Raw genomic sequence first — 72,089 nt, forward strand, 5'->3', positions numbered from 1 at the left:
AAACCACTGTCAACTCTGTGATTGATACCATCAGTGTTGGGAAAGTTCACTTTCTACATGAACTAGTTCAAAGTTCAGTTCACAAATTTTAACATGAACTAGTTCAGTTCATAGTTCAAACTTCAACATTTTTAACTAAGTTCACAGTTCCAAAAATGAACTAGTTCATAGTTCTTTTTTTCCATATGTTGCTGCGAGCTATTATTTTTCAAAATTATTGCCACAGTCCATATAGAACCACAGACCGCAATTATTTTATCACTTTTAACACTGAAGCTATGCGTCAGATTTCATCTTCATATCCAATTTTGAATCCTTATCGAACCAGGGTTTACATTAGCATTGAGGGGACAGCATTTCCCCATTGTTGCTTAATGCTTTGTTGCTGTCCATTCAGTCCACACTAGTAGCAGCTGCAGCTTTCACCCCTACAGTACATTCTCAAAAACATGAGGAAAAACTTGCTGCTTGAATGGTCTTTTTAAATGAGGAATTATTAAAAGAAAAACAGGACAGTAATCATTAAGGTGAAAATGTTTTTCAATTTTAATAATTTTCCATTGCAAATTCAATTTCAGTACATGCTAAAACGGAATATTGGAATCCTGGAAAAATATACCAGGCAGGTTCAACAAACAAGATACATGAATAGTAAAACCCTCAAGACCATTCTACTAACACAAACTAAGGTAGGAACCAGGCTGAGGAAATTAAGGTTGAACTTGAAAGTGCAATATTCAAAGTGCAAAACATTTTGTAACACTTTACTTGAAGAGGTGTGCATAAGACTGACTATGAAAGCTGGGCTTTCCACTTTACTCAAAGGCTGCAGGTCTCCGACAATATACTGCACCACCAGGTTGTCCAGCTGCGGCTGGGAGATGACAACGGAGCCGCTACAGTACGCAGTTAATGGGGTTTGGGTCGAGGATCTGTCTTGACTGTCTTTTGATTTTTTATTTGCTTCCACATACCTCGAAAGGCTAGCCGGGTGCTTCAGTTCAATGTGCCGTTTCAGGTTTGCTGTGGATGTAACTGAAGTGCGGATTTTATTTTTGAAAGCCGGCGGGCAAAGTTTGCACAGAAAAGTAAGATTTCTCCCATCCTCACCGACCTTGTAATAAACATCATAAATTATTTTAAATGACCATACGGCTCCTTGCTACATGCTGCTGTCGCCTCCATGCTTTTTTTTTTTTGATGACGTGTCACGCATGCAGCGGTGCGACACTGGTGGCTGGTATTGCCAGATTGGGTATTTTTCCGCTGCATATTAAGACCCGTTTACGGTGTGTTTTAGCTGGGTTTCCGCCTGGAAGGCTCTATAGAAATCTGGCTTCCTATTGAACGAAGTTAAACTGAGAGAGCATGCCGTTCACAGACACCAGAATGAACAAGTTCACATTAACGTTCATCAGGCAGTAATACAGCACGTTCAGTTCACATTTGCCCAAAATATGAACGAGTTCATGAACTATCATTCATTGAACGATAGTTCAATGACACAACACTGACACTCAGGCACAACACTGGATACCATCAGCAACTTAATTCAGGAAAATATCTCCACTGACATCAAGAAAGCTGGGATGTTTTCTCTCCAGTTGAATACAACACAGGACATAACAGGACAAGACCAATGGGCTACATGTGATGCACAATGCATTTAAAGCTGGTAGCATTAAAACCGATTGGGACATTGAGCACACTCTGAGTTGCCTTTATTGGCTTTTTAAAGACTCCCCAGCCAGGCGTGATGATTACAGCAAAGTAACAGGTTCAACTGTTTTCCCTCTTAAGTACTGTCAACATAGATGGCTTGAAAATGTCACAGTGTTAGAAAGAGCCATTACAAAATGGCCACAGATCCAAACATATGTTGCTAATGTTAAGGCCTCTAAGATACCACATCCAAAAAACAAGTCTTTTGAGTCTGTTGAGAAGGCATGCACTGACCCATGTTTTTGGTAAAAGCCAACATCTTCCTCTCAGTTGCGCAAAAATGCCAGCCTTTTCTAATAAAGTATCAAACTGACAAGACCATGCTACCATTCCTGACAGATGATCTTTTTACTACATTGATGCACTTTCTCCAGAGATTTGTCAAAGATGATGTACTTAAGAGGATGACGACTGCAGTGAAGCTCTTCTCAGAAGACTTCACAGATCGATCAAATCACAAAGATGCCTCCCTTATCAACATAGGATTTGTTGCAGACAAACAACTTTTCAGAGCTGAGGGTGAGGAAGAAGGTTTCTGAGCTAGATGTCCTTACAGTTAGAAAAGAGACCAAGGAGTTCCTTGTCGCAGCTGTGACAAAGCTGCTAGAGAAATGCCATCTGAAGTACACAATGGTTAGAAACTTGGCATGGCTGGATCCACAGAAGATAAAAGAGAAGTCTGGCCTTTGTGAGAAACAACTGAGGCTGTGCCTGCCAGTGCTGGGAAAGTAAGAGAGAACATGTGTGACACAATCCTCAACCAGTTCAGAGACTTTGCTGTGGTCTGCAAAATGAGGCAGAGTGGCCCACTGGTGCACACTCCAGACTGGACACCTTCTTTCATGCACAGCTGGCAAAAGAGCATGCATTCAAAGATCTGTGGGAAATTGTGGGAAATTGTCCAAAAGGTTCCCGGGAGATGGGTGTGAAATACGGGAGACTCCCGGGGAAAACGGGAGTGTTGACCGGTATGGATTGGATACTCTAGTAAATATCGAAGTTTTGCAAAATGGAAATACACAACTTTAATTTATAACACTGATACACTAGAAAATATCAAATATAACAGTAACGTTAAAGAGAAACAACACTCACCCAGACCGATGCAACTACTGCTGCAGCTCCAAATACTCCATAATCCCACTAGAAATGGATTTTTTCTTCTCACCAACTCTATATTCACATAATTATCTTGGTGTGGTAACGTTACTGAATTAATAAGCTGACGTTAGCTTTAGATCGTCAGCTTTCTAGACTTCCTGCTAACGTTAAGTAGTAAGTTAATTAAAGGATAACGTTAGACTGACTAGTTTAAATGCTCACCTTTGATCAATCGGTACATTATGGGCTTCGTGACTTGATGTGTTCGGTCTTGGTCCCACCTTGGTCTGGGCCATAAACGTTGTGAGACTCTGTGTGGTGGACGCTGTGATGAGACAACGATGCTTTTGGCCTAGCATATGGCTTACAATTGTAGCATGCTGCTATTATTTGTGCTTTTACTCATAATTTGATTATTTGTCCTTATTTTATTACTGACTGTCTTTAACAATATAAAAAAATTATATGAGTTAGGCTAGTAGTTTTTGGTGTCATAACCTTATTTATTAAGGTTACATGGATTTAAAACAACTAAAACATGAACTAGGCCTAGTTTATTTTATTTATTTATTACTTTTTTTTTGTGTTGGGGCCAGTGAAAATTTTGGCAGGGCGAGTAAAAATTGCAACCACTGCTAGGCCCTAAAAAAAATTTGTTTTCTGTGCGCAAAGCATGGTGATTTCACGCTAGAGGACGGATGTTATGGTAATTTTACATTTTAATCACAAAAACGATTGTTTGCATCAAGTGAAAGCATCATTGGCTACCTACATAATAAGCTGTTTTAAATTTAAAATGTTCAATGCCTTATCGCGCTGATGTGACCGAGCCCGACCCGAATCCGAACATAATTTCTAAATATCTGTCCAAACCCGGCCCGTCGGGTACCGGGTTCGGAATAGAGGAGTCCATCCTCTATTCCACGCCTCTTTAAAGTGCTGTAGTCTAGTTTGGATCTGTGGAAGAAACACTATGCTAAGTGAAACTTTGTGAATGTCATTACTGGGCTCCAGAATTTTTGAAGTTGCATTAGCATAACTATAGGCTAGTGCAGGGATAGGCAACTCCGGTCCTGGAGGGCCACTGTCCTGCAGAGTTTAGCTCCAACCCTAATTAAACACACCTGAACTAGGCAATCAATGGTTTCAGGATTACTAGAATAGATACAGGCAGGTGAGTTGTTATCAGGGCTGAAGCTAAACTCTGCAGGACAGTGGCCCTCCAGGACCGGAGTTGCCTATCCCTGGGCTAGTGTATAGTGTGACTTCATTAGAAATTCAATCTGGTCACGGCTGATCTACCTCACCTACCTGAAATTAAAAATAACACATTTATTTGTCTCGCTGACATACAGCTCCTAATGGACACCAACATAGCATTAGAAAAATCATGATCATTACCTTAGTTGACACATGATTACAGGACTCATAATTGGGCGATTCTGTAACAGGCACTTTGTATTTTACAATTACTTTTTCTCAGTCATTTTCAATTGTTTCTATTTTTACGGTTGCACATAAAGCAATGGACAATGGATTATCACAGTACAAAGGGTGAAGAAAATGACCATTTCTGCATTATGAATCATTGAACTTGACATGGGGCAATAGTTCAAAATGAAACTTTGGCCTCTTGTTGTTGGAGTCACAAAGAAAGAAGACCATACCTTTATTGAGAGGGATGACTTCCAGCATAAATTAACACCAATACAATGCTGTAAAGTCATCCAAGCCTTCAAACAAAGAGGTGAGAAAAAGCACATCTAAAGCAATGTGAAATGTTACAACAGTCAGAAAAATGACCACTGATGTTATATTGTATAAAAAAAGTAACTGTACATACTGTAAATAAAATGCACTTGTAAATATCTGTTAATTTATTTCTTCTCTTAAAATAACTGAATGGTAGAGTTGACACTGATGCCAACTGTGTGCCAAATGAACAGACAGGGCCCTTTTCATTTTTGCAGCAGTCTGGTGTAAAAATTTGTGCAGACATAAAGTAATTTAGGTATGTGGGGGAGCATTCCCTTCAAAAATAAACGTATCCACTAACAGACATCTTCAGCGGCTCAGATGTCAGGAGTAAATGAAGACTTATGTTCATTCTTACATCCAACAACAAAACACCTGAATTGGTTTACGAGACATTCTTGTTGCTACAGCTGCTCCACAGCCTGGAGAAAATGTCGAACAGTGTACAGCTCGCTCAGGGCGGGTCTATGCTAATACAGCATACTCCTTCAGCAGTCATGGCTGGTCTTACTCAAATAGCTAGCTACGTAGAAACCGGCTGCAAATTGAAACGGCTCACTGCAGGGCCGTGCACAGACCTTTTGAGGGGCATGTGCTGAAACTGAAAAGGGAAAGCATACTCTTCATGCCACTTGACTTAAAGGTTGTATGGTAGACTTTAGCTCTGTCTTCACCCTCAACACTATAAAAGTCACAAAGTGTGTGTATGGCTTGGACAGGCTCTGTGTTTGGTGTGCCCACTCAATCATGAACTGTCAGGCTGTGGAATGACTGCAGTATTTTCCCTGTGGGCATTGCCCCATCTACTTTAAATCTTCTTCTGAGTTCCTCTGTGATTGTATCCAGGAAAGTGAAGAACACCCTGGCCCGGTAGAACTCCTCAACAGTTTGGAGAGTATGGCTGTCTTGAGCATCTGTGGCACTATGCAGGTATCATGCTGGCACTTTCATTTTCCTTTCCTGGCCTGGAGGTTTCTCCACCAAGTAGAAAAATGTAACAAAGTGAATATTGGACTTTGCACTCTCAACCAGGACCAGATTCATGCTTGTGTACCTGGCAATGAACATAAAGAACCTTTTCAATGTGTGTACATATCCGGGACTGTAGACCTTTGTACATTCCACTCATGTTTGCAGCCCCATCATATCCTTGGCCCCTCTTCTTCAAGTCAAGTCAACTTTCCTGAAGAAGAGAGAAGATTTGAGCATCTTTGATTTCATTCTGTATTTCCCTCCTAATGAAGGTACCTAAGGACATTATTATGTCATTCTAGCTCCTGTTTGAGAGAAGGGACACTTACGGTATTTTCATGGAGGCATGTTCTTCCTGGATGGCATTATACAGGGCCAATGTTTTCACAAGTTCAAGGAAGTTTCCTTGGTTGGCACTTGAGCTCGAATCATCTCCTCTAAAAGCTTGCCCCTGTCTTGCCAGATACAAGGTGATATCAATCAAACATGTTAGGATTTCCCTGTTCCTTTGTCTTACTCTCTCTCTCGTTTCTTTCCCTTGAAGATGTATCAAAAGCAGCTTGTAGAGCTTTTTGGAGTACATGTTTCATCTCACCATATGGGCCTCTGTGCTGGCACTCTCTTTCATTTTTCCAATGGCACACCTCCATGTATCTATGCCTACTGTCTTCTAGGCTGTTTTGTTCTTGAATTTTTTCTCTCTTAGAAAAATGCGACAGCTAAAGCAGTACATGGCATAATTTTTGTGTGAATACTCCAACCTTAGGCGATCCGTGTACCATGTCTTCAGGAAAGACCGTCTGTGTTATATGTCATAACAGGCTGGCAAGGTCCGACTTTCTCACAAATTTCAATATATCTGTCACTATAATTAATATTAAATGTCTGCATGTGGGCAGGATCTGTAGGACAATTCAAAACCACTAGTTTTGCAAATACATCCTCTTTATTTGCAGCAGTTCCATGCTGGCTTATGGAGGCAACTCCCCTGCTGGGGCTCCGGTCTCAATCACATTTTCCTGATCTATACTAGCAGTTCTATACTGGCATCTCCTTCTGGTAACTCTCCCGCAGTAGCTCCTGTATCTTGTTCACCAGCAAATTCTTGCACATCATCTATCGCTTCTCTTTCTAAATCTGAATTACTACTTTATTCCTTTTCTTCTGCCCTGCTACAAACTGGCCTGATCCATGAAGTGAGTGAGCTGCTACCCTTGGCTGCCTGCTGTCAATCCCTCTCCTTTAGCTCATTTTGCAGCAGCGCTGAGACTGTCATAGTTATGTCTCCTGAGTCAAGAACCAGTTCTTGGCTAAGCTTCAAGTTTTTGTAGTTTCTCGTTTTTCATTTTCAGCTGAAATTCAGCTTCAGGAAGCTGACACAGAGTTCAGTAACAGTGGAATGCTACTTATTCCACCACCAAAACGAAGATTGGACATTCTTACAGGCATGGCTGAGTAGATCTTTAGGTATGCAGCAGCATATTTGAGAGCATCCCCTCTCCTCTGTCCATATTTAAGTCGTGTTTTATTGTTTTCTGTGTGCAAAACATGGTGATTCCACACCTCTTTAAAGTGCTGTAGTCTAGTTTGGATCTGTGGAAGAAAAACTATGCTAAGTTTGAAACTTTTTGAATGTCATTACTGTGCTCCAGAAGTTTTAACCCTCTACTGCACGCATTATTATGCAATCATGAAAAAAAAAAATGTTACAGTGTCTTTTTTAATATAAAATAGACTCAAATTAACATATTTATATATATAGAGAGATTACTTTTGGGTGCGTTACCATATGGCAACATTGTGTGACAATAGATCAGCCTGATGTGTTTTCTCCCAAAATGACATGAAATTCATAGATGATTACAGACCTGTCTTTTAGAAATGAAATTGTTTATTATTTAAAAAATGTTCAAGAGCTTTGTGTACAAAATATGAAACTAATTTTCAAAGTATTATTTCAACAACATTTACAAAACATTTGACGCAAACTCATAAGAACTGTTCAAGTGAAACTACTCAATGTGAAACACAGCAGTTGTTCTCTCCGTTAAGGCAGAGGTGCACCTTGCACTTAGAGCAAACCACTGTGACGATGCCCTTGCAGCCAGGACTCTTGCACCTTCCTTTTGGTGCACCCATCTCTGGCCAGTGATCAAAGCGGTCAAGACGGATGCTGCTTGGTGGAAGGGGGGCAGTGGGTCCTTTGTGCCACTTCTCTTCTATACGGACCTCCAAACTCTGTGAGGGTCTACCTTTTCGTTTGGTGGTGCCCTTGTTGACATGTGTAAGGCAGAGTGCCACATTGACCTTGAAGTGCAGTAAGCTCAATTGTGTCTTCTGTGAAATTCCCGTGGCATCAGAGTCCCTGCGGTAAAGCAACCATGCCTGCACCACTGTAAGATCAAAGAAGTGGAACACAATGCGGTGGTACTACTTCTTGGATCTGATCTTGGTACGGTACAGTCCCTTCTCTCAGCCTTGCCATAGAACACTGACGGCTTCATTTTCTAAACAAAACAAGCGTATATATTTTACTTATATACTTTAGAAATATATACAAATATATGAGTAGAATACAACCATCCAACTATATCAGTGCATCCATACATTGTCATTCATACAAAGCTACTCTGCATTAGAATGGGCAAAATATTGTTCAATTACCACACAATGTTGCCATATGGCAACATACCTATTTTATTGAATAAAAAGGTATTAGTAGAATCAAAACAATGTGACAATGATTGAAAAAAGATTAGAACTTACCCCAGATGCTTGATGTAATTTTAAATTCTGAAGAAATATGAGAAATTGAGGAAAATCTTCACATATTCATGAGCACTTCTTCAGCAACTGGAGTCATCAAAAGTGTGCGAAAAGAATGACTGTGCAAGGGTGTGTAGTGTCATGTGATGTCATCAAAGCATATCATTGGTTACCACCAGGTTCTACCATAAATTTAAGACCAATCAGAGCTCATGTTTATTTTCAAACTTTAAGAAATGTTCAAAGAAAGGGTATGTTGCCATATGGCAACACCGTGCAGTAGAGGGTTAAGTTGTATTAGCATAACTATAGGCTAGTGTATAGTGTGACATTTCTTCATTAGAAATTCAATTTGGTCACGGCTGATCTACCTCACCTACCTGAAATGAAAAATAAAATTTATTTGTCTCGCTGACATACAGCTCCTAATGGACACCAACATAGCATTAGAAAAATCATGACTACCTTAGTTGACATGATAATAGGACTCATAATTGGGCGATTCTGTAATAGGTACTTTGTACTTTACCATGTGTGGCATATTTCAAATACTTTTTCTCTGTCATATTAAATTGTTTTTATTTTTACGGTTGCACATAAAACAATGGATTATCGCAGTACAAAGGGTGAAGAAATATACCACTTCTGCATTATGAATCATTGAACTTGACATGGGGCAATAGTTGTTGGAGTCACAAAGAAAGAAGACCATGCCTTTATCGAGGGATGACTTCCAGCATCAAGTAACACCAATACAATGCTGTAAAGTCATCCAAGCCTTCAAACAAAGAGGTGAGAAAAAGCACATCTAAAGCAATGAGAAATGTTACAACAACCTGAAAAATGACCACTGATGTTATATTGTTTAAAAACGTAAAGCAGATTTGAGATTTACTAATTAAAACATTTTAAGTTATCTTATCTGTAAACTGTACGTATGTAAATAAAATGCCCTTGTAAATATCTGTTAATGTATTTCTTCTCTTAAAAGAACGGAATGGTTGAGTTGACACTGATGCCAATTGTGTGCCAAATAAACAGACAGGGCCCTTTTCATTCTTGCAGCAGCCTGGTGTAAAAAATTGAGGTATATGTTGGGCAGTTTACTGTGGTCCTTTTGTCCCTGAAGGTATCAGCGCCCGTAAGCCAGATTGGGAGCACCTGCGCTAGAGCCAGATTAGGAACACCTGTGCCAGACTCTGTGGAAGGATAAATACTCCAGCCCTTTTCATCTGTCTCTCTCTGCTTTTGATTCCACGCTTGCCAGCAGCAGCAGCAGAAGATCTCCGTTTTCTTATATTATGTTTTGTTGCCACTCTTCAACACCAAGACTTCACACTAGTCACTCATCCACATTTACACAACTGATGTTACTGACTAACACGCTCTACTTTGTTAATTATTAGTTTAACCGTTTAAGTTGTTGTAATAAATAGGTTTACTTTTGGCAATCCTCCGTGTCCTTTTTGCATTTGTTGTGGACTTTGAGCCGGGTCATGACACATTCCCTTCAGAAATAAACTTATCCACTTACAGGCATGGCTGAGTAGATATTTAGGTATGCCACATACCCCACTGATAGTCAGCTTGATCAGGCAACTGAAGCCCTGATAAATGCCCACCCTTGCTTGAGGGGGAAAAGGAACTCGCACTGGCCATGAAGGATGGAAACATTACCTAAAGATTAAGAGGACTAATTTTCGCTCTAAACTTAGCAAGATTGGACACCCTGAAATCACATTGAATTCTCTAAGGAACAAGCATAAAGGTTGGGGTAAAGCGGCATCAAACATCAAAAAGTCTGAAAACACACACATAAGGAACCACTCGTCAGCCCAACGACGGAAGCCAGCGGCATGAGCAAAGGTATAATGTTCGTCTTTTTAACGTTAATTTTTATTGTGTTTCTAACCAGGAACTAATCAAATATTGATTATGCACATATAAGCCAACCAATTACTTTTTGCCAAGTGTTAACAGGAACTCACCCCACTCAAAACTGGACTTTATAATGCTACTAACCTGACGCAGAATCGTGGTAACACAATCTACTTAATTTCAGAGTAAGACAGAATAAATTAAAATGTAACAATTTATTAATAGTCAGGTAAACATTTATCATGCCAAGTACACAATTAATTAATTATACATAATTACTCAAAGAATAATTCTAAGAGTAAGAAATTCAGTCTTGTTTTCACCTGGTATTAAGATGCGTTTTGGTACAGGTGTAAACGGAGTCCAAAACGTTTTGAACTTGTCCATTTTCAACCATTTACAGAGGTAGTTGAAATCGCATTAGATCGGATTGCTTTGGTAGTATAAACACTCATGTGGTCAGATGTGTTCAAACAGCCACTAAAGACTGCCTACTGACCTAAAGCGTAAACATTATAGGAACAGCGCTAGCCAGACCAGATTTAAACTTTTTCGGCTGAAGACCCAAGTTTGGTTTGAAGAGAAAAAAAATTACCAAGCACAATGTTCTCATCATTCCTTGTTACTAACACACACTCACAGCATTTGGCATGAACAGAGCAGAGCAGAAAAGAAAGCTGTGTTTTTCCGTTGTCTGGCCGTGTTCATATGTTAATTGCGCAAGCTTAGTTCCTCATTGACTCCCTGTTCCAATGCATTGATGAAGTAAACAGTATTGTTATTAAACAATACCCCATTATGACAATGTGAAAGAAATTAGTTTGAAATCTTTGCAAATTTATATAATTTTTTTTTAAAACAAACGAAAAATATCACATGTACACTAATATTCACAGCCTTTTCCATGACACTCAAAATTGAGCTCAGATGCAATCCTGTTTCCACTGATCATCCTTGAGATGTTTCTACAACTTGATTGGAGTCCACCTGTTGTAAACTCAGTTGATTGGACATGATTTGGAAAGGCACACACCTGTATATATGGGGTCCCAAAGTTAGCAGTGCATGTCAAAGCACACACCAAGCCATGAAGTCAAAGGAATTCACCTTTGGCTAAGCCCCGCCCTCCTTAGTTACTGTTGCTACGTCCGTCAACTTCACATGGGCTCTGGTTTGGTATCAACATGGCTTATGCTGTGACGGCTCTTCCTGCTGGAATTTTATCAAACTTTTATAAAGCAGCAAATAAAGTGTCTGATAGAAGTAGCCAGAAGGGGCTGCAATATGCGTTCGAAGGCTATATTCAAGACATACAGGTGAACCGCAAGCAACAACAAGGCATCCAAATAGAGACAAAAGCATCACGGTCAGTCAAAAACTGACCCACCGCATATCCTACTAATCGAGACGGAGGCTGGGACTCACAATATCAAGAGCAACACTGTTCATGCAAAGCTGGGTAGGTCTCCATTCACTTCTATAATCGTTATTACAAAGCAAACTGACTACGCGAGTATAAAGTGTAGCGTATCAACAATTAGGGTAGAGAACCGAAATCATAACCTAAAACTGTCTAACTAGTATAACTTCAGAGTAAGGTTAAAAGCTAAATTTATGCTTGTTGATCCTTGAGGGGTTTCGCTGACTGTGAGGACGTCCACGCAGTTTAATCCAAAAACGACACTTGTCAGGAAAAAAAAAACGGACACCCCTCTCCAACCTCTCTGGGAAATGCGTATCGGTTACAAATGCCCCAGGCACAACGTTTAACCATATTTTTGATAAAAATACGACGGTAATAGCCTGCCAAGACCAAAAATATGAGACGCCTGTGTTAAAGTCAATGGAGCGCTGTGAAAAAGTGTCGGACCTTTGTGGGAGCTCATTCTTGGCTGCGCTGTGATTGGTCAATCTACATTCTAGGGTGTGGCTTAGCCAAAGGCAAATTGTCTGTAGACCTCCGAGACAGGATTGTATCGAGGCACAGATATGGGGAAGGGTAAAGACAAATTTCTGTAAAATTAAAAGGTCCCAATGAGCACACTGGCCTCCATCATCCGTAAATGGAAGAAGTTTGGAACTACCAGGACTCTTCCTAGAGCTGGCCGCTCGGCCAAACAGAGCGATCGGGTGAGAAGGGCTCTAGTCAGGAAGGTGACCAAGAACCCAATGGTCACTCTGACAAGAGCTCCAGCGTTTCTGTGGAGAAAGGGGAACCTTCGAGAAGAACCACCATTTCTGCAGCTCTCCACCAATCAGCAGAAGCCACTCCTCAGTAGAGGTTACATGACAGCCCACCTGGAGTTTGCCAAAAGGCACCTGAAGGACTCTCAGACTATGAGAAACAAAGATTTAACTTTTTGGCCTAAATGGCAAGCGGAGGAAACCAGGCACTGCTCATCACCTGGCCAATACCATCCCTACAGTGAAGCATGGTGATGGCAGCATCATGCTGTGGGGGTGTTTTTCAGCGGCAGGAACTGGAAGACTAGTCAGGATCGAGGGAAAGATGAATGCAGCAATGTACAGAGACATCCTTGATGAAAACCTGCTCCAGAGTGCTCTGGACCTCAGACTGGGAAGCCGGTTCATCTTCCAACAGGACAACAACTCTAAGCTCACAGCAAAGATAACAATGGAGTGGCTACGGGACAACTCTGAATGTCCTTGAGTGGCCCAGCCAGAGCCCAGACTTGAACCCAATTGAAGATCTCTGGAGATATCTGAAAAACGCTCATACAACCTGATGAAGTTTGAGAGGTTCTGCAAAGAATGGACGAAACTGCCCAAAAATAGGTGTGCCAAGCTTATAGCATCAGACTCAAAAAGACTTGAGGCTGTAATTGGTGCTTCAACAAAGTATTGAGCAAAAGCTGTGAATACATGTGATTTAAAAATTATATATATATATATATATATATATATATATACACACTTTCAAAGATTTAAAGATTAAAAACTAATTTCTTTCACGTCATTATGGGGTATTGTTTGTATAATTTTGAGGAAAATAAAGAATTTTAATCCATTTTGGAATAAGGCTGTAACATATAAGGAAAAAGTGAAGCACTGAATACTTTCCGGGAGCACTCTACATGGCAAGAAAAGATGATGCTGCAACTAAAATAACTGAACAAGGATAAATCACTTGTGATGAACATGGAGTCTTGTAGGAATGTCACCTGTTCAGATGAAGATCTGACATGAACCACATTTAAAAGGTAAGCCTAAACATATACATCTATATAATTTTGGCCACATTCAACTGCGGTGTGAAAGGATCTTTGATTTCACACAGATTTTCTGGTGCCATTTTAAATTGCTGGGCCATTTAAAAATCTTTTTACAAAGAGAACAAGAATATGGTCTCACATTTGCATGACTTTTCATGTGTATCTGTAAGTGTGATAACATCATTTTTTCATTACTCTGATCATAATTAAATGGCTTTCCTCCAGAGGATTTGAAATTGCTCTCTTTGATTAAATTCTTACCACTCTGAGAACCTTGTAATATCTTTCCAGAATGAGTTTGTGAATGATATTTCAGGTCTCTATGATATGTGAAACTCTTTTCACACTGAAGACACTTGTAAGGCTTCGCACCAGTGTGAAGCCTAATATGAATCTCAAGGTTTCCTTTAGTTGCGAAACTCTTTCCACACTGAGGGCATGTGAAGGGTTTCTCTCCAGTGTGAACTCTCATGTGAACCTCAATATTTGCTTTGTTTTTGCAAGTCTTTCCACAATGAAGGCACATGTGAGGCTTCTCTCCAATGTGAGTTTTTACATGATTCTTAAGATGTGTCCTGTCTGGGAAACTTTTTCCACAATGATGACATATAAAACAGTTCTCTCTTGAGTGTATCTTCATGTGGTGATTAAGGGTTACAGAAAATCTGAAACTCTTTCCGCACTGACCACATATGAACGGCTTCTCTCCAGTGTGAATTCTCATGTGGGCATTAAGGGTTGATTTGTGTTTAAAACTCTTTTCACACTGAGGGCAGGTGAAAGGCTTCTCTCCAGTGTGAATTTTCATATGGCTTTTAAGGCTTGCTATTCTAATAAAACCATATCCACACTGTTGGCAGGTGAAAGGCTTCTCTCCAGAGTGAATTCTCATGTGGACTTTAAGGCTTCCTTTTTGAGTGAAACTTTTTCCGCACTGTTTGCAGTTGAATGGACTCTCTCCAGTGTGAACTCTCATGTGGACGGTCAGGTTTCCTTTTCGGTTGAACCTTTTACCACATTGTTGGCAGATGAAAGGGTTTTCTCCAGTGTGAACTCTCATGTGGGCATTAAGACTTGGTTTTTGAGTGAAACTCTTTCCACACTGTTGGCAAGTGAATGGCTTTTCTCCAGTGTGAACTCTCATGTGGACTTTAAGGTTTCTGTTTTGATTGAAAGTCTTTCCGCACTGTTGGCATGTGAAATGACCTTTAGTCTTTTGAGCTTTTTTTCGTGATAAAGTCTTTTCAGTCTGTGAGCAACTGAAAGGTTCTTCTTCAGATGTGAAATCATGATGTTTCTTAATCTGGTATTTTTCTTCTGTTTCATTCAGTTCTTGACTCTCTTCTTTCAGTGGCTTCAGGTCTAAGGTGAAAAAGACAAATAACACCAGTTTAATGGCACAAAGCAACAGACATCAAAACTTTTAGATATGTAAAGCATCAAAACCAATGTGTATGCTAGATCCTACACGCAAAAACGGTTCCAAAAACTAACTTTCAGGGAATATAAGGACACATTCACACGTCTCTCAGCATCAGAAGTAGTCGTACCCTTTTGATGAGGCTCCAGTGGGCACGACAGCACAGAATATGCAAAACACAATATTATAAACGTATGCAATTTAGAATTATAAAGCATTATTACAACAAACCAATTTTTATTTTATATAATGTTCACATCTCAAAACTAACATTTTCTACATCATTGATCTTAATTCTGAATTCACAATAGCTCAATAGGTGATGATATGCACTAAGACAAGCATTAGTATGGTTTATGTCTTAATAATCTATCAGAATACTACCACTTTATCTGAATGAAGACACCTCATTAAACCGAAGTATGGAGTGCCACAGGGCTCAGTACTAGATCCTTTGCTTTTTAGGTTTTATTACTTTTTCTCTGCCAATGATATAATTCCTCATAACCTAAAGAAACTGCAAACCTCTCCAAATTATCAGTGTATTAACTCTTAGGAAACAGCAATATATGCAAGCAGATGCCTATAATAACACGATCATCATCATTAAACGGCATATAAATTAGGGATGGGCTCAAGTACTCGGACATGACAGTGATGACGATCATGAAAATGATGATTGCCCTGACTTTAAAAACTGTCTGTTTTTTCTGATTGGTTATTGTGGCATTTTGAGACCATGAAATACAGTTAGTGCAAGATGTGCAGCGCCGTTCGGTCATACATTATACATTATAATGAGAACATCAACACGGTCAAGTAAACGTGCGCAGATGTAAGTTGTAAGATTACTTTTATGTTGTCTATATCTGATTAATCTCATATAGGACGCTTTTGGTTGAGGATATACACCAGCTATGAAAGCACTGCAGTTTAGCAATCAAAGTTTATTCACTCTTCAGTTTCAGCTTAACTGCAATAACCAACATTGACTATAGGTTATTTAAGTGGTCATATTCTTTTGAGACAGGCTATTTCTTTTTCAAAATCATTGATGATATTGATAATGCAGCAGTGCCATTTAGTTCGCATATTTTTTTTAATAGTAGACCTAAGTTTTATTTAAAGTTGTTTCTCGTTATGGCTCCGAAAATGCGCAGTGATGATTGTAATTAGGGCTGCACAATTAATTGAATTTTAATCACGAATGGTTTCCCACGATCAAATTCGCGTGATCGTGCGATATTTAAAATGCGTCATTCCGTTCAAAGAACGCTCCATATTAGCCAATCTAGCGCTGACTCCATGAGCCAATAATCAGAGTTGTTCCCTGCACCGCGCAGCTTAGTTTCCAGATGTAGAAACTAGAATGTTTTGCCGGACTGGACAAAAGCGAAGCGAACTGGGCAAGAGAGACTGAGTGGGTCTGCGCGCGAGCAATAGTGCGTGAGACCGAGCGTGTCTGCGTGCGAGCAATAGTGCGCGAGAGACTTCAAATAACAATGACTCTGAATTTGGCTACCTACCAAATAAATCAATAATTGACAAAATATTGATTTAAAAAGGAGATTATTGATTTAAAACGATTGTATTGCTTCCGTTGAAGAACACTGTGTCCATCGCAACCCTCTGTTATACTTAGCAGTGGTGTGTTATCAAGAAATAACTAACAGACTGCATTCTAAATTAGAATTTAACCAAGCCATGTAATAATAGGTAATGATAATATCTCTAGTCTATCCTAATATTAATTATAAATACAATGTACAAAAGTAGTAGGGCTGAAAGATATTCTGTTTTAACATCGACATCGCGATGTGCGAGTGAGCGATAGTCACATCGCCGGAACGTGCGATGTGAAGGGTAGTAGCACCAGGGTAGCACACACAGTAAACACTAGTTTGTTGTATGGCTTGTTGCTGGGGTGACATGCACGTTCCGCGTGCCTGCACAGTGATTGGTTCGCTGTGCCGCTGCTCACCGCTCACAGCCAACATTCACTGCTAAAAATGCGCGACGAAGAGGATCCGCCGCAAAAAAATTATTTATTCGTACCAAAAAGAAAGTCGAAATCATCTATTTGGGATTATTTCGCCTACAAAAAGGAGGATGTTAACCAAAAAGAGGTACTTTGCATGGAGTGTCGTAAAGTTGTGGCCACAAAACAAGGAAACACCACCAATTTGTCTGATCACTTAAAGCTCTTTATGACGAATACAAAGTCAAATCTGGATGTCAACCAAAACAAACAAATATTTGTGATGCCTTTGCCAGTGTGACACCTTACCAGAAAGGCTCTCAACGACAGAAAGATATAACAGACGCAATAACGTTTCATATCGCTAAAGATATGTTGCCATTAAATACCGTCGCCAAAGAGGGATTTAAGAAAATGATCCAAACGCTTGACAGGCGGTATGTTATACCATCCTGCACATATTTTTCCCAAGTTGCGATAAAAGAGCTGTATGAAACATGCAAATCTAAGATTAAAGCAGAACTGTCGCACGTGGAATACTATGCAACTACAACAGACTTGTGGTCCAGCAGGACAACGGAGCCCTACATAAGTCTGACGGTCCATTTCATCACAGAGGACTTCGAGCTAAAAAGTCGCTGTTTGCAGACGGCATTTTTCCCGGAAAGTCATACAGCCGAGAATATTGCAGAGGCCCTGAGAGAAGCGGTGACCGCTTGGGGCTTAGATGAGACACGTCAAGTCTATATAACAGATAATGCAGCGAACATGGTAAAAGCTGCCGATCTGAACAAGTGGACCAGGCTACAGTGCTTCGGCCACAGACTGCATCTTGCAGTTGGTGAGTAATAACCATCTTTATCCTAAATAAATATACATTTTTACTCAGCTGTTTTACTTAATAACCTGTCCTGAACCTGACAAAACTTGTAAAATGAATGTGTTGCATGTGTGTTGAGCTTTAAAACGTAAGAAAAATACAGACACAAAACATTTAATTTATTAAGGTTAATTAATGAATTATTAACTTAATAATTATTAATAATAATAATAATAATTAACTTATTATTGAATCAGTGGCAAAAAATAGTTTTATGAGCACATTTGAGGAGCTCTTTTCCAAAACGCGATAAATCCATTTCAATAGTTTTCAGGAAAATTACATTGTGAATATTCAATTTATCCTGTTAAAATGTGTGTTTTTTGCTCAGTCTGAACATGTTGAATAATGATTATTAAATCAAAAAACTACGTTATATTGTTGTTTTTCTTTTCAAAACGCTATAAATACATCATTTGTTCCAAAAATTGATGGTCGTCTTTTTTTAAAAGTCTTTTATTTTTCGTGTTCGCATTTATGAGGAAAAAACAATGTTACGTGTCAGTTCTCCATTACGGACGCGAGCGCTCTGTGAAAGATTTAAAGCAAGTGCCGCTTTCAGAGACCTCAAAAGCACAAAGCCTTTCTTTAAAGCGAATTTCATTTTGTATTAATTGTATCTTAATTTCAATCAGTGTTTCGTTATCCAATTTCCTTTTAATAAATAAAAAGCAGACAATTGATAATCACGACAGCGTCTGAACTGGAACTTAAACTATCATCCATGAACCGAAACTCAGCGTATAAGGTAGCCTAGCCTACTCGCCTCACACACCTAAAAAAAAATAGAAATATATCGATTATCTACATAAATCTCTGCTTTTAAATAGAACCATTAAAAACAAAATAAAACTATGTAATTCGTATGAAATGTGCATTTCTCTCTGGCGCGTTCACTACTGCGAAGATCGCGAGTCAGCAGCCCACACAGAAAACACTTGTTTATTAATAAAAAATTTAAATGTCTCTAAAATGTGTTAAAATGTTACGTAGAAGGATTGCGTAGAACGTTCACCGAATTCTGATTAGTCGAGAGGATTTATCGAGTTTAGGCTAAAAATAGGTTCTGCGCTTATTGGGGTTTGGAAAGAAACTGCATCTTGCAGTACATTTTAAACAAGGAAATTATTATTATCGTTTATCGCGTTTTGGGAAAAGAGCTCTTCATTTATTGTTTAAAATAAAACAGTGTGCTTCAATAATTAAAGTTTGCAATGTTTTTTGTTTTGTTTTCTCCGCTTAGAAAATGCAGTTAAAAGGGATGGCCGCATTGATCGTGCTGTAGGAGTCTGCAAGAAGCTGGTGAGCCACTTCTCTCACAGCTGGAAGGCCAGCGATGCCCTGGCAAAAGTCCAGAAGGAACTCAATCTAGCATCACATTGTCTCATCTCAGAATGCCAAACAAGATGGGGTTCCAGACAGATGATGATCCGCAGGATATTAGAGCAGCAGCAGGCTTTAACTCAGGTCCTGTCTGCAGACAAGAAGATGCGGCATCTACTTCCAACCTGGCAAGATATAGATGTCCTAGAATCTGTAAGCAAGTCACTGGGACCAATGCTGGATTTCACTGATGCACTTTCAGGGGATGAATACGTCAGTGTCTCCTTTGTAAAGCCAGTTCTTCAACACTTCAACACTTCACTACTGGAAATGCGAGAGGAAGACACAGATCTGACCAAGAACATAAAGAAGATGCTCAACGAGAAATACGAAGATGATGATACTCAGAAGCTGCTAGATATGGCATCTTTTTTGGACCCCCGGTTCAAGATGGACTTCATCAGTGCAGACAAGAAGACCCAAGTTAAGGCCAGAGTGGCATCACAAGCTGCGTTTACATGGACCCTTATAATCGGATTGAAGGCTCAATCGGATTGAAAAACCTTCATGTAAACACCTTAATTGATCCAATTGAGCTCGATCCGATTGAAATTTCGATCGGATTGAAAGGGGTGGTTTATTCCTTTTGTAATCCGATCAAGAGAACATGTAAACACTTAATCGGACTGAAAACCAAATCTGAAAGGAATGCGCATGTGCAATGACAGCTACCGAGTTTATACAGTACGATTGCGACTCGCATTGTCAATGGTATTGGTGCTCTCACCCATGGGCGTCAGTTTGGTTTGAAATGTGCTGGGGACAGAGACGCATAATTTTTTTCTTTAAACACTTGCATTTTCCTATCAACAGTGGAAACAACTTTAAATACTCAATCTTTTCTGGTCATATAGAAAGGAATAATGCATCAGTCGCAAGTACTTTTATTTGGGTAAACTCACAGGAAACTAAACGAAAATAACAAGAAAACGTTGTGCTTTTGTAAAATAAAATAAAACAAATAGGGCGCGCTATAATTATCTCCATGCGTGAACTGGAGCGCGTCTCAATAATGAACTGAAATAGGCTACAGTGTAGGCTATAGCCTCAAAAATATGATGAATATTTCTATATAAAGCTCGAAATGTCCACTTTTAAACTAAAAAATGTGAATCGAAAGCAAATACCAGCTGATTAGGCTGTAATCCGTATGAAAGGTGCATTTATCTCTAAAGGCGCATCCACTTTACAGCGGAGATGTATATAGATATGTTTGGAGCCGACACTGATTTAGAAATATATATTTTATTAATAAACAATAAAAATGCCTCATTATTTTTTCAGACATATTATCATTAGTCTGCTTTTGCCGGTGCTTTGCGGCAAGATTTGTGCTCGGAATAGGCTATATTCCTCCATGCACTCAGTATTTAAGCAGAAATTAATATAAACGTGAGAAAAAAATAAAACGAGCTCCACAGAACAAAAAATATTCATTTTATTTTATTTTTCGTGTTCGCATTTGAGGAAAAAACGATGTTACGGACGTGACAGTTCTCGGTTACGGACGTGACTGCCCTGAAATCGGCACTAAAATATGCTTTAAAACATTCACAGACCTCAATCAGAAAGCACAAAGCCTTTCTTTAAAGTGAATTTCGTTTTGTATTAATTGTATCTTAATTTTAATCAATGTTTCATCAACCAATTGCCTGGATTTAATAAATAATAAGTAAAGCAAATATATCTATATCGCGCTCGTCGTCTCCTAATTAGCAGCTGGAGTACGTAAATGTTAAATCTGATTAAAAAAAAAAAAAAAAAGCAGCAATGGTAAGAGGGTGGCTGTTATGCGCATCGTGGAACGGCGGCGCACATCTACCCGATTACTTTATTTTGTCGTCCATGTAAACACCTTGTTCGAAATCTTTAATCGGATTGATTTCATTCGGATTGAGCCATGTAAACGCAGCTACTGATGCTGGAATGCCAGGAGAAATCAAGCTGCCGCACTGACGTGGAGCCCAACGTTACCAGTGCACCGTGCACCCCAGGCAAAGAAAGCAAAGAAGTCATTGGGAAGCTTCTTTAAACAGATGGTGCTTTTCCACTGCATGGTACGACTCGACTCGGTACGGCTCGGTTCACTTTAGCTCGGTTGCTTTTCCACTGCAGTTAGTACCGCTTCAAAGTGGGTGGGACTGATCGTTAATAGTTGCCGCCTCTACTGGCTCGGTAGTCACTTTTTAGTTTTTTTAATTTGTCCCTACACTGTTTGTAGGTCCGGTGGTAGCCGTGTGCGGCTAAGAGCTGTGCTTCTTCTTGGAACACTTTTTCAATCCGTATTGCCCCATCCGCAGCTCTCGCTGGATCCGCTCCTCGCCAACCAACGAGAGGAACGTCTGCACCTCGTCCACTGACCACGATTCAGCCATTTCTTGTTTGATTTTTTTTTACTTCTTTTGTCAAGTAAATACTCTAAAAACAGGTGCTACCGCGTTGGCTGTTGTCTGGCTATTTAAATCTAGCGGGTTTAGTGTCTCGTGTCGCAAATACAATGACGCTGAAGTGACGATTCTGTCTGACCAATCAGTGATCTGCAGTGTTTTCACGTCACATTTAGTATCGGTACGGTACGCTTGGAACCTCAACAGAGGTGGTACCATTTAAAGCGAGCCGTGCCGTACCGTACCATGCTGTGGAAATGCGCCATAAGTGAGCCGTACCGAACCGAGCCGTACCGTACCATGATGTGGAAAAGCGCCAAGAGTGAAACTGCACCAAATGGTGATTCCTCTCTGACCCTAAAGGATGCTTTGGAAGCAGAGTTAAACACCTACCTGCTAACACCTCCAATAGACAAAGAGGAGGATCCACTTGCATGGTGGAAAGTACACAAACTAAGCTTTCCTTGTCTCGCCAGACTTGCCCGCAAATACCTGTGTATTCCTGCAACAAGCTCGCCGTCGGAGAGACTTTTCAGTACTAGTGGCAACATCGTCACTTGCCAACGAACCTGTCTCAAGCCTGCAAAGGTTGATAGACTTGTGTTCTTAGCTAAAAACCTTGAGTAAGCAAAGCATACATAAGCATGCATGATCATGATCATGCTAAAGAATACTCAGTATTCTTAGAAGTTAGATAGAAGTTTTATTTAATTTTGTTTAGCCATGATTATGATGATGACCAACACTGTTTTACTTTGGCACTTTTGCTAAGAAAGGTTAACTTATAAGTATTTTGGTTCACAATCTTTTGTTTTTAAGTTGTTTTATAAAAAATATATATTTATTTTAAGTTATATTGTTGTAAACCAATCAGGGGGGTTGGTGTAAAGCTGCTGTTTTATTTAAAAATGTGTTCTGCTGTTGTGTTTACTTTGCAGAAATGTTCTAATTTTTGAATAAAATATTAAGTGACCTTTGTCCCTTGTAATGAAGCTTGCTTATTAGTGAAATTATTAATATCATGGAATGGTAATTATTGACTTTAGCCTGGATTTATGGCTCTCAATATCGCAATATATATCGTTGGGGTAAAAAATATCGCTATGTAATTTTTTCCCGATATCGTGCAGCCCTGAAAAGTAGTATTTGAGAAATGTCTAAACGTATATATCCACAACCTAATAAAAGAAAGTAATAATGTCTAAAAACAACTAGAGCATTTGCAAGCCTCTTTATATAGAGCTATACAGTCATCTAGTGGTTACACCATGGCATTGTATGTTTTTCTATTTGCACTCCCACCAGATTGCATTAATTTCTATTTTAACATAAAATAAAAATAACATAACATATGTTAATAACATAAAAATTAAATATATATTTTCAATGGGGGAAATTATCACAATTAATACATATTAATTACAACCTTAACATTGTCACAAAATTAAAAAATATTACATAATATATTTCTACTAATATACTATTGCTTTTCCTGGGGGAAAAAAGTTACATTTCAGGCGTTCGGTCACTTTTGACACTCATCTAGTCATTGAGGTGGAAAACCAAAGAGTTGTATGACCCGCAGAACTTATCATATAAATATTTAAACAGAAAAGGAAATGAATAGGTGGCAATTTCATCATCTGTTGGTGTGAATGTTAAGTTAAAGCTTGCCCCTAAAATCAAAATGTAAGTTTGATTCTTAAGGTTATGAATAAGCTGGTGTGTTCTAAACCAATGAGAAAAATTTACAAGATATAAGCATTCAAAACTTAGTCCCTCACTTCCGCTAAAATGGATCAGGGATTTTTCTGACGTCACCACAGACTTCAGCTTCTCGTCATATCTTCTGTCCAATCAAATGCTCTCTAGAATCTAACGCGTGCCCAATGTACTATTGAAATTGATTTCTGGACAGCGTAATGTTATTTTTTCCGAAAATGTTTGTTGTACACATATTGTACATCTTAGCATAGCAACCTCCTCTCCAGTTCAGTGGGCCTTTAAAGGGTCATGAACTGGATTATTTTATAATGTTAGTATCATTCTTAATAGAGATGCACCGATTACAATTTTCTAGGCCGATTCCGATTTTTCATTGAGTTTGACCTGCCGATACCGATTTAAATTTTTCTAACCACTTTACAGCACACAAATATTTTCTATATGTATATTTTTTATACAATACCATATACTTTTACCCAAACTGAATAATATAAAACAAGTTTAAATGGGTAAATATTCTAAAAATATTTTTGAGTCTTCATTTTCTTTTTTGACACTTTTTTGACATGGCTACTTCAGTTCTTGTTAAAACACACTAGACATGCAAATTCTGTGCATTTTGGGCACTTATTGTGTGAAATCATATTTATTTTGTCCATCAAAAGTGTGCTTTCACTTTAATTGAGCATTAAAGCAGCGCAGCAGAAATAGACTCTGCGCCGAAACCCGTGCTTCACTGCCGCTCAAACGACGCTCCTGCTCTTGATCAACGTGCATGCCGAAAAAAAATACGCGTCGCTCACGCTTGTGGTGTGAAGTGGCCGTAATTCACGAGGTTTCCTCACAGACAGTAAAAGAAATGGACACAGCGACCCCATAGACTTCAACGGAGAAAAGTGAAGCCCGTTTGAAGCATCACTTCCTGATCGCTGGGCGAACTGCGCAGACTCAAACTGAGCTTGGTGACGTGGATGTGACGTGTGTCTGACAGCTGTCAGTCTTCTAGTAGCTGTGCCGAGAGAAATCTGAATCATTCCCTTCCGGATCTCTCAGAGACGGAGAGCGTGAGGCATTAGCTGTCCATGAGCAGCAGCGGGAGCAACTTTATCACTCTCTATGGGCTTCTCCCTTGACTTTATCAGACTTTATGCCTCCACATCCCCCGATTGCCTGTGAGCTTCTCCGCCGGTCTATACGGTAATCTCTCGACTGTGCGACAGAGAGTCGCGTGTTTATGATGCAATCACTAGCTTTTTTTTTTTTTTAAAACAAAAACGGCTTCTACGGGGCCATAACGTAAGATACAAGGTAATGGAGCCTTTTATACATTGTCGTGTTTCTTTAGAAATAAATAATGGACAAACGGAGTCTTAGGACGCCTCAGATGTAAAGTTATTCGCTGTCAAAGTGACGCCAAAATTAATGGGAGTCAGTGGAACGCTAACAGCAGGTGGGGGTCTGCTAGCCAATGGCGGCTCCCGGGGAAGGTACGCTTTCAGGCTGATGCATTACGCCCTTGGGTTTCCTACATCCTGTGCACGTGTGATGCTGATGTTGCGCGATGTTAATCATGCGGCGCCCGAGTGCATTTGACCGGCATAAAGTCGGCATATGTCAGACTCGGCCAATTCCGGTCACCAGCCGATCAATCGGTGCATCTCTAATTATTACATAAAAAAAATTGACATAATTTAGAAATAAAAGGTATTTTTCCAAGCATGATTTTAGCCTCTGATTTGAACGCTCGGTTTTAAGGGGCGTGTCTGTGTGAGACCTCAGTGTAAACTGCTGTGATTGGCTGACAGCTTTGCATATGAAATAGCTAGCATTACATGTGGAAATCTCTCAAACTTTTGCTACGTTTTTACTATTACAGCTATCGAGATTAACGAATCGTGAAAAGTATTGATCATATATGTAGATCTATTCCTCATCATCGCAAAGCAATTTCTGCACTCTCACTAAAGCAAACACGATGTATATACAGTAAGAGCTTCGTTGTGCAGTGTAACAGCGTCATACCATAATGAGTTTTGGCAAGTGTCCAGATAAACTCGCGCTGTGTGATTGACAGCTTGGGCGATTGGAAAGGGATTGTTCTTTGATCACTTTCTGTATATAATTTAATCACAGTTTAAATAAGATTATTTTCATCCTACTAAGAGAAACGACGTTAAGTTGATCGCTTAGTCACTGGCTTGATTTACTGATGCATAAATCTTGAACGATTTTGAGAGAAAATTAACTTGAACAATTAAATCACTGACCACAGATCAGGCCTTGGAATAAACATGATTACTTGCATGTTTGTGGCGTTGCGGGCAGATCCAAATCGTAAAAGTCTGTCGATACGGAGTACCGATATCTGTATATTCACTGCATTTGAATTTTTTAAAATATTGGGTAGATAAACTATTAATCAAATGAGTTGACTTAATTTGTTTAGCATTGGGATATTTCTTTCAGTTATCTTCTTGCCTAATTATGCCTATTTTAACCGATAGGTCTTTAAAATCGAAAGCCGATAACCAATATAATGCCCGATAAATCTAAATCCAACAATTGACCGTTCGCAAAAGCCACGCCCCTTAGTTTTGTTACTACGGCCGTCAAACAATTGAGAACCATATCCATGGCTGGGTTGAGCTCCATACATTAAGTGACTGGTTTTGGAGTAATGCAGCGACATATCCTCCAGGGCACGACAGACAGTATAGACAGAATAGCGCACGGGAGCACATGTACAAAACAGTTTTGTAAAATTATATATCAATCATTTTTATTTGATCATATATCATTTTACAAAACTGTTTTGCGCATGTGCTCACGTGCGCGCTATTTCAGTCACAACACTGCAATCAGAGGACGCGCTGAAACCATCAGCACTCGATGCGGTTCTCTTCATTCATTACTCGTAGCCGACTGAGAAGGATATATTTGTGTGAATAGTTGTGCAACTGCGCAAACTTTGTTTTGAAGTTTAATGTTTGAGTTCCAGAGGAATTTGTAACTGTGTTCCTGTTCAACCACATCAGAGTTTCGTAATTAGTAAGTCCGTGTTTTTTCTCTTTTTTTCCTCTTGTTTGCTGACTGATGAGGGGTCGCAGTGCCGCAGTGAAACGGTGTTTGTACATGTAGCCTATTTTTTTAATAATAGTTGCAAGCAATCATAAAATACAGCAAGTTTTAAGCCCGTGCAGACCTCACTGCCATAGGCGCATCATTGCACTATCTGGCTGAAATCGGAATGTTTGACGGAGGTCCTTCTCCTTAGTTACAGTTGCTGAGCTAGGATTGGACGAGAACCGTTTGAGGGCGGGGTTTTGCGAACAGTCAATTGCACTTAACTGTACTTTTCGTAGTGATTCCAATCATATTTCAAGCAATTCAAAACCACCATGGCGAATAGAGCACATCTGAAGTTGAAGGAATTAATACATTATCAGCTTTAAATTTTCTTAATGGATCAATTACGATTAAAAATGAACACTTATTGGCCGATAGCGGTATAGTGGTCGATATATCGTGCATTCCTAATTACGCTGTTTATATTTAATGGTGCGGATCAGTACACACTGCAAAAATGTCTAATGTGAAGCACAATGAGCTCTGCATACGAACCACAACACACTGCAAACGGATGGTGTGTGAAACAGGCGTTAGTGTGAAGAATATCCCACACATAAATGAGTTCAGCTTTGAGAATGAAACTAACCTGTTTGTTCCTCTTCATGTTTTATGCTGAACACTTCTGCAATCTTTATGTCTTCACTCTCCTGTTTAATCAACGCCATCTTTATAATAGTGGCACGTGGATCTCAGATGTTTCTCCAGGAGTTTTCCTGTGTGTTTGGACAAAGTCATGTTTAAGAAGAGAATAATTAAGTTTAGTAGAGAATGAAAAAAACTTTAGTAGTTTGTAGTCAGAGAACTGGAAAGGGAGTCAGTCAGATTGATCATAGTTATGGCCTGATTAGGCAAAAATAACTGAAAACTAGTGGTACAAATTAGTTAATTTATAACGTTTGTTTTTTAATTTCTGTGTGTGTTCTCGTTACAGTTGTTGTTAAGCGCTTCAAAAGAGTGAATCATTATGAGAAACAATCGGTTCAACTGTCTCGGAGTTTGTTTAAAAAATATTAATTTCTCCCATTAACGTTAATACTTGTCAGAGACCGCATTCGTGTTTATGATAAACTAATTCACGATATATGGAGCGAATGAGACGCAACTTTTATGTTATACGATCGCGCTTTAACAAATACCTACCGCTCATTAATGTTAGTTGGACAAAGCATTACAATGGTACATACAATAACAGCTTAGTTGTTAGTTTAATAAACACTATAAAATAGACAGAGAACGGGTTGTACTTGTATCTAATTTGACGCTTTAAATGTGTGAAAACACAAACCTTTCTTCAGCCGAATCACAGCAGACGGAGAAGCGCGGCGCAGATTTATGACGTCATATCACCAGACCAAAATAAAGGTTCACGCTGCTGTGTCTAAAATCACAAAAGTGCATAGAAATGGGTACAGAAACCATTTATACACAGTACAAAAAAAATCACTGTGTAAGTAATTTTAACTTAAATTATATTAAGAAGAAAGAAATTTAAGAGTATGTGTCATTAGGATTTACATATGTGCCTTTCCTTTAAAAAGTGCTTTGGCAGTTTGTGAACACTGAACTCTCGGCTTCCCAAAGTCACATGATCAGTGCTACTTTCCAACTAGCCAAACCATTCAACACCATGGCCGTTTCTCAATACCAAGTACGCAAACTTCGGACTTGCGTCCTTGGTAGTTCAGACTTGCCAAGTTCGACTTAGGAGAACGAACTCCCGAGGACGAGAGGACGCAAGTCCGGTTATTCTGCAAATGGGACAGCGGCGTTCTTGATCGCGTCACTCAGCACGCTCTGGCTACTCCGGTTATCTCTTTATGTATATTTTAGGCAACAATGAAACGAAATATGGTATAAAACAACACTCTGCCTCTTTTCATTTAAAAAAATCTTAAACACATTAAATGGCCACACAAATGTGGTTCAGGCAACGTGTACATTGATTATATTCACTGCATAACAACACGAAATAAAACGCAACCCTGCTTCTTTTTGCTTTCATTTTAAAAATATTAAACATTATTGAACATTAAAACTGACATTTAAAAAACAGACGGGGTTGTGTCATTTTATTTTATTATACATGTACAGTGAAGAGAATGTATAATAAAATAAATATAAAAAATTTAATATATATTTTAAAATATATAGCCTAAAATAAAATTACACAACCCTGACTCTTTTTGTTAAATGTCCGTTTTAATGATCTGATATCCAGTATAAAAGTATAAGTAAATAAAAATAAATAAAGCAAACAATTTAGTCAAACATAAGTCAGCTTAAAATAGCCTAAATATATAAAATTATGAAACTTCACTTTGCCCTCAGCCAAAACGATTTGCCATGGAACAAATTATAGATTAATGAGACCAAAGATCGCCCGTTAGATATACACAAGAGAAGACGAATTATATCTCATGTTTAACCACTAGACTAGAGACACCAGAGCCAGCGGCAAACATCAGAAGCACTAGCCGAGGAAAAGTTGTTCCAGTCGGGGTTAATGAGCGCTGAACGCCTGGTGATCGCCTGGATCTCACAACTCCGAAAAAGTCAGATACATTTTTTAAATAGGCGCTATCTTTATAAATAAACCACAGATTTGAGCTTTAAACAACTACATTCTCGACTGAAACACTCTTAGAATTACATTTCGTGACACGATAACAGTAGTATTTTGATATTACGCGGGTTTTCTCCTCTGCCATTGACGCTTGCTGGTGGGACGAGATGCATTCTGGGATACCTGTCTGTCTCAAGTCTGCACAAGTCACCTCTACATGCATCCTCGGTAAAAGGGCGGATCAAGAACACATCCGGGGATTTGAACTGGACTTGGCTAGATGTGAACTTTTGAATTGGGACAGTACTTGGGCAGCGACTGATGACGTTTCACAAGTCCACAAGAACACAAGTACAGACAAGAACGCATATTGAGAAACGGCCCATGTGCATTTGGCTTTAGCAGCAGGAAGGTACTCTGGTCTTCACTCATTTGGAAATAAAGCTGCAGAAGTGGAAAGATAATGACCCTACTGCACATTATTTCAGAAACGTTCCAAATCATAGACAATAACAAATTATCCTAAGATGGTGATTGTGTGAAAAGTGAAGAAAATGAGTCCACCATTTTTATTTGTACATCTGTCACAAGAAGAGCAGAGACTTCTTAAACATTAAGGCCTTGTCGCCTTAATGTGTCGCCCGTTCGTCCACACAGAAACGCAGGATCAGGAACATTTTTGAAAACCCCTGCCAGGGTGAGGATTTTCAGAAACGCCGGTTGCAGTGTTGTCGTGTAGACAGTAAAACCGGAGTTTTTGCCTTGCGACGTCAAAGTGTGCGCCGTTATCCACTGTGTTTGACGGCGCCGCTGACGGCTTATGATTGGCCAACGTGGCTTTACGGTTAGGGTTATACCGCCGCCTGCTGGTGTGGAATGCTCTTGACGGCGCTTGATAGCGTGTTTTTGCGTTTTCATGTAGACAGACATTTTTTTCAAAAACGCAGGAGGAAAAACTCCGGTTATAAAAATACCCGTGTCCGTGTGGACATGGCCTGAGGAGACGTGTTCTCCTGGATGCCACAAACAGCAAAATATGCCTTGCCACTTTTTTTGTTGTTGTTGTCAGGACAAATGTTGGCTACAAACCTGTGTCAGAGTTCATCTGTGAAAATCAAGCCTTGTCTTTAATTAAAAAATGTAATGATTCCTGTAATCCAAATGATTTCATGACGGATTATTGTGAACAAGAACACCAGGCTGTTGGTCTTTTACATCGAGAGCAAGTCTGGATTCGCTGGACAAGGGAAACTTTGCTTTTTTTCTCTCTCTCTTAAAATGTATGTGGTGATGGACCAGGAATGTCTAGGCCTACATTTTGCCCATACATGTATATTAATGTCACCAGTTCCTCAATTAACTTGATTAGTCCCCTTCAGTTGATCCAAAATGAGCGGGTGCCTGCGGTTACGAATCATCCAAAAATATTTTTAATGATATTTGGGTCGCGGTCGGTCGGGTCGTTTGAAATAAAGATGCCAATTAAACCTTTGTAATTTATATAGTACTAGACACAATTTTCTATGAAATACATAGGCCTACGCTTTATTGTCTGAATAACTGCGCGAGGATGACGCACGAGCTCAGTCTGCAGAGATGACAGTGGGAAATCCTTATTTACCTTTTGAATGTTGAGCGCGTTAATAACTTTTGAATAAAAGCTGACGTCGGAAAAAAAGCCCGATTTCCCAACACGTTGAACTGAGCAATGCCATTGTGCCATTTTAATAGGCTACTTTTAAACACATATACTGTAGCTCAGTAATGCCAGTTTATGTATTTGCTGAGAGGGGGGGGGGGGGGGGGGGGGTTGTTGGGAAAGTCCGGGGAGAGACGCACACTTCGATTAGACTGGATAAACACATGCAGCATCTTAATTGTTAAGAAAATGCAACTAAATAAATGAATAGATCAAGCCTTTATTACATAACACTAGACTATCATACAGCATTCAGAAAAATGCTGCGCCCGCGCTCCTAGTTCCTCCGTCTACGGCCCAATGACGCTACGATGAGCATTTACTAGCTACTTTTAAAAAATGGGGGTCAGGTACAATATTTTCTTTCTTTTTTTTTGCGGTCCGAGTTGCGGGCGGGTTAGTTGAACACGTCGGTCGGGTGCGGGCTGTTTATACATTGACCCGCGCATCACTGGTCCCCGTGTATTTAAAGTAACACCAGGTTACTTTTAACTTTTAAGCTCTCAGGGTCCCCCTAGAGTTGGGAAACAGTATTGTCCTCTACTACTGTCGTAAACTCTGTCATACATGCACGTGCATTTGTTGACAACCATGATAGCCCAGAACACTGTAGGAGGAGTTCACATGCAGGTGTTCTGCTTGCGTCGCGTGTGAAATGTCTTCATCCATGTACAGTGGCATATATTTCAGCATGTCATGATATGAATATAATTTCATGGGTTTTATTTTTTTTCAAACGACAAATGATCGCGATGCTCACGTTTACAAGTCATCGTCATTATAGTAGCCTAGTCTATTGGTTACCGTTTTACTGAATCTATATGATACTTCAATGCAATGTTTGAGTGGTAGATAATAACCATATATCGTCAATATTATAATATCAAGAAGCTACTATAGATGAATCTGCAAATTTTACAAATCGATTTGTATTATAGCTTGAGGCAAGACAAATAAACAAGGTATTTAGGTATCCTAAAATATGATTTTGTACATCTTATATATTTACTTGCAAGAATGTAGCCCCTACCAAACTTGTACACGCCCTTTAGACATAGGCTTTCATTTGATATTTGAAAGTCCGCATCGGTCGGGCATAGGGTTGCCACCTTTGATTTGTGAAAAACCGGGACACTGAGATTATTAGTATTTTTTGGGGTCTGAGTCTGAGTAGGTTGTAAATAGTATTTTCTTTGACACTGGTGGCTCATCCGATTTTGTTGTGTTATCCTCCTCGTCCGTCTCTCCCCCCATTTCACACAATAGATGTAAATAGACAGTTTTTTAAAAGCTAGCTAGCAACTAAACTCACACTGTATCATCTTAGTTGTGTTGATGCGCACGCGCGCGCGACCGACCGACAGCACAGGCAGTTGCTAGGCGATAAGTTGAGCTTTTTTACCCGTTTACGGACACAGGATTGGATGTACTGTACACAACTATGAAGAAAACACAGTAACAGTAGACGGAAATGGTTTAATTTGAAACCAGGAAATTTTACTTTAGAAGTACATTTTCACAAAAAAAAAACGGGACAATTCGTGTCCCGGGAAATAATATACATTTTCCGGGACTGTCGCTCAAAAAAGAGAACAATCCCTGGAGAACCGGGACGGGTGGCATCGGGCACCCCTCCTCCTTCTTCAGCTCACGCCAGTGTTGATCCTCGTTCTGCCTTTAATGCGATCACTTTCTCGTTTCCTCTTTTTGCTTTCCTCCGACAAAACCTTTGCTTTCTTGCTTTTCTGTGCTGCTTCGTCCACGACTATAACATTTGGCAAACAAACGCTAGTTTGGCTCGCACGTCCGATTTTAAGGAAGTGGGGGTGGTGGTGGAAGTGACGTATATGCCGTAAAGCAGTCGAATTTTGTAGTTCTCTTTGTTCGCCGGTTACTACCCGAAACCCGAAGTTTAAAAGTACGATTAAAAACGCTACAGACCCCGTCAGGCTATGGCAGACGTGTCATTCAACCTATTGTAAGTCGATGTACCATCACAAGAGACTTGGAAGTATATTATTAAGGTTGAAAAGTTACCTAGTGCTGCTTTAAGCCCTGTGTCTGGGTCAGTTCGGTTGTCTGTTTTCGTTGCGTTTGGATGGTTGTTCTGTTTCGTGTTCTTGTTTTCCTGAGTTCATTGTTTAATACACATTTCACTGCTGCATTCGGTACTTACCTCCCAACCACCATGTGACACCTATATGATAAATTATATGATAAATTATAGTTATATGTTTTGAAAATTGTATTGTCATTTTGGCTTGAGTGTAAAGAACATTTATCATGATGTTAAAGGTAAAAACGCTATGGTGAAAAACAGTTAATTGATTAAAAGAAAGTTTCCTTACTATATTATACGGTGAATAACTGTTTGCTGGTTGTCAAAGTATTACAGTATTAAAGTATTACTGGTATTACAAAGGTGCAAAACAGATATCAGTACTTCAAAGGTTGGGAATTAACATTATATCAGATAATGAAATTTTTTTTTTTACAGTAAATTTCTGCCAACCACCACAGCTGCCGTTATTTTTACGGTAATTTTAACATTGAACTAATTTTACAGTGTATTGACGAAGGTATAATGACAAATTATGCTACATTTCTGATTCTGTAGAAAGTATAAGTTAGTAAAGTTAGTTCTCTCTGACATATATAGCGCAACTGTGCCTCAGGCGACCCGAGTTTCCCCGAGCTTTCCTGGCTGTCCTATACAATAAAGGCACAAAAAGACCAAAATAGATCTAAAATACTAAAATAAATAAGTCAAATAGCTTGTAACAAAATTAGAGACTTTTGTAATTAGTTTATTTAAAATTAAACCTATGATTTGATGTATTAGTGTTTTTATTTTTTGTTTTATGTTAAATATATATATAACACATTCTCTGTTATTGTTCTGGCCTCTCTGTTACAGCGCTGGATGAAACTCACAGGCCTGCAGTGAATCTGTGAATGACCCGAACTGACTACATTTGTGCATGTCTGTCAGAGAGAGAGAGAGAGAGAGAGAGAGAGAGAGGGGGGGGGGGGGGGTCGTATTACTCTTCGTCATCTGCCACCTGTTTAAAACACTCACAGTGACACACACACACACACACACACACACGTACACACACGTACATGCACAAGTGTTTGTTCCTCAGCTCAAGCCAGTTTGGTTATTAGTGAGTTCAGATTAACTTATAGATCGACTGCAAACAGAAGCTTAACATGCTGTAGGACAACATCTCATTGGTTGAAAGCTCATTGAAGACATCAGATTATAGTAAAGCAAATCACCATTACCAGGTATGTATATTTAATCATCTTAGTGTAGGTCACATGCTTCACTCTTATTGAGAATGTGTGCATTTAAGTGTGACTATTGAAATATACTTGCTCTATGCAACCTAGAAAACATCCGTCATATTGTCCTCTGTAACTCTGCCTAGTGAGATACTCATTTAGTTGGACTCAGATTGTGTTTCCAGCCCAGAAATAGAAACTGAGAGTGTGTGTGTGAAATTAAAATGCTTAGTTGGTATATTTGATTGGACAATTTCATTATGTTATGATGCATAAACTTCTGCAATATGCTGTACTTGTTTGTTGTCTATACAGTTATGGAAGAGCTTTAGCAGCTGTGAGGGGAAACCGCTTTTTATTGCAAAATAATGTAACCATGTAATATTTACCAACTAACAATTACCACACATTTAATGACCAGGACTGCGATTAAAATAATAAAAGATTCTCACTATTAAATAGTTGCTTATTATTATGCATATTATTAGGATATTGGCTGTTTATTAGTAATTATAAAGCACATATTAATGTCTTATTCTGCATGACCGTATTCTACATCCCTTAATCCACCCGATACCTAAACTTAACAACTACCTTACTAACTATTAATAAGCAGTAATTTGTGGTTTATTGAGGAAAAAGTCATTATTAATAGTGAGAATTGGACCCTAAACTAAAGTGTGACCAAAAAGTTACATTGAAGGCCGTGAATAAATATATAAATAACTGATACTTGTAAGCCAGGCCTTAGTTTGCTGTTAAACAGAAGAGTTAAATCACTTTGTAACTGTACACTGATTTCCTCTGATAGCTATCTAAAATATCAAAATTACTGATAAATCAGGTGTGCAACAAGTAAAAATAACAACATGTAACATGCAATGTTTTAAAGGGGAGGTATAATGCCCGTTCACAAGATGTGAAATAAATCTCTGATGTCCCCAGTGTGTGTGTGTGTGTGTGTGTGTGTGTGTGAAGTTTTAGCTCAAAATACCCCACAGATATTCTTATATAGCATGTTAAAGGTGCTGTATGGAGTTTTTCTACTAAAATGAATCCATTTGTTATTACCTGTGTGTGAAGGGGTTGTAATCTCACTATAAAATGACCCACTTGGAGGGTTTTGCTATTACCTCTGAAAGCAAGTATTCCTATTTCTATGTGAAGTCTCCGGGTCGGATTTGCAGCGAAATTTGCAGTGCCGTGACTGAGACCTTTGGAAATTTGGACACATGCTGCTGTCCCGAGAATTTTCGGTCTCTTTCGCAAAAGATTCGCATCTTTTGCAGCGATTCTTTTATTAAATGTCAAATATTGATTTATTTTAAAAAAAATTATTCATGCTTTTACTATGACTAAATCACATTAAAATCACATTAAAAATGAAGCAGATGATGCAAATTACAAATTGGAAGAAGAGAAGAACATATTTCATTAATAGTTCATATATGAATTGTTATTAATTAAATATGTAATTGTGGATTAATTCCTTAATCACTTATTTTATTAACTAATAGTGTTCATTAATTTGTTAATTACCACAATGAGCCAAATATCCATTAATACATTATTAATTACAACATTAGTAGTGTGTCAATTACTACAATTACTAGATTATGAGTTAATGATGTGCCTCAATAAGTAAAGTCACAACATAATGATTGTTAGCAAATGATTAATTAATCATTAATGACCATCACTAGAGTTTATAAAAGCTGTTTATTAAACACTGCTTTCCAAAAACATTGTAGTAATCGACACACTACTAATGCTGTAATTAATAATGTATTAATGCATATTAGTTTACCTGTATTATCTGGAAGTTGAAATATAAGGCTTTGGCTCATTGTGGTAATTAACAAATTAATTAACACTATTAGTTATTAAAATAAGGTATTATAGAATTAATACACACTTACACATTTAATTAATAACAATTAATATATGAACTAATATATTAACCAGACACTCTTCATTAGTTGCTAATGAGGCAATCATTAATGAATAGCTTAGATAATCATTAGTAATACATTAATTCAGTATTATCTGTGCATTAGTTAAGCATGAATTAATGCTTATTAGTACACCCTTATTGTAAAGTGTTACCAGAACGTCTTTTAGTAGAGTATAAAGTATGATATTTTACTTTGGTATGTAAAAGTAAAAGTTTTAATGTAAAAATGTACAGTCAGTAACAAAGTTAAAATACTTTATTGCTCTCCACCACTGAGTTTGACTACTATTAGCATCACTTTTGACAGTTTTATTCATAAAACCAGCTAATGTGTGATGGTTGTGTAGGTGCTGACCTCTGCTGACGGACTGAAGACGCTGTATTCATGGCTCAATATGACCAGTGAGTGTTTCCACAGATTATATCGTCTTTCAGGAACATTATTATACGAGTCTACAACTATCTAAATGAGGATTGTGTTTCAGACTCGAGGATAAAGATTCGCTGGACATTCATGATAATCCTCCGGCGCCAGACAATGTCGTAAAGGAGGACGACAACACTGTACGTGTGTGAGTTTCTCTGTGTGTGTGTGTGTCATGTGACACACATCTCACGGTCTGTCCTCCTCAGGTGTATTTTGTGTATGATGAAGAGGTGGAGGAAGAAGAGGCTCCTCCTCCTCCAACGCCTGAGCCGGTGATCCAAATCAATGACAAACCACACAAATTTAAGGACCACTACTGCAAGAAACCCAAGTTCTGTGACGTCTGCGCGCGGATGATTGTTCGTAAGTTCACAGTTCACTCCATCAGTGCCTATACAATTTAAATATTCTCCAAAAATAAGAAGAAATTTTATGTGTAATATCCGTATAGTGATTTATTCATCTCTATTTGCAAATCATTTTTAAATACCAAAAAATATTTAAAAAATATATTTTTTAAATTTGCACGCATTTTTCCACTTTTATTTTAATGCCTATAATAGGCTTGTCACAATTCTTCGATACCTTGATAAAATAGTTTTGGTACTCGCGAGCTGTTTGAGAAGCAGCTTTATGTGCGCGCCACTTATATAGATCAGCGGTGCGCATGCTTTTGGTGCGGGAATTACTGAAATTATGCACAATACTCATAACCCCGCGCTGAAATTCAGTAACAGCATAATAGCATTATTCAGCCGGATGGAGTGAGAGGAAGCGGGAGTCAACCAGGGGTGTAACGATACCATCATGTCAAGATTTCGATACATATCTCGATACTGAACTCACGATACGATATTATTGCAATATTACTGATCCAACTGATTCCTGTTCCTCTTCTTTCAGTCAATAATAAATTTGCCTTGCGCTGCAAAAACTGCAAGACCAACATTCACCACTCGTGCCAGTCATACGTGCAGTTCCAGAGATGCTTTGGAAAAATAGTGAGATGACATTCTATATGCTTTCTAATATACATATATATATATATATATATATACAGTACATACATCTTTTCAATAATATCTCTCCTCCTGTCAGCCTCCTGGATTTAGACGAGCATACAGTTCTCCTCTCTATGATCAAGAGATCAATAACTCCGGTGAGTATAATGTATAATGAATACATTTTTGACATGAAAATACTCTTGGTGATAATTAATTAAACAAGTCGAGTTTAAACAAACAAGGGAAACAAATAATCCAATAGAAGTATTTTGGGAATTTCAAGCATGTGCTGAACACCGAACTAACAGGAACGTTCTCGAAATACTGAATAATGGTTCTCTCAAAGTTATGAACATGTTCTCTCAGTGACTGACGTTAATAGAAAGTTTGACATTTGTTCAAATAATAGTTTTCTGAAAAATTTTAGTTGGACGTTCAGCTAACATTTTTTAAATGTTACTACCGTACTTGTTTCAGAATGTTTATAGAACATTTAAAAGTAATGTTCCCAAAATGTTTAAAGAATACTAAAATGGGATGTTTTCTTAAAGTTTGCATAACCAAGAAAATAAAAGTTTTCAAAAGCATTTTTAAACGTTCAGAGAACATTCAGAAATAACAATTTCATAACTTAATGGGAACATAGCACAAACCTTTTTTTAGAACATATTTTTATATTAAGAGTGCTAGCTCATAAACATAGTATAACAACCTACATTAGCACAGACAATTACCGTATTTTCCGGACTATAAGTCGCATCAGTCCATGTGCCATAAAGAGGAAAAAAACACATATAAGTCGCACTGGACTATAAGTCGCATTTATTTAGAAATGTATTTCACAAAATCCAAGACCAAGAACAGACATTTAATCTGGAAAGGCAAGTTATTCAACTACACAACAGCACACAGAACAACAGCTGAATAGTGTCCGGTGTGTTAGCGTAACACATTAACAGTTATTCAGCGACACATTAGCATAAAGAACATATTCCTGGGAGGCTGAATAGGCTAAACTAACATTAGCCAGTGAGTCCAGCAAGTTCACCAAGCTCCCGATCTCATTCCTCAACACTGAATCCATTGAGTTCTTCCTCAGTGTCGCTTCTGAACAACTCCACTAACTAGAGCGCCCTCTCGCGGCTGTAGACGGTAATGTTTTCTCTTGGTTCATCTCAGTCTGTATTAATTAAGTCGCACCTGACTATAAGTCGCAGGACCAGCCAAACTATGAAAAAAATTGCGACTTATAGTCCAGAAAATACGGTATGTGCTAGTCAGAAAGTCTAGAATGTTTCTATTTGGTACGCATAACGTAATATAAATATTTGAATGTCTGATAAAATAACGTATGCCTATATTTGACAATGTTTGAAGTTTATTGTGAAGGTAAATACTGTTAAAATGACTGTATGATGAAATCTATAAAAAATAACCTGAACACATTGAAATGATACTCACAGAATTGAAACTGCATGTGTAGGTCAGCAGAACCGCACTGATCCGGTGTTCGACACACTGAGAGTGGGTGTGATCATGGCCAACAAAGAGAGGAAGAAAGGGTCCGAAGACAAAAAGAACGTAAGTGACACGTTCTGCTGTTAAGAATAATTCAGCAAAGCCCTCACGTCTATGAAGAATGTAATGAACATCCTTCCTTTCATAAGATGATGATGATGATGATGGAGGAAGAGGAAGCTCAACAACCGAAGGAGGATGAAGAGATTGTTGAGGGTAAGTTAAGCCAGGAGTTGCTGATTGTTTGTTACCTTTACAGTGAATTTCCGTGGTTGAAATGCAGTCATCTTATTAGGAATCCACGTGATCGAAAAGTGTTGTCGTGTCGCATCAACCTTGCAACAGTAATTTAGGGTAAAAACTCATTCATTTAAATAACTGCTGAAACTGCAGTCTCTAGCTGGCAAATGAAATCAATTTTGTTTTGTGTCTTTTACATTGTAGAATTGATTTGCTGGTATACTCTATATGTGACCCTGGACCATGGGTAAATTTGTATTTAAATTGTGATATATATATATACATCATCTGAAAGCTGAATAAATAATCTTTCCATTGATGTGTGGTTTGTTAGGATAGGACAATGGGGGGGGGGGGGGCGCTCTTCTGAAAACTAAAATGACAAATGGGACACCCTACGGTCTTGTGGATTTAGCGGACACACACACACGGCAGCCATTGTAAGTCGACTAGAACTAAAGTGAATATGAAGTGTGCCATTTGGGACAGGGCCATAGATAAAAGGCCAAGCTGAAACTGAAGTTTTCAGTTTGTAATGTGGGAATATATGTGGTCTGTAAGTAAGTATAGTCTATAGTGTCCATGATGAGGTCAGAGGGTGTTAGTCCCTGGGCAAGAGAGGATTGCAGTCGGGGTAAAACTTAGGCCCTGTCCCAAATAGCACACTTAACATGACGGTGGGACAAGTCTTAACAAGTGGGAAAAAGTGTTTTCCAAATACCATTCGGATTAAAAAGAAGGTCAAAAGCACTTTTTAGAGGCACAAAACTTATTTTAGCGTTAGGTAAGTGCCTATTACCAACATAATCCAATCTGAATTTAAATAATACAGTGTTTGACCAGACAAAACTGTTTTATATATAAATATAGGTTATACTGTATGTGTTTTCGCACATCCTATCAGGAAGCAACGTAATACACACATGACGACAGTGCGTAAATCAAGTTTCTCCTCCCACTTATGCTACTTTTACTGAGATTGCGTATCCCGTGTCAATTCTAGCCGTCCTTTGGTAAAATAACATTACTCCATCTACCCTTGTAAAAAATAATCCCATCCGAATAGGCCTTAAACTGAGTGTGATTTGGAGTGTGTGTATGTCTGTGTTTGTGTTAGCCCAATACTATGTCAATGGAGTTGAGCAGGGGTGTCCAGTCCTGCTCCTGGAGTAGAAGAATACATTCAGCACATAGGTTTCCATGAGTGAAAACCTGTCCTCTAATGTGACAAAGGCAGGAAAAAATCTCATTCTTTTCTCAATCCTTCGTCCTCAAACGGTTCATTTGTTCTTCTCTGATGCACATCTGGCTAGTTCATCTCCACCTCAAGCCTCTCTGCTATTTCCCTGAGTTGAATCCATCAAATGATGAAATCCCTGAAGAAATTATGTCACTGTCCTAATTACTTTCCTAAATATCTGGGACTCTTCAGGATCAATGGTACTGATCACAAAAGGCCATATCTGCAGGACCTTCCAATTCTTCACCAAAATCTGCATCCCAATACCTTCAGCTTGACCAGCTTCAACCCTACACTCCCACCTGGTTGTTGGCAATACTTTCACTGTAAACTTCTTGATATATTCTGTGAGAATGGTCCAATGGAGCTGAACAGTGTAAAGTTTCTGTAACAGACCAAATAAGCTGATAGATGTCACAGATGACTTATCTGCATTAACCAGTAACAGGTTCAGTGTGTGACCATATAATGAACATGAATGCTTTGTTGTTCAATTCTAGCACGTTCTTCCGTCGTTTCCACAGATGAGCAGTACATTATCCATGCAATGACACACAGTATTAGGAATCAAGTGTATATAAACTTTTGAACAGGGTCATTTTATTAGAATTTGTACAGTTTGTCTTGTGGACTATCTAAACATCTGTTATGTTAAATATTCAGGGCAGTACTAAATAAAAAGCAACATGCAATTTGTACATGATCCCTCTTTTCTGTTCATTATTAAAGAGATAGTTTACCAAAAAAATGACAAGTCAACATTTACTCATCCTGATATTGCCCTAAATCCATAAGACTTAATATGAGACTCAATATGAGATTGGTTTGTTAATACTGATTTTGTTGTTGTTGTGGGAAACAAAGGCAGTTTGAATCAATCTACAGTATATTGGCTCTTTATATCCATTAACACCAAAAAAGACATGTTGAATGGGCAACCTTTATCCTTTATTGTTAGGAAAGCAAGATGGAGACAAGAAAGACAAAACAGCAACAGACGACAAGGTAAAATGCAGCTCTACTAGTGTTCATGCTGTCCAAAAAGTTGCATGGACAGGAGCAAAGGTTGCATGGACTGGTTTGTCAACTTTATGCAGGATTTTCAAAGTTTCTAGTTCCAGCCCGGTCCAGAATATTGAATGTTATCATTCCCTTATGAGTTTGGGTGTGTGTGTGTGTGTGTGTCTTGTTATTTGGTGTTTGTTGCGTAGTTTTAGTTGTCAATAGTGGTGCTTGTTAAAGCATGTATCACTAATACTATCGGTCATATATGATGGGTTAAGGATTTGAGCACACCCCTAGTACTGAACTACTATAGTGCATAACTCATACTACAACATCTGGGCTATAAGCATGATTTGTACCTCAAAAAGTGTGGCTTGTGAGGTGTGCTATTTCTTTTCTAAAAGACTAAAAAATCCTATAAACCTGAGCCATATCTAGAGACTAGAACTTCATAGAAACTTAAAGGGATAATTTACCCAAAAAAGAAAATTCTGTCAACATCATGTTGTTCCAAACCCATTAGACTTTGGTTAATCTTCAAAAGCAAGTACAAATATTTGTAATGAAACCAGAGAGACTTTGAAAATCTAGGTAACTAAAACCTACCAGATCCAAAAAGGTTATAAAGGCATCGTAAAACAAATCCACATGAATCGAGCAGTTTAATCAAAGTCTTGTGAAGAGATACGATCACTTTATGAACAGGTTTTTATTTACACCTAAACAAAGAATGGCACACATATGGTAATCACATAAGATTGTTCTTCACTCAACAAACCTCTTTGTTCTTGTGCATAAGCTTCTACACTGTAAAATATTTCAAGTCTGTTAAACTTAGAAATGAAAGTTCACTTCAAGTTCAACTTGATTCTCTGAGTTTTAACAACTTTGTCAAATGTTGTTTCAACTTGATTCTTCAAGTAAAGACAACTTACTAGGTTACATTATTGAAAACTCATAATCAACAAAAATCGTCTGCTCAAAAATATTTTTACTGTAAAATGTTCAATGTTGCATAAAGTTTTGATACAATTCATGTTAGGAAAAAGGTTCAAAGTAAAGGATTATTATTAAAGAATTTCATTATGTTACCTAGAATTTTACAATCATTTCATATTTCACATACTTTCTTATATAACAAAGAGTCTTTGCAGTTGTAAATGACAACACCAGCAGTTGTTTTACAGGTTTAAAACACTTTTAAAATCAGCTAAACTTAGAAATTACAAAACGCTTTAAGGACAATTTCATGTCGTATGTTTACCAAATTTAATTTGTGTGTCAATCATTGAAATAAGGCAGACTGATCGAGTACATCGAAAATATCCCTCAAACCCTTTAGCGTCTCTAATAGATCATTTTGATAACTAAAATCCTGTATTTTGTCATAAAACACTGGCATGTTATTAGAAAACTTTCTCTGTTACATGGCCAGCATGCCCTGAAGGAAAGCTTGCGACCAACACCACCTAGTGGTCAAAGACTGGATTACTTTGGCCTGCTTTCATGGTCTAAAGATGATCTGAGACAAATATGCACATTTTCACTGAACATGTAGTGCACACGCTTTAACATGTTGCAACCGAATCTCAGTCGGGTTCCTGATCTCACCCCCACTTCTCTGTCGCTGTCCATGAAAGAGGCAAATAAACCCTCTAACAGACTGTGTTTGATTCGCAGAACAAGAAGCAGCAGCAGACGTTCAGTCAGTCTCACTATTATATGGCTCTGTATCGCTTCAAAGCTATTGAGAAAGATGACCTAGACTTCCAGTGAGTCTATTCACATATTTATTTATATTTCAATTCAGTCATAGCATTAATGCATTGTCAAAACCATCATAAATGCTTCATTAGTTTAATTTCTAAACCTGATCAGGTGTGTTGTGTGTGTGTGTGTGTGTGTTCAGTCCAGGAGATCGCATCACAGTGCTGGATGACTCTAATGAGGAGTGGTGGAGGGTGAGTTCATTGTGGTGGATTTCTATCAGAAGTTAAGGTTAGTACTAGCCTGGGAAAACCCAGACCACTCTCAGTTGTAACTGAGTTAGGGTCTGGCAAAGCTCCATAGACAATTCATTTCCACAGGGGCGTCACCAACGCAGGCCCGGTTCTACGGGGGTGCTTGGGGGTGCTAAGCACCCTCAAACAAAAGTGAAAGCACCCTCAGATGAAATTATTAATAGCACACATGTAAACGAGATTTTGCCGACAATAGAAACACAGACGGATTCACACTCGACTCATACATATAGGCTAATACACAAAATAAATCCATTAACACGGTTTGTCAAAACAGAAATTATTTAATTATGCTTTCATGTTTAATGCATTTGATTGGTTGTGTCCTTTCGCGATACACATAGGTGAAGATGTCTCTTTAATTGGCCACTTTGTTTGCGTGTGTGCGTCCCGCTCAGGAAATTAGTTTACGCTAACAAAATGAAACCTTATTATAAAGTGTTACCATTTTTTAAATAAAATGCCTATCGTTTCTGCTGTTGGTTTGAAGCTTTAAAAGAATATTTAGTTGCTAGGCAGGCAACGTGAAACCTTTGAGCTAGTCAGCTTCATGTCAGTGACTATACTTCACAGCGGTAGAGTTACTCACAGGACACTGCACTTATTCGCAATCACAAAAGTTCATTATTTGCTCGTGTTTTAAAGCTTTGTCGTGTTAACATTTCATTGGCGTTTTGTTCTGACATGATGCACTTTTTCTGAGCGTGTACGCGCGCGCGCACTATCAAACGATTTTTGTTGGGTCAGACCCATCTGCTGGCGAGGGGGGGCTGAGACTGAAAAATATGCACCAAACAAGCCACTTTGACATTTTTCTATTTTCATGAATACAAAAAAACGGTAAAATATGAAATTTGGGTGACCCTCCCCCTAGACTAAAAAAATTTGGATGATCCTACGTTTATGTAAGCACCCTCACTATTTTCAGAAGCACCCTCAGTGATTTGGTTCTAGAACCGGGCCTGCACCAACGGACGTCGTTCAAATGGCTCTGGGCGCAATTGGATAGATCTAAAACCAATCAGACCAATGAAGGACATGACGTATCGTTTAGCCACCAACGGGGCAAGCTGGTATATCAGACTTTTTCCGAATCCAGTTGGTAAGACAGCAAACACATCTTTTTTAGATATGAAGGCTTCGAGTGCTGTTTTTTGCTCTGGTTTTAACGAAAATGACAATTTTAAATCGCTTGAAACAGACGCGATAGCTGATTCGAACGAGTGATGTTCCACGGCGGCATCCATCTCTGTAATGTAAAATCTGCGTCACCGTCACTGCTCTGTCGTCATCGTGTAAAGCCCGCCCCAACGTTTCTGATTGGTGCCGCGATTTCGACAGATTGGAAATGGGTTTCAATGGGCTCTTTGCCAGACCCACTTGCAGAGAAAATCTAAATTTGCCGGAAGTGGTCTGGGTTTTCCCAGGCTAGGTTAGTACAGGAGTACATGAGTGAGTCAGGAGTACAGTTTTTCTCCTTCATACATGTAATGCCGGGCTGGGCAACTTTGGTCCTCAAGATCCACTTTCCTGCAGAGTTCAACTCCAACCATGATCCCAATCGCCTGCCTGTAGCTTTCTAGTAATCCTGAAGACCTTGCTTAGCTTGTTCAGGTGGGTTTGGTGAGAGTTGGAGCTGAACTCTAAAGGAAAATGGATCTTGAGGGCCAGAGTTGCTGGTTTAATGGCTGGGAGATTTCTGAGCAGAAGTCCCCTCAACACAACAATGCTTCTTATAGCCCTCTCAAAGAAACATGCAGGGTTCATATCATTATTACTAAGGTTTCAAATTCATCTCCTGTGATCACTTTACCCTCCCCTTTTAATTTCTTCTCACAATACATAATTTTAGCTGGAATGCAAAGTGTCTCACACAAATATGATTGAAAGGTGAAACCATGTCACGCAGTTTACAAGAGAACGGGAACGAATAAAGGAGACTCTGGTCTTTTCACGCACATGGAGTGCACAATATTTTATTTTTTTGTATTAAGCAAACAAAGCAATACAGATAAGTACAAACGCTAAAAAAAACACATATAGTGTTTTCATTTAATTTTAAGATATTATTTTATGTCACAGTGCTAAATCTGTGTCTGTATTGCATGTTCAAACTTTTTTTTTTAAATATATTAACAGGTTAATAGATGTTTTTATGGGAATATATCATTGGTTTGGAAATTTTAGAGAAATTCTAAATTAATGCATTACAATTTAACTAAACCCATTCGATTTTAGTCGACTAAATCTACTGTAGATTTAGTCGACTAAAATCTTATTGTATTTCGTCGACTAAAACTAAAACAATTCAGATGACTAAAATATGACTAAAACAAAAAATGGCATTTTAGTCAAAAGACTATGACTAAAACTAAATAAAAATGTGCTGTCAAAATTAACACTGTCCTAAAGAGCTTGATTAGATGATTCAGTTGTGTTTGATTAGGATTGTGTTTGTTTGAAACTGTGTCTATGTGTGTCTCAAAGGGTAAGATTGGGGAGAAGACAGGCTACTTGCCCATGAATTACATCATCAGGGTGCGAGCAGGCGAGAGGGTGTATAAAGTGAAACGCTCCTTCGTGGGAAACAGAGAGATGGGCCAGATTACGCTGAAGAAAGATCAGGTCAGTGTGTGTCTGTGTGGTGAGGACTAAAGAGGGATGTGTGAATGTCATGCGGATCACTATTATTTATAAAGTGTTGGGGAGAGTTAGCGCACACAGCTGCTTTCTGTTGATGTCTCACTGCAAACAGCTTCTCAAATTGTATATCGAGCTAAACCTGAGAAATGGCAAATGTGTTTTTATGCACTCCTCTCCCCTGAATAATTCAACTGGAATACCTCTGTATGTCCCATGGTATGATACTCTAAAAATCTGGGGCCTCATTTATAAAACTGTGCGTAAGATCTTTACTAAAAGTGTACGTGCGCCCGAAAGCCAAAAATGGCGTGCGCAAAAAATATTCAGACTTATAAAACCGTGCGTACGCCAGAAACTGCGCAGAATTCACTTTATAAATCCCAGACAGCGGAAGATTGTGCGCACATGCGTCTCCTCCCCGAAATAACCATATATGAGCTTACAACGGCTCGTTTTACTATGCAGATCCTCATCTGCATATCATTTGCATATGATTATTCATCCACGTGATAACATGTTTACCGGTACAAGACATTAGGAAAATATGAAATAGGGATGTGCTGTCCCATTACATTTATAAAAATAATTTAGTAGCCTATCCTTGCCTTGTTTTTGAATAAATAAATAAAATAGTGTAAAATACATTTCAGAGAAAGTTTTTCTCAATCTTTTCCACTGACCAAATAGTATTTTTAATTGATTTATATTTGTAATGGAAACAGATAGACCTTGTTTTGCGTTATATTTGCACAATCTGCTATTTTCATGATGTTTATATATATATATATATATATATATATATATATATATATATATATATATATATGGTAACACTTTACAATAAGGTTCATTAGTTAACATTAGTTAACTACATTAGTTAACATTAACAAATAATGAACTGCACTTATACAGCATTTATTCATCTTTGTTAATGTTAATTTCAACATATACTAGTACTTTATTAAAATCTTGTTAACATGAGTTAATGCACTGTGAACTAACATGAACTAACAATGAACAGCTTTATTCATATTAACTAACATTAACAAAGATTATTAAATACTGTAACAAATGTATTGCTCATTGTTAGTTCATGTTAGTTAATACATTAACTAATGTTTAATAAATGAACCTTATTGTAAAGTGTTACCATATATATATATATATATATATATATATATATATATATATATATATATATATATATATATATATATATATATATATATATTTGAACTTTTCAGTAAATTTCATGTAGTTTAAGTGTTTAACTCCATTAATGAGAATGGCATATTTAATCTAAATGTTTATATCAGAAGTAAAACATAGTTTAAATCATTATTTTATTTAAACTGTTATTGTGAACATGCACTGTATTTATGATTAGGACTCATAATGAAGATTTACAGTTTTACTTCATCTGCCGTTAGATATGCGTCAGTTTCACTAAACGGCCCGACGCGCTCGCTGGCGCGGACATTTAAGATGTGGATATTTGCTTCAAGTGATAGGCTTGGTGAATGAAATTATATTTGAATTATCTTTCTGTATATGAATAATTTTATTTAGATTTTCTGTCTAAAAGTGACCAAAAAGACATTTAACTCCAGCTCACCATCGGTGTCGCCAATTCCCTTTGTCTCCAGAATGTGCGTACGCACGGCTCAAAGTTTGCTTAAAGGTGCGCACATTCTCCCGTCAAGTTTGTTTTTTATAGATCACAACCTTTGCGTGGGAACTGGCGTACTTACGTTTCCAGCCCCGTTTTGTGCGTACGCACGCTTTATAAATGAGACCTCTGGTCTGCCTAGTTAATGTTTATACTTAAGTAAGCGTAAAGGAACCGAATAAAAATGTATTTAAGAGGCAGTTTATTGACTGATCACCGATTGATTTTTCAGATTTATAACTGCGTTCTACTTTGTAGATCGTGGTGAAGAAAGGAGAAGAGGTGAACGGATATCTGAAAGTGAGCACTGGCCGTAAACTGGGCTTCTTCCCTGCTGACCTACTACTGGAGCTCTGAATGATGGAGATTCATTCATGAAGAAAATAAGTGAAGCTCAAGAATGCACCGAGAAAGAGGGATAAATAAATGAAACCGAAGGAGAGAGATGACAAAATCTGACCTCACTGGCATGTACACAGGGTCTAAATGTAACTTTTACCAAGCACTATGAATACAAACATTTATTTGCTGAGAAAACAAAAACAAAGTTTCTCATTAGTTGGCTAGTAATTGTATTAGGAACTGCAAAAATATTGCATAGAATAAATACTGTAAGAGTGATAGTCCGCAACAGGGGATCCACTGGAGTTAAGTTTGCAGAACCCAAATGCAGTTTAATTATATCAAACATAAAACAAAGGCATGGCCGGAAACTAGTGATGGCAATTTCAAAACACTGCTTCATGAAGCTTCGAAACCTTTACAAATCTTTTGTTCCGAATCAATGGTTTGTGCCTGTGTCACACTGCCAGAGTCACGTGATTTCAGTAAACGAGGCTTCATTACGTCATAACTGTTTCGAAACGCTTCAAAATGTCAACGGTTCACCGTTGGGGGCGATGATCTCTAGTCAACCTATGATTCATGAGGAGTCACTGAGAACCAATGATCAAACTCTTATCAGTTTTATACATTGGTAGACATTTTAATTAGACTTTAGTATAATTAAAATAAATAATGGTAGTTAATAGTCTCTTATTGGCCTGTTTAGCTGAGCCAATCATAGAACAAACAAAACAAACCCTGAAAATTGATAAAAGAACATATAGGCACTTGGTAATCTTATTAGATGATTAGATAATTGCATTTGAAAGATTTTACTTGCAATTTTTTTTTGCAAAAGGTGTTTTTATGCATGTTTGGCCCTTTTTGTTGCATTTACACTGTTCTGACCACTAGGGGTCACCGTAGAGACGGGTGTTGGAAAGTTTGAAGCCTCAACACAATACAGCACATTTGCTTCAAACTGTTTCAGTGTTTCACGAAGCCTCGATCTGCCCACCCCTACAGGAAACTCGAGACTCAAACATGGACATACGTTACTCAACAGTGGTTACAGGTAACAATACTAGAGAAGGACACGTGGCAAACATGAGGGCTTAAAATACACACACAACTATTGACAAGACAAGGGACACCTGGGGCCTGTTTCAGAAAGAAGGTTAAGTGAAAACTCTGAGCATGTTAACCCTGAAATGAGGGAAACTCTGGGTTTTCCGTTTCAGAATGGGAGGTATATCAAACCCGAGAAAGCAGAGTAAGTCAAGCCCGTTTCTGAAAGAGAGGTAACTTATACTCAGAGTCAGTTACCATGGCAACTTACTCTGTGAACCTAACCTGGTCGGGAGCAGGTTTTCTTCGGTAAACCCAGAGTTTCTTGCGGTCTCCTCCCCCTTTTTTTAAAGAGGAAGCGGTGTTTCTTCATCCACATCATCCTGTGAAGATGAGCATTTGGTTGAGTACACTTTATAATACTATTTGTCATAATTTCTGGTGTATTGAGTTGGCTACTTACAACTGCCTGGGGTTCTTCCAGTGTCACCTCTGATATTATAACAGTTACTCTAAAATAGTTATTATTACTAACTTGACATCTTCAACAGTGTAATTAGATTAATATAATAATAATGACTGTCTTTAGAAAGTATTGGTCTACTTATTACTAATTACTAAATCCCATATGAACCTCAATCATTTTGAGAGACAAGACACTGCACTTTTAATGCTTTCAAATTAACAATATACAATTGCATGAATTATTCTTGAATTGACCAAAGTGTGTAGAAGGAGAAGGTTACATTAAAAATATACCTTTTTAAAAAAAAGGTATAAAAAAAGTTCAAGTTTAAACTCAGAGTTGGTTGAACCTCAATATTGAAACAGGCCCCAGTGCACAATGAACCAATGACAACATGACACAATCACATGGGGAACCATGGCAGCCTTTATATGTATTTAGTGTAGGAACACCAGTTGTTTTTTTTACACAACAGCAGAGGTGGAAAGTCCAAGTTCAGAAAGTAAAAGTCCTCCTCAGTATTTTGTTCCAATCACCTGGATTTGCTAATTAGCACAGTTTCTCAGCCAGGAGATAGAACTAATTGGTGAAATCAGCTGACTGAGTTCATGGGTGGAATAAACATATGGCAGGACTTTTACTTTCTGACCCCTGGACTTTCCACCTCTGCACAACAGTTAAATGAAAACAGAAGTGAAAATGTGACATACAAAGTTAAATAATTTTTTGTTTTGTTTTAACACATTCCAATACATAACCTATTGCAGCAGTATACAAGCTTACAAAAATGTATTTTAGATATTCTTTAACATGATCCAGAAAACTACTTTATGAGGTCATAACAAAAATCATGTCTTTTGTTGGTTCGTGGGTTGGATTTTATTGTTGACTACTCTTTTCAAAGAGGAAGTCAGAACCGTTGAAGTGATGGAATGTGTGGAGAACAAAAGTGATGAGTAAACAAGATGGATGAAGTCAAAGTCAAAAAGTCAAAGTTTATTTATAAAGCACTTTTTAAAATACACGTAAATAAAGTACACGTATATCCTATTATATCAATGATATAAACAGTCAGCAGCACAGAAATAAAACAACTCTCACATAGCGTCAAATGCCAGACTATAGTAATAGGTTTTAAGACTTGATTTAAAACCAGCAAGTGTTTGAGCCTGTCTGATGAACTATTCAGGGCCAAAGCTTCGGTCCCACTACTGCAAATGCTCTTTCAGAGTGATTTGTTTATTAACTCCTGACAGAAACCACAAATTGACAACGAGGATTAAGCATTTTTTCGCTATCGTTGGTGTAACGAGGTATGTTGTTATGGGAAGAAGGAGGCGGGAACCGCCGAAAATTCAAATTCTTTAATCATAAAATAAAACAAATACAAAAACGAAAGTATAAGTCAGCAGCCCCTCGCGGACGACTGCTGGCCACATAAAACAGAAACAACACATCAAATAAAATCAGGCCTGTTCCTCTCTCGATCTTCACTGTCGTCACTTCTCCTTTTATGCTTCCACTCCTCCATGAGAGATACGAGACCGGTGCGTCGCGCACGTGTCGCTCATTATCAATCACGCCACAGGCCTGTTGGTCATTAAGTAAAAAAGGTTTAGCAGAGGATGGTTTCGATCCATCGACCTCTGGGTTATGGGCCCAGCACGCTTCCGCTGCGCCACTCTGCTCCCCATAGAAGGCCACCAATTCATAGGGGTTTTCAAAAGGACTTGTGTTTAGGCACACATGAAATGCCTGAGTCATAAATGAGATCAGGTGAAAACAACAAAGGGTTTTAGCACAGATATGTGTGAGCTTTTCTTCAAGTAAGGAAAGAGTATGTTTATAAGGAAAGCAGTCTTAGCAGAGGATAGTTTCGATCCATCGACCTCTGGGTTATGGGCCCAGCACGCTTCCGCTGCGCCACTCTGCTTTCTATAATAACCTTGCCATTCTCACAACCTTTCAAAAGGACTTGCGTTAGGCAGATTTGAAGTGCTCCTGTCATAATTTAGATTGGGTTAAAAATACAGAGTGATTTAGCATAGAGTGGAGGCAATTTTTCTTGAAGTAGGAACAGAGCATGTATTTAAGATGGCTGTAAGAGTGTGAGTCGCAGCGGCGAACACACACACTTAGCAGAGAAAAAGGATATTATACGTCGGATAGCGTAGCAGGAACAGCGACTGAAGGCGGCGAGTTGTCGACTAGCGGCTTCAGATGCAAAGGCTCGTCCCGCAGAAGGCTTTTTCAGACGGCGCGGCTTCTTCCTCTCAGGATCCAGATATGCGAGAGCTTCGCTGAAGAGATGAAAATCAGAGTATATCAGCCTGTCGAGCTGTATTTATAGGCCTAGGCCACGCCTGTTTCGGCGGGACATGACGTAGTGGGCGCAAAGCGCCCCCATTGGATCTGACGTCACGAGAGGCCTCTAGGGCAATAGGCAGCCAATAGGCGCGCGAGCCGTCTTGCCTATGTCTGCATGCTGCCGCAACGCGTTTTACATTATATCAAAATTAAGGATAATTTTTGGCTTCAATATCTCGTGGAAAAGAGTTTTTCCCCTAGCGTAAGATATTACGCAGTACGAGAGACCTCTCGTAAGAGAACTGATCTTACACTGGACAGAGCAGTTACGATAGTGTCACGGGGTGACAAATAATCCCCGGAACTGATTCCACCAGAGAAGTGTTCCCGCCGGGGCACTTTCAGTGTAACACTGTCCCCGGGCCGGTGTGTGTGTCTGTTGTCATGACAACTAAACGGCAGATTGGCAACAGGTGTGGGGACTTCACTTTGAGTGCCTGATTGAGGTGGCGCCAGTGTTTGGAGAGGATAAAACACAAGAGAAAGAGAAGGCTGTGTGCTCTCTCTCCGTGTTGGCTTGTTGTTTCTTGTCTTCCCCCGTCGATCTGGTGTGGTTCTCTCCCGTTGGGAAATGTTTGTGGAGTGTTGCAGCTGAAGGATCATCGTGAAAGAAGAGGAGTGTCGCTTGTGGGATCCGAGGGCAGTTTCGAAGAGTGGAATTCGTCGCCTGGACTGGAAAAGAGTGAGATGAGCGATTGACAAATTGAATCTCATAAACGCATGTTTTCTACACTAAATTGGATACTGGTTTGGAGTGCTCGGATCACGTGGTACACATCGCACTGAGTGAAATATACTGATTCCTTGTCGGTCTCTTGCCTCCTCCTTGACCATTGGAAACAGCGAAGTGAAGCCCGCTTGTAGTGGTGAGGAAATTATTCACCACATCTGTCCCAACTCTGACTATCATCGGCTCTTCAGATCGAGACCTCTGGGTGAGTGTTGGCCTTATTTTGCACTTGAAGAGTGGATTTGTAGTGCTGGAATTGACGTTTCCCATCACGTTGCATGTTTGGAGTTGGACTGTCGTGTGTGTGTGTGGAAGATTTATCTTTTATCGCCGTGCACTCCCCACGTGTCATGCTGGTCTACCGTTCATCATAAGAGCCTAGTGAGATCGATTGTAGTCACCTGTTGGATGTCAGAAGGAAAAGCCCCTGTGTGCACACTACACATGAGAACTGTTTATCTCTGCTTGAAGTTTTATGCTGTCTGTTCCAGTGAAAGCCCCGCTCAGCTTGCGACTCTGTCCCCGGCAGCACACGTGAGAACTGTTTATCTTCTGCTTGAAGTTTTTATGCTGTCTGTCCCCAGTGAAAGCCCTGCTCAGCTGGTGACTCTGTCTCCTGCCACCCATGTGAGAGCTGTTCACCTCTATTTGAAGTGTTGATTCCGTCTGTTCCAGTGAAGGCCCGCTCACCTTGTGACTCTGCCCCTGCAACACACGTGAGAACGGTTTACTCCTGCTTGAAGTGTTATGCTGTCTGCCCCAGCGAGAGCCCCGCTCAGCTTGTGACTTGAGTCTGTTGCAGCCCTGAAACCCACCTGTATGGTGTGAAGTGCCCGCCCTTTACAACCCACGTGAGAACCGTACATCTCTGCTGGAGGTCCTGATCCGGCCTGTTCAAAAAGAGTTCTGCTCCGCCGACGACCCTGAGGTTGCTGTGGCCCGGAGGCCCCTTGTGTGGTGTTCGTCACTTGCCACTGTGAGTCTGGCACCAGCGCCAGAAGGAAGTGAGCTCCGACCGTCTACTCACCTGGGATACTCGCCTGTTCGTCACTCACCACTGTGAGTCTGGCACCAGCGCCAGAAGGAAGTGAGCCCCGACCGTCTACTCACCTGGTATACTCACCTGTTCGTCACTCACCACTGTGAGTCTGGCACCAGCGCCAGAAGGAAGTGAGCCCTGTCCTATCTACTCACCTACGATACCCACCTGGCCATAACTTACCACGGTGTTGCCTTGGATTCCTGGGGAAAGGAAAGAAGAGGATTTTAGATTAGGATTTTCAAATTGCTTTTAAACATTAAATAAAGTTGTTATTCTTTTATTCCTGTCTCCGGCCTCCTCCTTTGACACGCTCCTCAGGGTGATCCTGGTCTAGGGGTGGGTGCAGTCTGGCTTGGCCCACCTCGACCTGTGACAATAGCAAGCCAGATTGAATCTGCTGCTAAATTAATTAACGCTAAATTAATTTCAAATTCCCACCAAGTTACCTCCCCCGTACAAGCAATGCAGCACATAATAAAACGCAGAACAACAGGGAAATCGTCACATGTTCCTCTTAATTCTGCTCATGTGGGGAAGAGGAAGTCATGTTTTCGCTGTGGATCGGAGGCACACTTAGCTAACTGCCCATTTGAACTTTAGACTCCCAGAGACCCAGGCTTAACACTCACTCATAAACAGATTCTAAGACTGTAAGAACATACAACAGTCAAAATTCAAATCCAGATTATTCCAGTTCATAGTTTAGGTCTATTAACTACATTATGAAAACATGCTTTGTCCCTATTAATTAAATATATGGACAACACAACACAAAAATGCACTTAAGTACTAGAGCTGTTGTGGTTAAGAAATTTCCCTTGCGGTTATTATGGGTGGCTCAATATGCAATATTACCGCCGTTTTTTGTTTTTTTACAAACCTAATTTATCCTGATTTTACTGCATACAAAGCTATATTATTGAGTTATGTAGTATATATTGTTCCTTAGTAACTGACAGAGACATGTTTTAAAACATTTTTGTTTATTGTTAAATGCCAAACAGCAACAAGAACATGCCTTTTCCAATAAATAAAAAAGTAATAGGAAAATGCCTTTTTCTAATTTGCAAAAACAAAAGAATTCTAAAGTAGGATATCACATGAAAACAATGTGTAGGCTAGGCCTAAGTGAAAATACAGAGAATAAACTAAATATTACTTAAGGGTTAAATGTAGTAGTAGTCCTTTATTGTCATTGTAACCTGTACAACGAAATTTTAAAATTGTCAAACAGTTAGTGCATCAGTAAATCAATATCAATAAAATAAATGTAAAAAAAATAAAAAAAATCTCCTTATTGGAGATACACACACATGCCACTATTCATTTTGTCATAGTTATAGTTATTGCACAATCTAACTAGGCCTTTATAGTATTGTTTTATGAATGTTTTTTTATGGCATTAAAGGGATAGTTCACTTTTAAATTAAAATTCTGTCATCATTTACTCACCCTCAAGTTGTTTCAAACCTGTATTCATTTATTTCTTCTGCTGAACACAAAGAAAGATATTTTGAAGAATGTCAGTAACCAAACAGTAGTCTGTACCCATTGACTTCCATAGTAGGAAAAAAAAATACTATGTAAGTCAATGGGTACAGACTACTGTTTGGTTACTGACATTCTTCAAAATATCTTTCTGTGTTCAACAGAAGAAATAAATTAATACAGGTTTGAAACAACTTGAGGGTGAGTAAATGATAACAGAATTTTAATTTTAAAGTGAACTATCCTTTTAAGGGTGGTTATTGCTGTTGGATAACAACTGTTTTTAAGTCTGTTTGTTCTTGATTTGATTGTCCTGTATCGTCTGCCTGATGGCAACAGTTCAAACAAGGAGTGGCCGGGATGGAAAGTGTCTCTGATAATGCTCTGAGCTTTTTTGGCACAGCGAGCACTGTGAAGGTCAACCATTGTAGGGAGGGGGCAACCGACTATCTTCTCTGCCGTGTTAATGACCCGTTGGAAAGCCTTTTTCTGGACTACTGTGCAGCTGCTAAACCACACACATAGGCAGTATGTTAAGATAGATTCAATGGAGCACCTGTAAAAGGATAACAGCAGTCTCTGAGTGATGTCGTTTCTTCTGAGGACCCTCAGGAAGTGTAACGAATGTGATTTAGACCTGGGTTATCATGTCCTTGTTTCGCGCTAGGAAAACCAACATATTAACCTTACATGGTTTCAGGGAGGATCGCATGGGTGTAACAATATTCCCCGCGGCACTGAAAACTCTTTCCGGCGGTGTGCTTGTTGCACAAATACACATGTATTTGCGCACGACTTTGGACAGCAGCGGAAAGCTAGACTGATTATCGCGCCACCAGGACAGTGGATTCGCATTGGAGTCGATGCACTCCTCATGCAGATAACGCGTGAACTCATTATCTGCTCGCGCTCTCTTGGGTATGGACGCTGACGCGGAGGTGATCCGTGACTTCAGCAGGTCTCCAAGAGTCCTTTTCTTTGCTGCAGGTGGCAGCTTGGCCTTCGTCTCACACCTCTGACACACTGTCAGCGGTCTCTTCGTCCTCCACTCCCACCATCTCTTCGATGAGTGCGGATTTTGTCTCTGTGTCATTGATATGATCGCCCCTATATCGAGGATCTAAACAACATGCCTTTGCCAAAAGTTTTTGTAAGGCAGCTGGTTCATACTTCCCATGTAGAACACTGCACATTTTGTGCTTTATGTCCGATGTTAAGGTGGTATCCTCGGATGATGGTTTAAGTAAATCTTCTGTCAGGAGTTTCAGGACGGGTTTGACTGAAGACACCATAACGTAGCTCTCGCCAGACAGCAGATCCGTAAACTCAGCCGCGGGTTTCAGTGCTGCGTTCACGGATTCAAGGACAGCGATGTCCTGCCAGCTTGGATTTAGATGTTGATGTCTCCGGTCATCCAAAACTCTTCTGATAGCCGGAATTTGCTCTAAAACCCTTTCGACCATTTTCTGTTTGGTGCCCCATCCCGTAGCGCAGTCCTGAACAGAGTATTGACCGTTAGCTGTCTCGAGAGCTGTCGTCCAATCACACAAGTTTGCGATGCTGTTTGCGAACTATCGTTGGAACGATGGTTTCGGGAAACACCAAACCGTTGAACTATGCTGAAAATGACGGAGCTTGCGACCATAGTTGGCTAACGATGCTTTCGGGAAACGCACCCCGGTGTGTGACACAGGCCCATTGCTCGGGCTGTGCGGTCCTTGACGCTTGCCATTGTAACTGCCAAATGTAAATTGTGACCAAAGCAGTTCAGCCACGTCCAGTTCAACTTTTTGACTGCTGCAACTTCTCATCCAGGGGCCACTCTTAAAATGCGTGCCGGCTCCCGAAATATTGTCGGACGTGTGGTTTCTGAAAAGTAGGTTTTGCCCGGCAACTCGTACTGCTTGTCAAATTTTTAAAGCTTTGACTTGAATGCAGGTTTCTCCACCGTGTTGAATGGAACCATCTCCTGACCTACAGTAACACATAGTAGACACATAACATGTCAAAACTGCTCCAAGGCCCCCAAAACCCCTCAGACCCCAGAGGGTTAATTAATGTTAAAAAATAATAAAAAAGAATAAAAATACAAAAAATATTTGCATACAATAAAGTTATGTTTGTTTACTGTATTTCACTCAGTTTAAAAGATGTAATTACATTTATGATGTTTGTTCATATTTTCAGATTAAAACAATCAATACTATAAAGGCTAAAGATAAGGCTGAATAAGTGCTGGATCAAAAACAGCCATTAAAAGGCCCTGTGACCAACACTGACCATACAACCTAAGTTTTCCCGGAACACACAATGACGCCACTAAACAGTGAACGTTTAAAAAAAAAAAAACTTTATTGAACAGTATAAACAACGATAAATGTCCTGGTACAAAATTAAATGTCTTAATCAGACAACAGACATGCATTATAGCACAAGCAAAATAAAATATAAAGAAATAAAATGAATAAAAAATACAATGATAAGTATGATAATGATAAGAAATAATGAATAAGGAGATAAAAGACTAGGGGTTCTCAGCAAGTTTAAGATCCTCTATTGGTGACGGCACAACTGTAAGAGATCATTCACAAGTTTCTGCACAGCCTTAAAGGGGTGGTTGAGTATGATTTCACTTTTTTTTTACTTTAGTTAGTGTGTAATGTTGCTGTTTGAGCATAAACAACATCTGCAAAGTTACAATGTTCAAAGCAAAGGAAGATATTATATTATATATTCTAGTAGGAACTACACAACATTCCTCCCGGGTTAGTGACATCACCAACCGTAGAATTTACATAAACCCCGCCCCCTACACATGATTTATAGATTATCATGACAGAATATGCTAATCAATTACTAGAAGATAGTTAACTCCACATCAGCTACATAAATTCATCAACTAACCATTCAGAAATGTCCTGTTCTTCTACATGTTGTCACTTCTTCTTGAGTCTCTCCATCATTGTCTGACTCCGGTCTGAACATAAAAGGCTAAAAGTTTTTGAAATTTTCAGTGCATGTGTGTGTGAGTGCAAGCTGTTGTAGCTCCGCCCCCTGTGCCGGGAGGAGCAGCTCATTTGCATTTAAAGGGACATACACAAAAACGGTGTGTTTTTGCTCACCCTCAAAAAGTGACAATTTTAACATAAAAATATCGGTGGGGTATTTTGAGCTAAAACTTCACATGCACACACTGGGGACATAAAATACTTATTTTACATCTTGTGAAAAGGGTATTATACCACCCCTTTAAATACAGCCAAGTGTATTATTCTGCCACGTATATAGGCATTATATGCTGAGTAGGGGTGTGCGATATATAACGTCTGCGATAATATCGTTATTGTTGTTTTAACGATGTGCGATTTGACATTGAGTATAGCCTATCCCTCACACACACGCAGTGAGTGCATGCATACTCTACCAGGGGTCTCCAACACGTCGCTCGCGAGCTACCAGTAGCTCGTGGCCTGATTGGAGGTAGCTCGCTCGACAAGGGGCCTTTCACATATCGCGTCTTTTGCGCGCTCAAATGTAGGCGCGCGCTCATAAATATAATATGTGAGGTTTATCGTTTTATAAAACCTTTTTGTCAAAACTTTATTTGAACTTGTACATGTTAGTAGATAACATGTTGCAAGACACTCTTTTTAAATCTGGCCATCATTTTTAATGTTTATGTAAACAAAAGGTGCATATTGATGCTATTTTTATTTGTTATTTGCTTTTTTTCGACATAAAACTTTGTGAATTGATTTCATTGTGTAGTATTAGTACTTTTTGAACAGGATTCTGTGATAAAAGTGATAATTTTTGTAACTATAATCATGAAATGTTTGTGCCATTTCATGATCAACTATGATAAACTAAAATCAACTATAATTATGTGTTTTTACAGTATAATATGCATAATACAATTATTTTTATAATATCATTTGATTAAATATTTGAAAATGACACAAAAGATGATGCATGCATATAATTAGGTTTTAAAAATGGCTTTACAGGTTAAAATGCCCATATTTGGTAAAAATCAATTGAAACATATTGGAAAAAATAATTTCTGTCACTGCTGTGAACTGACCACCACACAGAGTATGAAGAATATCCAAAACTTTAGGGAGTCGGGTGTCCACGACAGTCCTACACCTGCCAAAGTACCAACACAATAAACTCAGCAAAATATCGTCTAATAATCGTTATCGAGAAAATCCCAGAAAATATAGAGATATCATTTGTCAATATCGCGATATCATTTTTCAATATCGCACACCCCTAATGCTGAGACCAAAAATCATTCAGTTGATCAGTGATATTCTCTCACGGACGACGTTGTTGCCTTTTCCATTACATTGATCTCTGATTCTGACTGATCTAACTCCCGTTGCTCGTGTCTCCTGCTATCCTGATTACTATTAGCAGTTCCATCTTTGGTTTTTTTAAAACAGAAACACCAAAAATATGCTCGACTGTCTTTTTGACATTTTGGCGATATGAACTTATTTATATTAGAATAATTAATCAGGTATATACGCTCTCTCCTAATGTTATGCTATAAAACAATAAGCATTAAGCACCAACCACCAATGATAGTGATTTTGAACTGAAAGCTGATAAAAAATATATTTGTTGAGGGCCAATAGCAAAACATAACCTCTAAGTACATCTGCATTTACCCGGGCTCGCTCTTTCTCTCACGGTGCGTGCACACTGGCACAAAGCGAGCGTTTTTAATACATTTCTATGGAAGCTGAGCTTTACGCTCATGCACGAGAACACAACTGAAAACACGCACTTCATGCCAGTGTGCACTGTCAACACGAAATGCAATTGTTTATGCCGGATCGTTGAGAAACAATGGCGGAACGCAAAAATCCCAAATCTGATCCGACTCAAATAAAGCACTGCCGTTAATCCATTAAACATGATAACCCTCCGACCCTTGAGTGTCTGTGTCCTGGCAATTTCAATTCCCTTACAAAAAGTTTTCATTAGGGGAAAAAATACCTTTATGTAACTTTTTTTACCTAAACCTGCAGTTTATGAATTGACTTATTTTAAAATGGCCTCCTCACAGATCCACTGAAAAGCATCATTACATGGATAATCAGCCAATCCTGGCCCATAATTTAAAGCACAATCTTCAACAGTTCCACCATTTGGCTCTCTAGACGCCCAGAACCTGAAATTAAAGATCAGCATTTGCTTTCTGTGTGATATGATACTGACTGTGAGAATCATTTCTTAGACAATAATCAGTTTAATTCAGTGATTTCTCACCCGGAGTTCAGTGTGCTGCCATCAACCCATTTCCATGTGCCCTGCACATCACGGTCAGTCCCACCAATCCAGACTTTAACATCAGAAGATATTTTCTTTACAAAACCCTGTAAAAATGAAACAATAACACATTTAGATCTTAAAGAGAATTAACTATTTTCTTCCTATAAACTGTCATCCAGTCAGAAAACGAGTTGACTCACTTGTTCTTCTGTGTTGTTTATGATGATCAGATCGGCTCCTCTCTCTGTACAGTATCTTCTGCTCTCAGTCCAGCTCTTCTTCTCAGAGGAAATGAAGTAAAGACTGGAATTATAGTAAATCCATCTGTCTGTAAACACAACCAGTTTAGGTTTAAGCACTTGATTCCCATCACACGGACCTACAAACTTATTTTTAACCGGTTTCACCTAAATAATTAGTAATGTATCCTGTAAAAATGAAAGTTTTTAATATACTTTATGCTTACCCTTTACACGAAGACTTTCTGACAGTTCATTTTTCTCCATGTTTAACTGGTCTCTGTGTTTAATCAGCTCAAGGTTACTTGATGAAAATCCATCCCTCTCTTTTGTCAATTGCATGTTCCTGGTAAGTAGCTCATCTCTCGCTTCTGTGAGGTTGGAGATCTTGGTCAGTAGCAGTAGCTTGGTCTCTTCAGTGTAGTTTGTGCTCTCTGTCTTGATGTGGACAAACAGCACTATGACCGCGGTCAGCAGAACAACACACAGCAGAACCAAACACACGAGAGCTGCTCTGGAGCTTCTGTTCCTCACTGTATCACTCCCTGAACACCACAGATATGAAGATCATTGCTAATTGCTCATGTGACTCAAATGTGTGTGTTATAATGAAATGAATCTCAGTACCTGTGTGTTGAGGTGTTTGTGAGTTCTCTGTTTCTGTCTTGACATCAGAACCGTTTATAGGATCCACATTATCATAGATATTCATCTCTTCTTCATCTTTTCTGTCCATGCCATCTTTCCTGGGAATGTTCATATTGCCATAAGACATATTCAGTCTGCCGGAGTTAGATGTGAGATTATAAGAAGTTGTTTCTTCAAGTGGATTGCATGCTCTGAACTTCTTCTTTTGCTTTCAGCAGACTCAACGCCTGTGGTCAAGATCATGTGATATCCAGTTGGGGGGCTAAAACACACCTCTTTGCTCTTTAAAAAAAAAGTTTTTTTTTCTCAGTAAAAACAATTTATTTGTAGTTAAGTTGTGTTTAGATGTATCTATATGACATTGCCTATATACTTCATTAACATGGACAAAGCCTGTTTTCATACTGAAGTTAATAGATCTACACAGCAACTAGAACTCATAATTAGAGATCAACTGAAATCATTTGGATCTTGACTGTTTTACATTCATTTTGATATCTTTACTTCAACAAGTACTTCTACATATATGTACAAAATTCTCTTTATGGTTGTGAGTTTTAAGTTTGGGAGGAAGAATGGTATTTTTTTACGTGGGAATGGTTGTAACACATAAAACGGGTCACACGTGTGTGCTGGATGCTGGTCCGATATTTTTCCACTCTGGTCTGAAGAGTCACTGAGGTAATTTGTGGCAGCAGGGACACCACAACAAACTTCACATCTGGAAACATTAACTGGTAAGTCAAAGGCAACGTCTAATAGGCTAGGTGAATGTAGCCGTTTTTAACATCTGCAGCACTGCGTCGGTTACTACATTAACCATCATGTTAACGATCAACCTAACAGTATTTGATTTGGTACAATTCATTCATATCGAACATTAAGCAAGCTTACCTGTACGTTTGTGCCAAGGTCTAGAAATGAGTAGACTAATCCAACCATGGACACGAGGTAGGCGAAACAGAACGAGGATCTCGTGATGGTAGAGGAGTTCGAATCCAATGGCATCTGCCACGAGCCCATTCCTGCGAAACACAAGAAAACAACAGAGAACATCGAACAACCCCACACCATCCAGACCAGGTGTTCACAATAACTCCATCACAGACAGAAAACGGGTCACAGAGAGAAGGCAAAAATAGAAATAACATGGCAAGACCATGACACATGCCTCTCTGGAACAAACATCCAACAGGGCTATCAACTTTTGAGTTTAGCTTGGAGTGAGATTTCACAATTTATTTCATAAGCTTGCGATTTGATGTCGGTTGATGCTCGATATCGATTAATTTTGATATATAAATGGGGTACAACAGGGCTAAAGGCGCACTGCTGTAAAAGGTGCATTTGATTTTATTCTCCTCTGAACCAGTAGATGGCACAAAACTTGCTGCATAAGATTTTGGACTGGACTTTAAAAGATTTTAAGATTTTAAATATTTTAAAATACTATATTTATCATACTAGCCCCCGGTTTCACAGACAAGGCTTAAGCCTAGTCCCAGACTAGAATTCATGTTTGAGCTGTTTCAACTGAAAGCAACTTGCACTGGCACATCTTAAAAAATGTCAGTGCCATTGTTTTGTCTCAAGATGCACACCAGTAATGATTTTTTTCTAAGGCATGTAATAAAAGATATGTAAATGTCCTAATTGAACTAAGGCCTAATCCTGGCTTAATCTAAGCCCTGTCTGTGAAACCACCCAGGTGAAAAGGAAATATATTTAAAGTGTGCTTATTTTGATACACTTAATGTATTTTAAGTGTATTGTATTAATTATGTATTAAATGTGTTATTTTGGAACAACTTCAAGTATACTAAATGTACTTTTATGTGTATTTAAGTTCAATTTTAATGTAATAGTAATATATTTTAATATACTTAATTGTGTTAAAATGGAACTATTTTAAGTACATTTAGTGTAATTTAATAGCACTTCTTTAAATTGTATTTTTAATACATTTTAAATGTACTTTCGGAATACAACTTAAATATATTTTTAACATCATATTAATGTGTTCCCAGTATATTTTAAATATAATATCAGGTTATTAATAATGTATTAGTAGAACACTATAAGACCCACTATTAATATATTAAAAATATATTTTTGAACAAAGCCATTCAGTAAGAAAATAATATATTTTAATGTATTAAAAATACAGTTAAATTATAATTCAGTTAAACACAGTAAAAACAATATTTGTATAAAACACACACAAACACTCTTTGAAAGATAGTAAATTTTAATGCACTACATTAGTACAGCAACATATGAAAATTAAACAAATAACATTAACATAAAATGCATTGATCTGCAGAAGTATTAAACAGAAAAAAAAAGAACTTAAAGGATTAGTTCACTTTAAAATGAAAATTCTGTCATCATATACTCACCCTCATGTTGTTTCAAACCTGTATGAATTTCTTTCCTCTGCTGAACACAAAGGAAGATATTTAGAAGAATGTCAGTAACCAGACAGTTAACTGGTCCCATTGACTTCCATAGTAGGAAAAAATATACTATGGAAGTAGTATATCTATCTATCTATCTATCTATCTATCTATCTATCTATCTATCTATCTATCTATCTATCTATCTATCTACAAACTATATCTATCTATCTATCTTTAAACTATATCTATCTATCTATCTATCTATCTATCTTCAAACTATATCTATCTATCTATCTATCTACAAACTATATCTATCTATCTATCTTTAAACTATATCTATCTATCTATCTATCTATCTATCTATCTATCTATCTTCAAACTATATCTATCTATCTATCTATCTACAAACTATATCTATCTATCTATCTTTAAACTATATCTATCTATCTATCTTCAAACTATATCTATCTATATATCTATCTATCTATCTTCAAACTATATCTATCTATCTATCTACAAACTATATCTATCTATCTATCTACAAACTATATCTATCTATCTATCTATCTATCTATCTATCTACAAACTATATCTATCTATCTACAAACTATATCTATCTATCTATCTACAAACTATAACTATCTATCTATCTATCTATCTTCAAACTATATTTACCAGTTAACTGTCTGGTTACTGACATTCTTTAAATATCTTCCTTTGTGTTCAGCAGAGGAAAGAAATTCATACAGGTTTGAAACAACATGAGGGTGAGTATATGATGACAGAATTTTCATTTTAAAGTGAACTATTCCTTTAAGTCAAACAAAGTGAAATACAATAGCTGCAAACAGTCCTTCATCCTTCAAGCGAATTGAAGTGATTGGTCTTGGAGTTTGCCTCATTGTTGCATTTTCTTCTGATCAGTGCTCGCACCTCAGACACTGTCGTGGTCGGAAACGGTTTGATCACAGTATCTATGAAAAGGGGAAAATATTATTATTATTTTTTTAAATATTAACTCCTTAAGTGTCACCGGCCCACCGGTGGGCCCAAATTCATTACATATTTAAAATAGTAATATCCTATACTAAACCTAAACTAATATTGACAAACTATATATCATTTGAAAGCTTACAATCTCTAGTTTTCATATTTGGTGACTGATTTTCAAAATATATTACAGAGGAGCTGTAATTTATCAATTTGCAACAATAATATTTTCATACTCCTAAGGTGTTCAGTCCTTTATTTTGAAATAGTGATGAACATGAAAAATCATGAAAAAAATGGTAGAAACCTCAGTTTGTTTTCATGCCAAGAGTTCAAAAGATAGCATTTGTTCAATTATTTTAGAAAAAAAGGTCTGAAAATGTTTTAGAAATAAAGAAAAACCATATATGGAAATACAGGCGCCCTTATATGGGCAGTAATGTCAACTAGTGAAAAAGTGTGGTACTGCGCCCAAACAAAATCTTACTGAAAGCTCATTTTTTGAGATATCACCATAAAATTTAAAACACAACTTGTTCAGATTTTTGGCTTTGATTTTTGTGCAGTTTTAGAGTCACCAGGGTTTTGAAAAAATATATTTTATATAAAATATGAATAATTAATTTTTATTTTATTTTATTTTCATAAACTCAAACTTCTATAACTTTTTTTCTGTTACACTTTCTTAATTTATTTCACTTCTACAAAAATCTGCCAATTTTCTTCTTTAAAACAAGACCAATCTAACATCCATATTCCAAAGCATTCTTGAGTTACAAACATTTAAGTTCGGAAAGTGCATTTTCATGTACATTCAAAAAAAGGGGGGTGACACTTAAAGGGTTAAAGCAAAATTAACATCTGTTAAAAAAGTCACTGTTCCCTTTCGAAAGGGAACTTGCACTGCGTATCTATAGGCGCCCCTTTTATACTTCTGGGTCGCACTAATAGTGTCATAGGTTGTCGCCAAATTCGTTTGCCGTGATTTTATAGCTTTTTAGACACCGGTTCACATGGAGGGCATTCCCCAAAGCGTCATCGATGCACTGTCTCATTCCCTGCTCTCAGGGAACAGTCGTAACCACGATTTTTTTATATGCCATGTAATGCTTAGTTCATATTTTAACAGAAGACATTCAATATAAAATGTGAATATAATGCAAAAAAGGAGTTAATAAAATATCTACATCAAATAGGACAAACATTAAGTCTTGCTGAACAACAGTGAGGTCTACATGTTATGACACTGTATCACAGCAAAAAACAAACAAACAGACAAGTATAATAATGTATAACAAATGCTAATCTTTATTTTTAGCATTATTATTTGTTTTAGTCAGCCCCCTTTGACTTCGAGAGCAAAAAAAAGTGATGTACAGAAACACATACGTCATGCTAACACGCACTCTCTTCACCTCTTTAAAAAAGATTTAAGGAAATTAGAAGTTGTGCAAAATATTGTATGCCAGGACAACTAGGACAAGTGACTTGCAGCTTTCCCAAAAAGCAATTATATAAACAGATTTGTACATGAATGACTCAAAGCAAGCACAATTACACCTGAAATGGACACGTTGCTAACATTTTCCTACCAAGACTGACCGAATCACCATTCAATAGTCCGGATTCAAAAATCTCCATAACTGAGGTGATATGAGATTAAACCATACTTACTACTAGAGATGCACCGATTACAATTTTATAGGCCGACTCCGATTTTTCACTGAGTTTGACCTGCCGATACCGATTTTAGCCAATTCCAATTTAATTTTCTTCTAAAATTATAATTTTTATCAAGCTCGTATATATAAGTTCAGTAATTTCACTTAAATGACAAATAGGTAATTTTCATTGCCATTTAAGATAAATTACTGAACTTAAATATTCAAGCTTGATAAAAATGATCATTCTAGAAGAAAATTTCAGATGGCACTTAGAGGCTTAAATTGCATCTGAACTCTTAATTTATTTTATTTTTTTATTAAATAAAACACCATATACTTTTACCCAAACTGAATAATTAAAACAGGTTTAAATGGGTTGTCTAGCCTACTCCAGTTCTTGTTAAACACACTAGACATGCAAATTCTGTGCATTTTGGGCATTTTTTTGTGTGAAATCATATTTATTTTGTCCATCAAAAGCGTGTTTTCACTTTAACTGAGCGTGAGCTCCTGCTTTAATTACGCGACGCTCCTGCTTGACGCTCACGCACTCTTTTTCAAACTTTTTAAAGATAATTTACATCATAACAATGAAGCCAAATTCTTCAGGAAATCAGAAATAAATGCACAGCTTCATTTAGCAAATAAAAATTATATTAATATAATGATGTACATATTATAATAACTAATTCATTTGTTTGCAGATGCATTGGACAATGTTTTGTAGTTGTTTTAAGACAGATAAATGTCTCCACATAGATTTTAAACAGATTTATCAAAGACTTTAGACTTTGACAGTGCAGAAGTTGCTAGAATTCAGTGCCAGCATCATGTTACAGCGCTTAACGCAATCACAACCGTTCAACGCCTCTGGAACCAATCAGGACTAGTCACGTGTGTTATGCGCATTGTTCAAATTTAAACAAGAACAACAGCTTTTTGGAAATTAACATTTCTTTGGAAAATGTATATGATGCATTTAAAAAAATATGATGCTGAAATTATTGTGGGAATTTCAGTAGTACAAAATATCATGTAATAGACAACAGCCTTAAGTAGCCTTTTACAACAACAAACAAGTAAAAGTGAAAAAAAAAAAAAAAAATTAAGCTTATTGCAATGCTAATAATAGTTGACAAAGGTTTCTAATACATTATAAGTTGGTATATTGTAAATGTATTTTTTTTTTATATTAGGGACTGTTCGTTATTTATTTAAGGGGCCACCGGAGGAGTTTTGAGAGCAATAGTCAAAAAAGACTTGACCCTCCCTTCGCCAGCAATACATTTTTCTATGACCCTCCAAAATGATTGTGAAAAAAGGCATGACCCTCCCCGATCATTTATTGATTATTACTTCTGTACTGGTTTGCGCTTGGCAAATATGTTCAGATATCTCTATGCCTAGACCTACACCAAACGTTCATTAAAATACTCCTGCACACCCGCCTTTTTCAAACTGGCGCAGCGCTGACTCGCGATAGGTAGAAACTGCATGATTTGATTTGTTAAACATGAGGATTATCCGACTGGCATCGCCGCTCACTCTAACATTAACCTAGATATTTGTTCGCTGTTCTTAGGCGCATAACCAAGTGTGTGTGCGGAGTGTGTAGCGCGCACTGCATGACATGGAGGCGCCGATGCGATCAACAGTGGAAACAACTTAAAATACTCTATTTATGGCCATACAGAAAAGAATAATGCATCAGTCGCAATACTTTTATTTGTGTAAACTCACAATAACAAGAAAACGTTTTGCTTTCGTAAAATAAAATAAAACAATCAGGGTCTTTCATAGTCTCCGTGAACTGTAGCGCGTAAAAAAAAAAAAAAAAAAAGCAGAAACATATCGTAGGCTATATAGCATACTAGCCTCAAATATATGAAAAAAAATATCTATATAAAGCTTGATATGTCCACTTTTAAAAACGAAAAAAAAAAATCAAATCGAAAGCAAATATCATCTGATGTAATCCGTATAAGATGCATTTCTCTTAAAGGCGCACTTTACAACGGAGATGTATGGAGACATGTTTGCAGCGGACACTGATTTAGAAAAAAAGAGTTTATTAATAAACAATTAAAATGCATTGTTATTTTTAAATACATATTTATTATCATTAGCCTGTTTTTGCGGCAAGATTATACATGCGCTTGAGCGCAGAATGGGCTATATCCCTCCATGCAGTATTTAAGCAGAAATTAACGTGCGACTAGTCAAATATTTAGTATATGGCAACAATACATTTACTATATTTGAGATTATTTAATTAGTAAGTATCCAAAAGTATTTTGGAAACTATGATAGGCCTACATTTTTTCATGATTTTTTGATGAATAAAATTTTCAAAAGAAAAGCATTTATTTAAAAACGAAATATTTTGTAACATTAAAAGATAAAAAGGATAAACAATGCAGATTATTTTTTACAGTTTCTTTGATCATATTTACTGAGGGTGCCAATAACTCTTCTGATCATGACTGTATTTATACATTATTTTCTTTGTTGTATGACAGTTATGAGAATGAATAAAACTCACTTTTTTGCTTAAACTGTCCATATTTAATTTTGAATTAAGTAAATACAATGCCAAATTTGCAAAATGCATCATTTTAGTTATGCAATATATACTTTATTTTTTCTTTCGATTTTTGGGGGGAATAAGAGCCTGACATTTCTTTATGATGTTCACCCGTGTGTGCATATGATCTTTGTGTGTGTGTGCGGTTGTGGCCTTTCAGATGAAGGGCCACTGAAGCCCCAGAGCGAGGATGATGATGATGAAGCTGGCCGTGGAAAGAGACGCATCAGATGAAGGGTTGTTCCGGGAGATGGGCGAGTCTTGGAAAGAGACCTTTTCTGGAGTTTTGGATACATCAGCTTCTTTAAGAGCTGGAAAAGAAAGAGAGTGAGAGATCATGAGAGAGAGCAACAACAGTACAGTCACATGTCCGACACGGTGTCTCATTGTTGAGTCAACAGTGTCTTGTCAGGAAGTTAAATAGACAGATATAAATGTGAGAGATTGAGTCTTTAGATTTGGGACACACAGGTTCTAATTTTGAATACTCTTTAAGACAGATAGTATACAAATTAGGTGAATGCAGCATGTATCTTATATTACATGAAAACCTCCCATTACCCAGAATTCCTCTGTGCTGCTGACTTCAGCACTTACCTTGCCTGATCCTGTCAAGGTGAAATGTTTTGTAGCTCTGTAATATCTCTTTCCTTTAGCCTGCAATCACCCTGTCTCTGTCTTCTATGCCCTTTACATTCATCTCTCTCTTTTTATCATTAGTCTTTGTCTCTCTTTTTTACCCTTCTTAAACTCCCTGCAGCTCCACGTTTCCCCCTCTCTATAGAGCTGTTCAGTCATGATTGCAATTTGTAGGCCAGCCCGAAGGCTAATTCGCCACGGGACGCCTAATGCGTTTGTTATTACACAGAACAATAGACAATGAGCAGCCTATCCTTAGTGAGAATAAAAGTGATTGTTCTGGTAGATGAGAAGGCCTTGCGTGTTTTGTGAGGTGTGGATGACGCTGGAGGCTTGTCAACTCTTAAACAATAGAGAATGAGACTCTATGGTCCTCACAGCATACGACTTCCCATACACTCATACGACTGCCCAGAAGAAATTTGCTAATTACTTTCACGTTTTCTGCTCTGATTTTGTGGGAAATTCTGCAGAACAAATGTAAAGATGGCAATGGGTTACACTGTTATCATTAGCTGGAAGCTAACAATAAAGGGCAGGGAATGTGTAGATCTAAAAGTAAGCACCGCTCCACTTTGATGTTTCCAAGCATTATATATATATATATTATATATATATATATATATATATATATATATATATAATATATATATATAATATATATATATATAATGCTTGGAAACATCACAGTGGAGCGGTCTGTTTGTTAAATATATATATATAAATATATATATTTAATTATATATATATATATATATATATATATATATATATATATATATATATATATAATTAAAGCTGCAAGCAGCGATGGAGGGCCCAAGCCGGTAGCACTGAAGGTGCGGGCACCTATTGTATCTGTTCTGGTTCTTATTAGGGGCCAAGCACTGAAGGTGCGGGCACCTATTGTATCTGTTCCCGTTCTTATTAGGGGCCAAGCACTGAAGGTGCGGGCACCTATTGTATCTGTTCCGGTTCTTCTTCTTCTTCTTTTTCTTCCGACTGGGCGTCTATGGCAGCCCATAGAAGCGTATGCGGGAAAGTTGTTTTGGTTTGACATTCTGACAGAGGACATTCCCAACATCAAATACACCAATTTTGGTGTTTCTAACTCATTCCCTCTAGCGCCACCACCTGTCCAAAATTTCAGAAATTGTATGCTAATAACTTTTGAACCGTAAGGCCTATCAACAAAATTCTTTTTTCCTCTGATTCCTGAGCTCACGACGATTCGATTGCACCCTATGACGTCATTTTCCGTCATAATAGTTTCCCCGCCATTTTGAATTTTCCAAAAAACCTACTTTTTCGAACTCCTCCTAGGCCGTTGCTCCGAATTTCACGAAAATTGAACCAGATCAACTCCAGACCATGACAACAAAAAGTTATGGAATTCAAGTTGATTCGAATTACCGTTCTCGAATACCGCGCAAATAAATTTTACGTAGCGCTTGCAAAAACAGACGTAAGGCCGTATCTCCACAACGCTTTATCGGATTCAGACCAAATTTGGTACATGTCATCACAAGCATGACCTGAGGCTACATGCTGCGTTTCGGCGCAGCGCCACCTACTGGTCCGGAGATATGAAGAATTTATATTTTTGCTTATAACTTCTGAACGGTTTGTCCAAAAATCACAAAAGTGGTCTCGTTAGATTCAGGGCATCGTGCTGAGTCGACTGATATCCAATTTTCCCATATCGGCCATTTTGGCTGTCGGCCATTTTGAATTATGTGCTAAAATACTGTATTTTATGAACGCATGAACGTATCGTTACGAAACTCAGTATGGGTCATCAGTACAACGCCCTAAAAGTACTCAAAAATTTATGAGACAGCGCCACCTTTTGGTCAAAAGTTATAATGAAATTTCCAAAAATGCTAATAACTTTTGAATAAATTTGCCTATAGTAATGACACTGATCTCAATAGATTCCTTGGGTTATGCTGAAAACATAGATACCAATTTTGCCATAGTCAATCAAAGTTCCTGTCCGCCATCTTTATTTTCTTTTAAAACCTACTTTTTCGAACTCCTCCTAGACCGAACGTCCGATTTTCACCAAAATCGGATCGTGTCATCTCCAGACTGTGCCGAGTAAAAGTTATGGATTTCGTGTCGATAGACAAAACCGTTTTCGTATACCGCAGTGGCAAAGTTGAGGCATGATGCCAAAATGACTATTCAGGCTTTATATCTGCAATGCCTTGACATATTGACACCAAACTTTGTATGTGTCATTGTCACTTCACTCTGACCACATCACATCAGTTTCGTAACTGCGCCACCTATTGGTCGAAAGTGATAATCATATTTTTAGTTATTGTATGTGATTTTTCAACCATTTTGCCAAAATTCATCTTCAAATGTCTTTAATTGCTCCTTGCTGCAGTGGGTCTCACACTCCCAGCCACTTTGGCATGTCTTGTCGTCTTGCTTGCGCTTGGCCCCGGTGATTGCTGCTTGTTAGGGGCCAAGCACTGAAAGTGCGGAGGCACCTATTGTTTTCGTTCCGGTTCTTATTAGGGGCCAAGCACTGAAAGTGCGGAGGCACC

General features: G+C 38.2%; 3 protein-coding genes across 3 annotated transcripts; 1 reads left to right on the forward strand and 2 right to left on the reverse strand.

The window, feature by feature from the left end:
• Positions 1-13,323: 13,323 nt before the first annotated feature.
• LOC307002370 (uncharacterized protein) lies at positions 13,324-27,687 on the reverse strand. Its single transcript, XM_079619946.1, has 3 exons — positions 27,615-27,687; positions 26,916-27,042; positions 13,324-14,789 (listed from the first exon to the last, which is right to left on the reverse strand). Exons 2-3 carry the CDS (start codon positions 26,992-26,994, stop codon positions 13,456-13,458), a joined length of 1,413 nt encoding a protein of 470 aa, XP_079476072.1. The 5' UTR covers positions 26,995-27,042; positions 27,615-27,687; the 3' UTR covers positions 13,324-13,455.
• Positions 27,688-33,664: 5,977 nt separating this feature from the next.
• stac3 (SH3 and cysteine rich domain 3) lies at positions 33,665-48,910 on the forward strand. Its single transcript, XM_079619579.1, has 13 exons — positions 33,665-33,882; positions 36,181-36,235; positions 36,319-36,397; positions 36,467-36,623; positions 37,164-37,261; positions 37,359-37,419; positions 38,748-38,845; positions 38,932-38,998; positions 41,221-41,267; positions 42,948-43,039; positions 43,177-43,228; positions 45,776-45,913; positions 47,859-48,910. The coding sequence occupies exons 2-13, from the start codon at positions 36,219-36,221 to the stop codon at positions 47,955-47,957; spliced, it is 1,005 nt and encodes a 334-aa protein (XP_079475705.1). The 5' UTR covers positions 33,665-33,882; positions 36,181-36,218; the 3' UTR covers positions 47,958-48,910.
• Positions 48,911-60,129: 11,219 nt separating this feature from the next.
• Positions 60,130-61,704, reverse strand: LOC307002030 (uncharacterized protein). The gene is made up of 5 exons (XM_079619244.1): positions 61,235-61,704; positions 60,835-61,152; positions 60,569-60,696; positions 60,366-60,472; positions 60,130-60,267 (listed from the first exon to the last, which is right to left on the reverse strand). The coding sequence occupies exons 1-5, from the start codon at positions 61,380-61,382 to the stop codon at positions 60,138-60,140; spliced, it is 831 nt and encodes a 276-aa protein (XP_079475370.1). The 5' UTR covers positions 61,383-61,704; the 3' UTR covers positions 60,130-60,137.
• Positions 61,705-72,089: the final 10,385 nt, after the last annotated feature.

Source organism: Phoxinus phoxinus, assembly GCF_949152265.1.
Source record: "Phoxinus phoxinus genome assembly, chromosome: 7".
NCBI lineage: Eukaryota > Metazoa > Chordata > Actinopteri > Cypriniformes > Leuciscidae > Phoxinus > Phoxinus phoxinus.

What these genes read in the sequence shown, in the direction of transcription:
- LOC307002370 (XM_079619946.1), bottom strand. Translation starts at nt 26,994, where the DNA reads ATGGCGTTGATTAAACAGGAGAGTGAAGACATAAAGATTGCAGAAGTG. An exon ending in ACATGAAGAGGAACAAACAG is followed by an intron (nt 14,790 to 26,915) that starts GTTAGTTTCATT and finishes TTTTCACCTTAG; the next exon opens with ACCTGAAGCCACTGAAAGAA.
- LOC307002030 (XM_079619244.1), bottom strand. Translation starts at nt 61,382, where the DNA reads ATGTCTTATGGCAATATGAACATTCCCAGGAAAGATGGCATGGACAGA. An exon ending in AGAAAGTCTTCGTGTAAAGG is followed by an intron (nt 60,697 to 60,834) that starts GTAAGCATAAAG and finishes TTGTGTTTACAG; the next exon opens with ACAGATGGATTTACTATAAT. An exon ending in TAAACAACACAGAAGAACAA is followed by an intron (nt 60,473 to 60,568) that starts GTGAGTCAACTC and finishes TCATTTTTACAG; the next exon opens with GGTTTTGTAAAGAAAATATC.
- stac3 (XM_079619579.1), top strand. An exon ending in CTGCGCGCGGATGATTGTTC is followed by an intron (nt 36,624 to 37,163) that starts GTAAGTTCACAG and finishes CTCTTCTTTCAG; the next exon opens with TCAATAATAAATTTGCCTTG. An exon ending in TTACGCTGAAGAAAGATCAG is followed by an intron (nt 45,914 to 47,858) that starts GTCAGTGTGTGT and finishes TCTACTTTGTAG; the next exon opens with ATCGTGGTGAAGAAAGGAGA.